Source organism: Sapajus apella, unplaced genomic scaffold, assembly GCF_009761245.1.
Source record: "Sapajus apella isolate SASKATOON/1434 unplaced genomic scaffold, GSC_monkey_1.0 scaffold14, whole genome shotgun sequence".
In the NCBI taxonomy this organism is placed as follows: domain Eukaryota; kingdom Metazoa; phylum Chordata; class Mammalia; order Primates; family Cebidae; genus Sapajus; species Sapajus apella.
Window position 1 is genome coordinate 34,462,636 of NW_022436954.1, and position 72,089 is coordinate 34,534,724.

Consider the following 72,089-nt stretch of genomic DNA (forward strand, 5'->3'; position numbering starts at 1 on the left):
ATTAAAAATTTGCCATTTGATAAGGAATCTTCCAAGCAGTGTTTCTAAATTTCTTTCTATATCTTTCTTTACTCTTCAGTTTATAACCAGCTGCCACTGTTTACTGTATGTTATGTTATTTTATAACAGGCATATGTCCAAGATATTTTGGGTTCATTTCCAGACCACTGCAATAAAGCAAATATTGCAATAAAGCCATCATATGAATTTTTTGTTTCCCAGTGAATATAAAAGTTGTGTTTATACTCTCCTATTAGTCTGTTAAGTGTGCAATAGCATTATGTCTAAAAACAGTGGGCATGTCTTAATTTTAAAATATTCTATTGCTGGTAGCTGGCAAGTTGGCCAAATAGGAACAACTCCAGTCTGTAGGTCCCAGCAAGATCAACACAGAAGGTGGGTGATATCTCCATTTCCAACTGAGGTACCTGACTTATCTGATTGGAACTGGTTAGACAGTGAATGCAGCCCATGGAGGGAAAGCCACAGCATGGTGGGGAGCCACCTCACTCAGGAAGTGTGAGGGGTTGGGGAACTATGTCCCCTAGCCAATGGAAGCTCTGAGGGACTGTGCCATGAGCAATGGTGCATTACAGTCCAGATACTATGCTTTTCCCATGGTCTTCGCAACCCACAGACCAGGAGATTCCTTTGGTTGGTTATGATACCAGGGCCCAGGGTTTCAAGCACAAAACTGGGCAGCAATTTGGGCAGACACCGAGCTAGCTGCAGGAGTTTTTTTCATACCCTACTGCTGCCTGAAGGCTGGTGAGACAGAACTGTACACTCCCCTGGAAAGGGGGCTAAAGCCAGGAAGCCAAGTGGTCTTACTCAGTGGATCCCGCCTCCAGGGAGCCCAGCAAGCTAAGATCTACTGGCATGTAATTCTCACTGAAAGCACAGTAATCTGAAGTAGATGTGGGATGCTTGAGCTTGGTAAGGGGAGGGGCATCTGCCATTACTGGGACTTGAGTAGGCGGTTTCCCCTCGCAGCGTAAACAAAGCCACCTGAATTTCAGACTCCATGAAGCCGACCACAGCTCAGCAAAGCCACTGTAGCCAGACTGCCTCTCCAGATTCTTCTTCTCTGGGCAGGACATCTCTGAAAGAAAGGCAGCAGCCCCCCTCAGGGGCTTATAAATAAAACTCTCATCTCCCTGGGACAAAGCACCTGGAGGAAGGGGTGGCTGTGGACACAGCTTCAGCAGACTTAAATGTCACTGCCTGCTGGCTCTGAAGAGTGCAGTGGATCTTCCAGCATAGCACTCAAGCTCTGCTAAGGGACAGACTGCCTCCTCAAGTAGGTTCCTGACCCCCTGTGCCTCCTGACTGGGAGATACCTCCTAGCAGAAGTTGACAGACAACTCACAGAGAAAGAGAGCTCTGGCTGGCATCTGGTGGGTGCCCCTCTGGGACAAAGCTTCCAGAGGGAGGAACAAGCAGCAATCTTTGCTGTTCTGCATCCTCCCCCGGTGATACCCAGGTAAACAGGGTCTGGACTAGATCTCCAGCAAACTCCAGCAGACCTACAGCAGAAGGGCCTGAGTGTTAGAAGGAAAACTAACAAACAGAAAGGAATACCATCAACATCAACAAAAAGGACATCTACAAAGAAACCCCATCTGAAGGTCACCAACATCAAAGACAAAAAAAAAAAAAAAAAAACTAGCACAAAAATACTGAAAATTCCAAAAACCAGAATGCCTCTTCTCCTCCAGAGGATTACAGCCCCTTGCCAGCAAGTGAACAAAACTGGACAGAGAATGAGTTTGATAAGTTGACAGAAGCAGACTTCAGAAGGTAGGTAATAACAAACTCCTCCAAGCTAGAGGAGCATGTTCGAACCCAATGCAAAGAAGCTAAGTAGCTTGAAAAAAAGGTTAGAGGAATTGCTAACTAGAATAACGAGTTAAGAACATAAATGACCTGATGAAGCTGAAAAACACAGCACGAGAACATCATGAAGCATATGCAAGTATCAATAGCCAAATCTATCAAGCAGAAGAAAAGATATCAGAGATTGAAGATCAACTTAGTGAAATAAAGCATGAAGACAAGATTAGAGAAAAAAGAATGAAAAGGAATAAACAAACCCTGTAAGAAATATGGGTTTTTGTGAAAAGACCAAATCTATATTTGATCGGTATACCTGAAAGTGTTGGGGAGAATGAAACCAAGTTGGAAAACACTCTTCAGGATATTATGCAGGAGAACTTCCACAACCTAGCAAGACAGGCCAACATTCAAATTCAAGATATACAGAGAACACCACAAGGATACTTCTCAAGAAGAGCAACCCCAGGACACATAATCGTCAGATTCACCAAGGTTGAAATGAAGGAAAAAATGTTAAGGGCAGCCAGAAAGAAAGATTGGGTTACCCACGGAGGGAAGCCCATCAGACTCATAGCAGATCTCTTGGCAGAAACCCTACAAGCCAGAAGAGAGGGCCAATATTCAACATTCTTAATGAAAAGAATTTTCAACCTAGAATTTCATATCCAGTCAAACTAATCTTCATAAGTGAAGGAGAAATAAAATCCTTTACAGACAAGGAAATGCTGAGAGATTTTTTCACCACCAGACCTGCCTTACAAGAGCTCCTGAAGGAAGCACTAAACATGGAAAGGAAAACATACCAGCCACTGCAAAAACATACCAAATTGTAAAGACCATCCACATTATGAAAAAACTGCATCAATTAATGGGCAAAATAACCAGCTAGCATCATAATGACAGGATCAAATTCATACATAACAATATTAATCTTAAATGTAAGTGGGCTAAATGTCTCACTTAAAGACACAGACTGGCAACCTGAATAAAGAGTCAAGCTCTGATGGTGTACTGTATTCAGGAGACCCAGTTCACATGCAAAGACACATATAGACTCAAAATAAAGGGATGGATGAATATTTACCAAGCAAATGGAAAACAAACGAAAGCAGGGGTTGCAATCCTAGTCTCTGATAAAACAGACTTTAAACGAACAAAGATCAAAAGCAACAAAGAAGGGCATTACATAATGGTAAAGGGATCAATGCAACAAGAAGAGGGAACTATCCTAAATATATATGCACCCAATACAGGAGCACCCAAACTCATACAGCATGTTCTTAGAAAGCTACAAAGAGATTAGACTCCCACACAAAATAATAGGAGACTTTAACACCCCACTGTCAATATTAGACAGATCAATGAGACAGAAAATTAACAAGGATATTCAGCACTTGAACTCAGATCTGGACCAAGCAGACATAATAGACATCAAAAGAACTCTCCACCCCAAATCAACAGAATATGCATTCTTCTCAGTGCCACATTGCACTTACTCAAAAATTGACCACTGAAGTAAAACACTCCTCAGCAAATGCAAAAGAATGGAAATTATAACAAACAGTCTCTCAGACCGCAGTGCAATCAAATTAGAACTCAGGATTAAGAAACTCACTCAAAACTACACAACTCCATGGAAACTGAACAAACTGCTCCTGAGTGACTACTGGGTAAATAATGAAATTAAGGCAGAAATAATAAGATATTTGAAAACAATGAGAACAAAGAACACAATGCACCATAATCTCTGGGACACAGCTAAGGCATTCTTTAGAGGGAAATTTATAGCACTAAATGCCCACAGGAGAAAACAGGAAAGATCTAAAACCCACAACCTAACATCACAATTAAAAGAACTAGAGAAGCAATAACAAACAAATTCAAAAGCTAGCAGAAGACACGAAATAGCTAAGATCAGAGCAGAACTGAAGGAGACAGAGACATGAAAAACCCTTCAAAAAAGTAATGAATCCAGGAGCTGGTTTTTTGCAAAGATCAACAAAATAGATAGACCAGTAGCCAAATTATTAAAGAAGAAAAGAGAGCAATCAAATAGACACAATAAAAAATGGTGAAGGGGATATCACCACTGATCCCACAGAACTACAAACTACCATCAGAGAATACTATAAACACCTCTATGCAAAGAAACTAGAAAATCTAGAAGAAATGAATAAATTCCTGCAAACATACACCCTCCCAAGTCTAAGTCAGGAAGGAGTTGAGTCCCTGACTAGACCAATAACAAGTTCTAAAACTGAGGCAGTAATTAATAGCCTACAAACCAAAGAAAGCCCAGAACCACACAGATCCACAGCCGATTTATAACAGAGGTACAAAGAGGGCCTGGTACCATCCTTTCTGAAACTATTCCAAACAATAGAAAAAGAGGGAGTTCTCTCTAACTCATTTTATGAGGCCAACATCATCCTCATACCAAAACCTGGCAGAGAAAACAAAAAAACAAACAAAAAATTTCAGGCCAATATCCCTGATGAACATCAATGCAAAAATCCTCCACAAAATACTGGCAAATTGAATCCAGCAGCACATCAAAAAGCTCATCCACCACAATCAAGTCAGTTTCATCCCTGGGATGCAAGGCTGGTTCAACATATGCAAATCAATAAATGTAATCCATCACATAAACAGAGCCAATGACATGATTATCTTAATAGATGCAGAAAATACCTTCAATAAAATTTCACACCTTTTCATGCTAAAAACTCTCAATAAACTAAGTATTCATGGAACATATCTCAAAATAATAAGAGCTATTTAGGACACACCCACAGCCAATATCATACTGAAAAAGCACTAGCTGGAAGCATTCCCTTTGAAAACTGGCACAAGACAAGGATGCCCTCTCTCACCACTCCTATTTAACATAGTATTGGAAGTTTTGGCCTGTTCAATCAGGCAAGACAAAGAAATAAATGGTATTCAAATAGTAAGAGAGGAAGTCAAGTTGTCTCTGTTTGCAGATGACATGGTTGTATATTTAGAAAACCCCATCTTCTCAGCCCACAATCTCCTTAAGCTGATAAGCAACTTCAGCAAATTCTGAAAATCAACGTGCAAAACTCACAATTCCTATACACCAATAATAGACAGACAGTGAATTTATGAGTGAACCCCCATTCACAATTGCTACAAAGAGAATAAAATAGCTAGGAATACAACTTAAAAGGGATGTGAAGGACCTCTTCAAGGAGAACTACAAACCACTGCTGAAGGAAATAAGAGAGGACACAAACAAATGGAATAACATTTTATGCTGAAGAATAGGAAGAATCAATATCATGAAAATGGCCGTACTGCCCAAAATAATTTAATGGATTCAATGCTATCCCATCAAGCTACCACTGACTTTCTTCACAGAATTAGAAAAAACTTCTTTACGTTTCATATGGAACCAAAAAAGAGCCACTATAGCAAAGACAATCCTAAGCAAAAAGAACAAAGCCAGAGGCATCATGCTACCTGACTTCAAACTATACTACAAGGCGACAGTAACCAAAACAGCATGGTACTGGTACTAAAACAGATATATAGACCAATGGAACTGAACAGAGGCCTCAGAAATAATGCCACACATCTACAACCATCTGATCTTTGACAAACCTGACAAAAACAAGCAATGGAGAAAGGATTCTCTATTTAATAAATGGTGTTGGGAAAAATGGCTAGCCATATACAGAAAATTGAAACTGGACCCCTTCCTTACACCTTATAGAAAAATTAACTCAAGATGGATTAAAGACTTAAATGTAAGATCTGAAACCATAAAACACTCTAGAAAAAAAACCCAGGCAATACCATTCAGGACATAGGCATGGGCAAAAGCTTCATGACTAAAACACCAAAAGCAATGGCAACAAAAATCAAAATTGACAAATGGAATCTAATTAAACCTCAGAGCTTCTGCACAGCAAAAGAAACTATCATCAGAGTAAACAGGTAATCTATAGAATGGGAGAAAATTTTTGCAATCTATTCATCTGACAAAGGGCTAATATTCAGAATCTACAAGAACTTAAACAAATATAGAAGAAAAAAATCAAACAACCCCATCAAAAAGTGGGCAAAGGATATGACATCTATGCAGTCAACAAACAAATGATAAAAAGCTCATCATCGCTGGCCATTAGAGAAATGCAAATCAAAGACACAGTGAGACACAATTTACACCAGTTAGAATGGCCATCATTAAAAAGTCAGGAAACAACAGATGCTGGAGAAGATGTGGAGAAACAGGAATGTTTTTACACTGTTGGTGGGAGTGTAAATTAGTTCAACCATTGTGGAAGACAGTATGGTGATTCCTCAATGATCTAGAACCAGAAATACATTTTGACCCAGCAATCCCATCACTGGGTATATATCCAAAGGATTATAAATTGTTCTACTATAAAGACACATACACACATATGTTTATTGCAGCACTGTTCGCAATATCAAAGACTTAGAACCCAAATGCCTATCAATGATAGATTGGATAAAGCATACACACCATGGAATACTATGGAGCCATAAAAAAGGATGAGTTCATGTTCTTTGCAGGGATGTGGATGAAGCTGGAAACCATCATTCTCAGCAAACTAACACAAGAACAGAAAACCAAATACCACATGTTCTTATTCATAAGTGGGAGTTGAACAATGAGAACACATTTTCACAGGAAGAGGAACATCACACACCGGGGCCTGTCAGGGGGTGGGAGGCCAGCGGAGGGATAGTATTAGGGGAAATACCTAATGTAGATGACAGGTTGATGGGTGCAGCAAACCACCATGGCATGTGTATACCTATGTAACAAACCTGCACGTTCTGCACATGTATTCCAGAACTTGAAGTATATATTAAAAAATACCCTATTGCTAAAAAATGCTACCAATTATCTGAGACTTCGGCGAGTTGTAGTCTTTTTGCTGGTGAAGGCTCTTGCTTCAACATTGATGGCTGCTGACTAATTAGGGTGGTAGTTGCTAAAGGTTGGAGTGGCTGTGGCAATTTCTTAAAATAAGATAGCAATGAAATTTGTCACATAAATTGACTCTTCCTTGCATGGAAGAGTTCTCTGCAGCATGTGCTACTGTTTGATTGCATTTTACCCACTGTAGAACTTTCCAAATTTGAGGCAATCTTCTCAAACTCTGCTACTGCTCTATCAGCTATGTTTGTACATATTCTAAATTCCTTGTTATCGTTTCAACAGTGTTAACAACATCTTTACAAGGAATAGATAGTGAACTTTCTCAAGAAACAACTTTCTTTGTTCATCCGTAAGAAGCAGCTCTTAGTTTGTTCAAGTTTGATCATGAGATCGCAGCAATTCGTCACGTCTTCAGGCTCCACTTCCAATTTTAATTCTCTTGCATGTCCACTACATCTGCAATTACTTTCTCCAGTGAAGTCTTGAACCCCTCATGGTCACCCATGAAGGTTGAAATCAACTTCCTTAAAACTCCTATCAGTGTTGATATTTTTACCTCTTCCCAACAATTACCAGTGTTCTTAATGGCATCTGGAATGGTAAATTCTTTCCAAAACTTTTTTCAATTTACCTTGCCCATATCCATCAGATGAATCACTATTTATGGCAGCTATAGCCTTGTAAAATGTATTTCTTACATAAGGAGACATGATAGTTGAAATTACTCCATGATTCATGGCCGGCAGACTGCATGTTGTGTAAACAGACATGAAAACAACATTAATCCCTTTGTACATCTCCATTAGCAATCTTTGGTGATGAGGTGCATTGTCAATAAGCAGTAGTATTTTGAAAGGAATCTTTTTTTCTGAGCAGTAGGTCGCAGCAGTGGCCATAAAATACTTGGTAAACTATGCTATAAACAGATACACTGTCATATAGGCTTTGTTATTCTATCTATAGAGCACCAGCAGAGTACTTAGCATAATTCTTAAGAGCTCAAGGATTTTTGGAATGACAAATGGGCATTAACGTCAACTTTAAACTCACCAGATGCATTAGCCCCTAATGGGACAGTCAGCCTGTCCTTTGAAACTTTGGAACCAGGCATTGATTTCTCTCCAGCTATGAAAACTGGCATCTTCTTCCAATAGAAGGGTGTTTTGTCACCACTGAAAAATCTGTTGTTTGGCATAGCCACCTTTATTAATGATCTTAACTATCTCTTCTGCGTAACTTGCTGTAGCTTCTCCATCAGCACTTGCTGCTTCACCTGGAACTTATATGTTCCAGAGAAGTCTTTTGTTAATCTTTATGAATCAACCTCTCCTACCTTCAAATTTTTCTTCTGCAGCTTGCTCACTTATCTCCCAGCCCTCACAGAATAGAAGAAATTTAGGACTTGCTCTGGATTAGGCTTTTGCTTAAGGCAGTGTTGTGGCTGGTTTGATCTTCTATCCAAACCACTAAAACTTTCTCTATGTCAGCAGTAAGGCTGTATTGCTTTTTTATGATTCATGTGTTCACTGGAGTAGCATTTTTAATTTTCTTCAATAACTTTCCGTTGCATTCACAACTTGGTTAACTGGCACACAAAGCCTATCTCAGCTTTCAACATGCCTTCCTTGGTAAGCTTAATCATTTCTACCTTTTGATTTAAAATTAGAGATGTGCAACTCTTCCTTTCACTTGAACACTTAAAAATGAGGTGATTTTAGGGTTATTAATTGGCAAAATTTCAATATTGTTGTGTCTCAGGAAATAGAGAGGCCTGAGGAGAGAGAGAGAGATCAGGAAAGAGCTGATCAGTAGAGCAATTAGAACACAAACATTTAGAATTAAATTCACCATCTTATATGGGTGAGGTTCATCGTGCCCCCAAAACAATTCTGATAATTACATGAAAGATCACTGATCCATTTTCTTTATCCAGGCATCCATTGACAGACACTTAGGTTTTTTCTATACCTTCACTATTGAGAGTCTCATTATCTTTATTCATATAATTAAGAAAATAACTGTAGTGATTTTAAAGAGTTGTCTTTGATCAAGTTAGAGTAAGTATGGATTGAGTACATAATGCCCTAATATAGTGCCTGATGTATAGTCAACAATGAATAAATGTACTCTACCATCATTAGGAAAGTGATGGTAACCAACTCTTTATCTGGGACAGTCTATGTATTCCTTAAGAATCTCTTACACTAGTCACATGTGTGGCATGGGTGCTGGGGCGTCTGCTGTTTCTTTTAGGATCTTTCTATTGAGTTTAAAGCTTTTCTGATGCATTTGCTCAAAAGTTTGTACTTTTTGCATCCTTAATTTTGCACATTTAAGTTTGTACATCCTTAATTTCTAGGGCTTTATTCCCTGATATATAGTCTACAAAACCTTGATTTCTTCCATCTTGCTCTGCAAAGTGCTGGCCATGCATCATGCTGCAGCTTTCTCTATGAAAATACTCTTGCCTTCATGAGCCTTGGTAGTTGTGGGGTAGGAGAGTAGAAAGGAAGAAGGGTGCCATTGTGGGAAATGTTGAAAAGAACATCTAAATTCCTCTGGCAATAAAAACCACTTCCTGCACAGAGTCCAAATTAGAAACAGATCTTTCAATGCACAAAAATAAAGGTGCTGAGATAGATAACTTGTGGACCAGTCCACACACCTGGCCCCCTTAGATGTGCTCAGAAGTGGTTTACAGATGTTTCTGTTGTGCTTTTTACTTATATAACATTTTAAGTCTCTGAGGAAAGGAGTATATGCCCACCAGTGCAGCCTGGGAAGGTTAAATGGGAGCACTGGATAATCACAAAAGTGGAAAATGTTAGCTAGAAATATGAAATCAATCTTGATTAGCCCCAGGAGATGCCTTGCTACTGTAAACACAATCCAGAATTCTCAAGTTGACCTTACCATCTTCTATTTGCCTTCTTCCTCCTTAAACCTGATATAGCTTGATATAACTATATCAACAGCTGGATGTTAGTTAAGAAAAAGTATAATTTTTATGAGGACAGAGTCACGTCTCAGTTATCTCTGTATCCCCAGGGACAACCCTGTGTCAGGAACATTATTGCTGCTACTTAATTCAGAAACAATGGTATTGTTGAACTTGGTTTACTACAAATGATTTGATCCATGATTAATCCATGTTTACAGAAGAGTATCAATACATGGTTTGTCCCCCCCCAACACACCTAATGGTGAAGAAAAAAATGAAATATTTCTAATAATACTACTAGACAGTGTCAAGATATTTATTGGGAGCTTAGGCAACTTCTGTCGCTTCCCTGTTGAAGCTGTTCTATTCTCACCATACTGTGTGATGTAGTGAGGATTAATATTAAAGAGATCTCACGATTACCTCTTTAAAAAGTCATTTTCAATTTAACCTGTAACATAAACATGAATTCACTGGCCCCAGCCCCTGTGAAGGAAAGTTCATTGTGATTTTTTTTTCTGTTAAGTTACAAGTGTTTTTATCAAGCCTTGCTGTAGTCATAGTCACTGGGAGATATTTAGTGCCTGGCTGTGTGCATAGCTCTAAAAGAAATGTGGTGACAGTCATTTGAGGGCAGAAATTGGATCCCACTTGTTATTAACCTTCCTCCTTTTTGAGACTAATCTTTCCACCTGGGCTCTGGTCACCTCTCCTTCTGCCTGCCCCTGAAACTTAGTCCATTAGTCATGCTTTTTCCAACACTTAACTCTATTCTTCTCCTTCTGAGGCTCCTTTTTCACAAGTTAATTCTTTAGTTCAAGACTTCAGTGAAATACCTGCCATATGCCTGACACAATGTTGGACACTAGGACAAATGCAAGGAACGTTAAGACATGGTCTTGCCTTCAAATTCTAGAAGTTCTCAGGAGGCTGACAGGTAAACAAAATAACAAAATACATATGCACGGTAACAGAGGTATCAAAAATTTGCCATGGGAGTAAATACGATCAGGTGTCTCATCTAAACCAATTACAGTCCTCCATTCTTCCTTTCATTATAAAACTTCTTAATGTAATGTTAGACCATATGTATTAATGTCTTACTATGTATTGAATACTATGCTTGGTGCTTTTACCTACATTATTTTTTTAATCCCCACAAAAATCCAGAGCAAAGTTGTATTATTATCCTCACTCTACAAAAGAGAACAGAAGCAGAGAGAGGTTCTGTAGACCTGCTTTAGATCACTCAGATACTAAATAGTATCTACCTGGATTGATTAAGATGCTTTCAGTTGCAAGTAACAACAACAAAACCCTTCAAGCTGGATTAAATAATCAAGGGAATTTATTGGTTTATGTAAATGAAAGAAGTAGGATGAGCTTCAGGCAAGTGTTGGTGTAGCAGCTCAGTGATATAACTATAGGCCCAAGTTATTTCTCTTGTCTTTTGCCTTCTTTGAAATCTTATTAATTTCAACCTTACGTTGACACAGCTTGTGGTAGTGAAATGGCTGCTGGAGTCTGTATCACATTCTGCTTCTTATCTGGAAGAGAGAAGTACCTTCTCCAGCCATAAAACAAAGATTCTGGGCTTCCCTTTGATGCTGTCACTTCTACACCAGAACCAATATAGAAACACTGCCTCAAGGAGAATGGAATGCTGAGAGATAATCCTCATTGCCTCCTTTCCCAGAGTTATTGGAAGAATTGGATGAGATGATGTATGTCATTACTTAGCATAGTGCTAGCATATAGAACTGCTTGTAGAGGTTACCTATTGCTATTATTATTATTAACTACAGTTATGTGCTGCATAACAACTTTTTGGTTAACAACAGACTGCATATATGACAGTAGTCTCAAAAGATTTTAATACTGTAATTTTACTGTCCCTTTTCAATGTTTGCTATGTTTAGATACATAAATACTCACCAATATGTTATAACTGTCCATAGTATTCAGTACAGTAAGATGCTGTTGAGATTTGTAGCCTAGGAGCAGCAAGCTATACCATATAGCATAGGTGTGTAGTAGGCTGTACCATCTAGGTTTGTGTAAGTATACTCTATTATGTTCGCACAATGACAAAATTGCCTAATGAAGCATTTCTCGGCACATATCCCTATTGTTAAGTAACACATGAGTATACTTTTTATGTATGCATGTATTCAACATTCATTCATTGAACCAGCATTTACTGTGTACCTTTAATGTTGTAGGCACTATTTCAAGAACACCACAGTGAACAAAACAAAGTTCATGCTTTTTTGGAGCTGACATTCCAATAGAAGATCAATGAGTAAATAAACCACATATTAAAAAATAGAAATTGAATATGTACAATGAAGAAGAATAAGAAAGGGTGTGAGGGTTCAAGTGACATGAGTGTACTTTTATATATAGTGATCAGAAAGTGACATCTGAGCAGAAGCATGAATGAAATGAATCTGTGAACCATGTGTGTGTGTGAATGCAGAACATTCCCAGAAAAAGGAACAACAAATGCCTTTAACCCCTGTGTTGCCTCTAGCGTTCAAGGTTCCAGGATAATGCAAGGATCATAGAAAATTGCTGTCAGTGTTTTCAACACCAAGGTGAACACTTACAGCAAAATGCCTGAAAGCCACACAACATTTCATGAGTCTTAAAACCCACTGACTCTACTATCTGCCAGGGTTGAGAAGCAATAATACACCTTCCACTTTTTTCCCCTCCTTTTAGCTTTGCAGACTAGTGCTTTGGTATAATCTGTTAGTCCCGTGCTAGCAAGGTTTCTGGTGAATGTAGTTTTCAGTCTTGCAACCACTTCATTAAATGAGATAGATTCATGGAGGGAAAATGGAGCTGAGTTGTCAAAGACATTTATAGGCATGTTTATGAATGCTATTTTTGTCATTTTATATATGGATTTTAGAGCAGTAAATGGAGACTAGGCCTCTTATACTTCTTGCATAAATACCATTTTTCTCAGCTAAGCTTTTGGTGGGAACTAGATTGCAGTCAATTTAATGTTAAACTCTGGCATGTGCCTGGGACCTGGAATTTTGGGTGTGTTTGAAGGCTCCTCCATTTTTAGTTCTATTCGTGAGAATGATAAAGGCCAGGATCTACGATAAAAATTAAAATGCTGAGCCAGTGACCTCAGGTGTTGGGCCATTCCATTGCCATACCTAAGGCATGCCAGAGAGTTGAAGTAACATTGATTCTGTGTAAACAGTTGCCAAATGTCAGGAGTTAGTCTTATAGGATTACAGGATTATAAGGGACTGTAAACAGTTTTCGGGTATGTGGAAGTAGTGTAGTAAAGCCTGTGAGATAAGCTTGTAGGTGATGACAACAGATAGATCAGGGTTTATGTGTGCACTTGACTCTAGTATGTATTCAGAAGACAAAAGATGGCACTCTCTGAAATTGTGATAAGAATGATGTCTATGGAAGCTTATTTTGCTTATTTTGCCTGATTGTAGTTTCCTGTTGTTCTCTGACTTAAAAATTCTGATCTTTCATTTAACATCAGTCAGATAAGATTGATTGTTCTTAAATAGGATTAGTTGTTTTGCACTGGACTTTTGAGCAGCTTTACTTAGTCTATGCCATTGAAATTAAGGGTCCTGAGGTTAAAATATGTTTGGCATTTATCATTTTATTGTATAAATTTTTCAATGATCAGTGGAAATTTGTTTGCAGGTCTTTTAATAATTGCTTCCATATTTCATAGCCATTGCTTCCAAAAGCAGAAGACTGGATTCTAACCATATTAAAAAAAAAAAAAAAAAAATTCTGGAAGAACAACACTTGGTCTCCAGCTTGTCATTTGCCACCAAGAAAAGCAAATCATACAATATGCTGTCATCAGCTGCCTGACAAAACTCAAGGCCCAGTTCAAATGTGCCTTCTTGCTGAAGACTTTTCCATCTGTTTAGGCCAATAGTAACACTCTATCCATATGACTGATGATGCTCATGATTACAATAATAATGGCAGTAGTTGACATACATTGGCATACATGGTCAGGTTTTATTTTTGCACCTATATATGCAATTATCTTTCGATTTACTTTTTCCCACTAGAAGAGAACTCTGCAAATACAGAATTAAAGGCCTATTATTTTTTAAATGGCCTGCACCACAATGGTTTCTAGCACAAAGTAGACATTCCATTCATGGTAAATACATGATGAATAAATGAATGAATAAAGTCTGAGTTCCAGTGATAAACATGAGGTTTCTTCCACTTAGACTGGAGACATGAATGTGTTTAAAATTCCTTTATAAGGGAAATGGTATCTGCTGATCTCTGCTCATTGACCCAGATGTGGCCTCTGGACTTCTCATCAATCTTCTTGTTACCTGACATCCTTTAGTCAGTGGGCTCTTGAGGAGGGAGAAATGGGCAAAGACCGTGGAGTAAATGAGTAAAAAGTGGAGTGGGATACTATTATGGGACTAAATCCTAAAGAACTGGCAGGTATCAGTTGCTTAAGAGGAGAAATAATTGTAACTTCAAATCTGAGGAGTATCAGTGCAAAAGAGATGGTAATGTTTGGGATTCCCTTCACTGGTCCCAAGGCCCTTTCAAATCTGTTTTCTTATTTGTACTAAGACAGAAATAATCTGCCCTGTGAAATAGAGAAGAGGTGATTTTACAAAGAGCTATAATAAGGACAGTAACTCAGCTGGAGGAAAGAAAAAGAAAAGGCAGCAGCACAAGAATTGGAAGACAGGAGTTCTAATTCTGGCTGCATCCATTTGTAGCTGGTGATCCTGGATAATTTTTATATGCTGTATAAGCCTTAGTTTTCTCATCTGTAATATAAGGCTAGATTCCTATCATACTGTTATCATTAGGACTAAATGAGACAGTAAACACACAAACATACACCCCTTTTAACTGATACAGTTCTATATAAATGTAAAAATTCTTTTTTCAGGAAACAGGTGTTAACAATTAAGCCAGGCAAAATTTTTATAATGAGCCGATGTCTCTATACAAATCAGAAAAAAAGTCAGATTTAAACCTACCTGAATGTATGCACTTTGTAAAAATTTCAGTCCACAGGCTCAGGAACATAAAAGCTCACCTTCCCTACAGCTAAACTTAATGCATACGTAGGATTCTTCATTCCCTTTTGTGACTGGAAACTTAATTTTGATCAATTTAAGGTAAATCAGCCAGTTCAGTGGTTCTGTCTGTATTTCTGAAGGCGCTTATGGGGTATTAGCATCAGAGGTGGTTCCTGGTCCTCAGCCATCATCTGTCCCTTATAGCACCCACAAAGCCATGTGCCACCAATCTTCATGCCTCCTCCTGACTTTGCTGTAGTGGTTCCCTTCTGAAATCTCTTTACAGGAAAAGCCCTGCTGAGAAGCACCCTCATTTTCTGGATGATGGAGCCTGTGTGGGAGCATTCCCCACTGGCTGGTCCAATACAGGCTGGTCATGAGATTTACTTATTTATTTATTTATTTAATTGTACTTTAGGTTCTGGGGTACATGTGCAGATCATGCAGGATATTGCATAGGTACACACATGGCAATGTGGTTTGCTGCCACCATCCCTCCATCACCTACATCTGGCATTTCTCCTCATGTTATAACTCCCCGACATCCCCACGGCCCTGCTGTCCCTTCCTTGGCCCCCCCAACAGATCCCAGTGTGTGATACTCCCCTTCCTGTGTCCCCGTGTTCTCATTGTTCCACACCTGCCTATGAGTGAGAACATGTGGTGCTTGATTCTCTCTTCCTGTGTCAGTTTGCTAAGAATGATGGTTTCCAGATTCATCCATGTCCCTACAAAGGACACGAACTCATTGTTTTTTATGGCTGCATAGTATTCCATGGTGTATATGTGCCACATTTTCCCTGTCCAGTCTATCATCGATGGGCATTTGGGTTGGTTCCAGGTCTTTGCTACTGCAAACAGTACCGCAATGAACATATGTGTGCATGTGTCTTTATAATAGAATGATTTATGATCATTTAGTTATATACCAAGTAATGGGATTGCTGAGTCAAATGAAATTTCTATTTCTAGTTCTTTGAGGAAGCGTCATACTGTCTTCCACAATGGTTGAACTAGTTTACACTCCCACCAATAGTGTAAAAATATTCCTATATCTCCACATCGTCTCCAGCATCTGTTGTCTCCAGATTTTTTAATGATTGCCATTCTAACTGGCATGAGGGGATATCAATGAGGGGATATCAATTTGATTTGCATTTCTCTAATAATCAGTGATGATGAGCATTGTTTCATATGTTTGTTGGCCTCATAAATGTCTTCTTCTGAAAAGTGTATGTTCATATCCTTCATCCACTTTTGGATGGGTTTGTTTTTTTCTTGTAAACCTGTTTTAGTTCTTTGTAGATTGTGGATATTAGCCCTTTGTGAGATGGGTAGATTGCAAAAATTTTTTCCCATTCTGTTGGTTGCCAGCTCACTCTAATGATTGTTTCTTTTGCTGTAAAGAAGCTCTGGAATTTAATTAGGTCCCATTTGTCTATTTTGGCTTTTGTTGCCAATGCTTTTGGTGTTTTATTCATGAAGTCCTTGCCTATACCTATGTCCTGAATGGTTTTGCCTAGGTTTTCTTCTAGGGTTTTTATGGCATTAGGTCTTATGTTTAAGTCTTTAATCGATATGGAGTTAATTTTAGTGTAAGGTGTCAGGAAGGGGTCCAGTTTCTGCTTTCTGTACACTGCTATCCAGTTTTCCCAACACCATTTATTAAACAGGGAATTATTTCCCCATTGCATGTTTTTGTGAGGTTTGTCAAAGATTAGATGGTTGTAGATGTGTGGCATTGCCTCCAGGGCCTCTGTTCTGTTCCATTGGTCTATATCTCTGTTTTGGTACCAGTGCCATGCTCTTTTGATTACTGTAACCTTGTAGTAGAGTTTGAAGTCAGGTAGTGTGATGCCACTGGCTTTATTCCTTTTCCTTAGGATTGTCTGGCTATGTGGGCTCTCTTTTGGTTCCATATGAAGTTTAAGGTGGTTTTTTCCAGTTCTGTAAAGAAGGTCATTGGTAGCTTGATGGGGATACCATTGAATCTATAAATTACTTTGGACAATATGGCCATTTTGACGATATTGATTCTTCCTAACCATGAGCATGGAATGTTTCTCCATCTGTTTGTGTCCTCTCTTATTTTGTTGAGCAGTGGCTTATGGTTCTCCTTGAAGAGGTCCTTTACATCCTTTGTTAGTTGTATTCCTAGGTATTTTATTCTCTTTGTAGCAATTGTGAATGGGAGTTTGCTCATGATTTGGCTCTCTGTTAGTCTGTTATTGGTGTATAGAAATGCTTGTGATTTCTGCACATTGATTTTGTATCCTGAGACTTTGCTGAAGTTGCTTATCAGTTTAAGGAGATTTCGGGCTGAGATGATTGGGTCTTCTAAATATACAATCATGTCGTCAGCAAATACAGACAATTTGAGTTCCTCTTTTCCTAATTGAATACCCTTTTTTTTTTTTCTTGCCTAATTGCTCTGGGTAGAACTTCCAATAGTATATTGAATAGAAGTGTGAGAGAGGGCATGCTTGTCTAGTGTCAGATTTCAAAGGGAATACTTCCAGTTTTTGCCCATTCAGTATGATATTGGCTGTAAGTTTGTTGTAAGCAGCTTTTATTGTTTTGAGAACTATTCCTTCGATATCCAGATTATTGAGAGTTTTTAGCATAAAGCGCTGTTGAATTTTGTTGAAGGCCTTCTCTGCATCTATTGAGATAATCATGTGGTTTTTGGCTTTGGTTCTGTTTATGTGGTGGATTACATTTATAGACTTGCGTATGTTGAACCAGGCTTGCATCCCTGGAATGAAGCCTACTTGATCGTGATGGATAAGCTTTTTGATGTGCTGTTGCAATCACTTCACCAGTATTTTATTGAAGATTTTTGCATCTATGTTCATCATGGATATTGGCCTGAAGTTTTCTTTTTTTGTTAAGTCTCTGCCAGGTTTTGGTATCAGGATGATGTTGGTCTCATAAAATGATTTGGGAAGGATTCCCACTTTTTGTATTGTTTGGAATAGTTTCAGAAGGAATGGTACCAGCTTCTCTTTGTACATCTGATAGAATTCAGCTGTGAACCCGTCTGGACCGGGACTTTTTTTGGTTGGTAGGCTATTCATTGCTGCCTCAACTTCAGCCCTTGTTATTGGTCTATTAAAGGTTTCAACTTCTTCCTAGTTTAGGCTTGGGAGGATGCAAGTGTCCAGGAATTTATCTATTTCTTCCAGGTTTACTGGTTTATGTCCATGGAGTTGTTTGTAGTAATCTCTGATTGTAGTTTGTATTGCTGTGGAATCAGTGGTGATATCCCCTTTATCGTTTTTTATTGCATCTGTTTGATTCTTATCTCTTTTCTTTTTTATCAATCTGGATAGTGCTCTGCCTATGTTTTCAATCTTTTCGAAAAACCAGCTCCTGGATTTATTGATTTTTGAAGGCTTTTTTTGTGTTTGTGTCTCCTTCAGTTCTGCTCTGATCTTAGTTATTTCTTGCATTCTGCTAGCTTTTGAGTTTTTTTGATCTTGCTTCTCTAGCTCTTTCAATTTTGATGATAGGGTGTCAATTTTAGATCTTTCCTTGCTTCTCATGTGAGCATTTATTGCTATAAATTTCCCTCTAGACACTGCTTTAAATGTGTCCCAGAGATTCTGGTACATTGTGTCTTCCTTCTCGTTAGTTTCAAAGAACATCTTTATTTCTGCTTTCATTTCATTGTCTATCCAGTCAACATTCAGGAGCTAGTTGTTCAGTTTCCATGAAGCTGTGTGGTCCTGAGTTAGTTTCTTAATTCTGCATTCTAATTTGATTGCCCTGTGGTCTGAGAGACTGTTTGCTATGATTTCTGTTCTTTTGCATTTGCTAAGGAGTGATTTACTTCCAATTATGTGGTCAATTTTAGAGTAGGTGCGATGTGGTGCTGAACAAGAATGTATATTCTATGGTTTTGGGGTGGATAGTTCTGTAGATGTCTGTTAGGTCTGCTTGGTCCAGATCTGAGTTCAAATCCTGGATATCCTTGTTAATTTCCTGTCTCGTTGATCTTTCTACTATTGACAGTGGAGTGTTAAAGTCTCCCACTATTATTGTGTGGGAGTCTGAGTCTCTTTGTAGGTCGTTAAGAGCTTGCTTTATGTACCTGGGTGCTCCTGTATGGAGTTAGTATATATTTAGGATCATTAGCTCTTCTTGACGCATCAATCTTTTTACCATTATTTAATGCCCTTCTTTGCAACTCCTGCTTTTTTTTTTTTTTTTCTCCATTTGCTTGATAAATCTCCCTCCATCCCTTTATTTTGAGCCTGTGTGTGTCCTTGCATGTGAGATGAGTTTCCTGGATACAGCACATCAATGGTCTGACTTCTTATCCAATTTGCCAGTCTGTGTCTTTTGGTTGGGGCATTTAGCCCATTTACATTTAAGATTAATATTGTTATGTGTGAATTCGACCCTGCCATTTTGATGCTAGCTGGATGTTTTGCCTGTTAGTTGATGCATTTTTTTCATTGTGTCGATGGCCTTTACTATTTAGTATGCTTTTGGAGTATCTGGTACTGGTTGTTCTTTTCCTTCTTTAGTGCTTCCTTCAGGAGCCCTTGTAAGGCGGCCCTGGTGGTCACAAAATCTCTCAGAAATTGCTTGTCCATAAAGGATTTTATTTATACTTTGCTTATAAAGCTTAGTTTGGCTGGATACGAAATTCTAGGTTGAAAATTCTTTTCTTTAAGGATGTTGAATATTGGTCCCTACTCTCTTCTGGCTTGTAGGGTTTCTGCAGAGAGATCCACTGTGAGTCTGATGGGCTTCCCTCTGTGGGCAACCCAACCTTTCTCTCAGGCTGCCCTTAGCATTTTTTCCTTCATTTCAATCCTGGTGAATCTGATGATTGTGTGCCTTGGGGTTGCTCTTCTTGAGGAAGATCTTTGTAGTGGTTTCTGTATTTCCTGGACTTGAATGGTGGCCTGGCTTGCTAGGTTGGGGATGTTCTCCTGGATAATATCCTGAAGGCTGTTTTCCAGCTTGGTTTCATTCTCTCTGTCACATTCAGGTGCACCTATCAAATGTAGATTAGGTCTTTTCAATAATACCATATTTCTTGTAGGCTTTGTTCATTTCTTTTCACTCTTTTTTCTCTATTCTTGCCTTCTCATTTTATTTCATTAAGTTGATCTTCAATCTCTGATATCCTTTCTTCTGCTTGGTCGATTCAGCTACTGAAACTGGTGTATGCTTTGCAAAGTTCTTGTTCTGTGTTTTCCAGCTCCATCAAGTCGTTTATATTCTTCTCTAAGCTGTTTAATCTAGTTAGCATCTCATCTAACATTTTTTCTAGGTTCTTAGTTTCTTTGCATTGGGTTAGAACATGTTTTTTTTTAGCTCAGAGAAATTTGCTATTATCCACCTTCTGAAGCCTGTTTCTGTCAGTTCTTCAGATTCATTCTCCAACCATCTTTGATCCCAAGCTGGTGATGAGTTGTGATCCTTAGGAGGAGGAGAGGCATTCTGGGTTTTGGTGTTTTCATCCTTTTTGCACTGTTTTTTTTCCATCTTAGTGGCTTTATCTACCTGTGGTCTTTGTAGTTGGTGACTTTTGGATAGGGTCTCTGAGTGGATGTCCTTTTTGTTGATGATGAAGTTATTTCTTTCTATTTCTTAGTTTTCCTTCTAACAGTCAGGCCCCTCTGCTGCAGGACTGCTAGAGGTCCACTCCAGACCCTGCTGGCCTGAGGATCACCCATGGGGGCTGCAGGACAATAAGGGTTGCTGCCAGTTTCTTCTTCTGTTTTCTTCGTCCCAGAAGGGTACCTGCCTGATGTTGGCCTGAGCTCTCCTTTATGAGGTGTCTCTTTGGGTATATGGGGGTTGGGTAGCTGCTTGAGGAGACAGTCTGCCCTTATAGGAGCTCAAGTGCTGTGTTGGAAGCTCTGTTGTTCCATGCAGAGATGCTGGTCTGGTACTTTTAAGTCTGCTGCAGTGGAACTCATAACCACCTCTTTTCCCAGGTACTCTGTCCTAGGAAGGTTGGCTTTATTTATAAGTTCCTGTCGTGCTGCTGCCTTTTTTCATAGACGCCCTGCCCCGCATGGTGTAGTCTAGTCACAATCTGCCAGCAGAGGTGTTGCTAAGCTGCAGGCTCTGCCCAGCCGCTGTGTGAACTACCTCTGTAGTGGCAGACTGCCTCGGTAGCCGTGGTCACCCTTAACCCACTGAGCTGGACCATCCTTGGTCCAGCTACACTTGCTGGGAAACTCTCAATCCAGAGCCTTTCAGATTCCTTGCTTTGTGGGGGTGGTACCCACCAAGCCAGATAGCCTGGCTCCCTGTCTCTGCCCCCTCCCTTTCAGTTGAATGGGCAGCTCTGTCTCCCAGGCATTCCAGGAGCCAGTTGAAATGGCTGCCCAGATTTGTGTGAGTTTCTGTGCACCAAGCCAGCACCAGCTGAAACTGCCATGCTGAAAACTTGTGCACTTTTCAGCCTGGGAATCTCCTGGTCTGTGGGCAGTGAAAATTTTTTGGAAATGTGGTGGGCACTCACCCTCTGTGTTGTTTTTGCTGGGAGCTGCACTCAAGAGCTGTTCCTATTCGGCCATCTTGGATCATCCCCAGATTTATTTTATCTAGAGGAGAACGAGGGCAGCATTTAAAACAAGCCACCACTGAAATATCTGCTCTTCCAAGCACCTTAGAGAAGATCTGGTAAAGAATCACCCTGGTTGTGTCAAAGTGACCTGGAGACAAAGTAGACCTGATGGTCCCCTGATTCTAGTCCACGAGTCCTTTTAAGTGATCATATATATGTGAGCTGTCATCTGAGAGAAGCTCAATAAGTATACTAGTCATCAGAGTGCAAGGAGGCAGTTATTTCATAAATTACATGCTAGTGTTTTATTCCAGCCTTTTATTTAAGCAACAACAACTTGAGTTTCTTGAGAATAATATTTATATTATTGGTTTGAGTAGTCTTAAATCCTTTGTAGCATGTGGTGGGGCTATAAACATACAAACACATATGTATATGAATTTGTGCTCAGAGCACAGTCTGAATTCTTACAATGGAATGCAGCATAATAAATCAATTAAATTCAACAAACTTTTACTTAGTGTGTGTGTTCATAGTGATGTCTTATACTAGTTTCCAGATCTAAACAAAATAAAAGACACTGATTTGGCCCCAAAATGCTCATAGCAGGGTGTGTAAGTATAGCATCCATATACCTTTTCTGGCCAGGAATGGGGCTTAGGGCACAGTGTGCAGGAATACAAAAGAGAATCAAAACTACCATGGAATGAGGACTAATGAGGTACCAGGCACCAATCATTTTATCCTCACAACATGTCCATATGGAAGGTACAAGCACATTGTTCCCAGGTTCCCCCCAAAAGACATCAAAGCAAACCCTCCATTTAAAAAAGCTAAATATAAACTTTTATTACATCCCAGTGCAAGATGTTTCTAATACAATCTATTTCCTTCAAAGATGGGGTAGAGAATGAGGGGTGGGGTTTGGACCACATATTTTTATTTTTACATTTTATTTCAGATTGGAAAATTTGTATTTCATTGTCAAATCAATTAAGAACACATTTATTACTCAGCATTGCTTGAAATAATAACTATAATGTTTAAAGTTTCAATTAAAAGCATAAACTTCTTTCAAGCTCAAAATTAAAACAAAAACACAAATATAAACTATATTTCATGTTCCGTTAATATTTAGCTGTGTGGCCATAGATGAGTATTTTTTCTCTGTGAGGCTGTTTTCTCATCTGGCAAATGAGGAAATTGATGCAGATTATCTTCAAGTTTCCTTCATGTGATTTAATACAACTATTTATGTCATGCTTGTAAATAGTTGGTGATGATGGAGGTTACTGTTCCCCGAAGCTGAATGCTGCAATGATTATTGGTAGGATTGTTAGGCTTTGTTTCTCAAGGGGATAATCGGATTGGGAAAAGAAAGAATAAGAATGCAGTTGCAGTCCATCCTTGTGAAAAGGGTACCAGTGTGCACTCAAAGCCAAGTCTTGAAAATAATAGCAAATACTGTATTGGGTAACAGCCATACCAGGCACTTTATAGATTTATCTGATTTAATCATGGTAAGAAGCTTCCAAAAGAATTTTCTTTGGTGCTGAAACAAAACAACTATTTAGAAGTCAAATGATTTGCCCAAGGTGACATATCTAGTAATTCACAGACATTCACACTAGAAATTCACACTCAAAAGATGTTCAAAAGGGGCTGCTTTGATAGGTCACACTAGGGCTGACAGGGTCCTAGGCTCCTGTAACTAATCCTGAAATTCTCTAGGAGGCAAAGGTTATCAATACCCTCACCTGTGGCCTAACAACAAGCTTGTATATTGGTGTTATGCCACATCCCCTTTTCCTAACAAAAGAGACTCGCATAGTGGCAATACAGAGCCTGATGGCATGGATTCGCTGGCCCATGCAGGGGTTTCAACATTTGTGCCAATATTTAAAAATTAGGAGATTACATATGAAGATGCATTTTTCTAGTTTCTTTTCAAAAATCTAAGCATCTAAAAATACAGAGCTTACATTCTCAACTGCCAACAATGAACTGGAGCCAGTGCTACTCTCTACCTAAACTACACTTTTGCATTAATTATAAAAAAGTTGACCCCACTGGGCTGAGGGAGGCCAGTGGGGTCACAGCTTGGTGAGAAGAGAACAAGCTGAATTTCGCTTGCTTTTTTGACTCCATAGCCAATGCCCTCATGCACAGTTGCCCATGGCAGTTCTAGCTAAGTGGCTCTTTCTGCAGATGGGGCATACGCTCTTTAGTTTGTTACAATCCCTAACATTCCCTTAATCCTCCCTAGCACTGAGACCCAGTACCAATTAAATTACTAAAAATCTATGGATTTTCAGAATTCTATACTCGGCCCACTTCACTCATTTCTCTTATTTCTTGGCCCCTGTAGGTCTTTTCATTTGCAATCCTTGCTACAGTGAGTCATGGAAGAAGGGTAGCATGGTGGCTTTCATATATATTTGCAAGAATTCTCAAAAGAGAATGGCAAACAGGCAAGAGTAGGCTAGAGTTATCAATCTTGAGGGCAGTTGAGCCCAACTATTTAAATATTTCCACAGATAAACTTGAATTCCTCCATTTCATGGGCCTACTTGGTCTTCCAGCAAACAACTCTCCTCTTGAGGTGTGTCTGAGCCTCAGGAACTACTGCTGGAGGTGGCTCGTGTGCTCCCATCATTAGCTTTGCCCAAACTCACAGCTCAGCCACTATGAATTTATCCTCACCTTCTCTTAAATGCCCTGAGCATTCCCTTTACTGCCGTTTCCTTATTTCTCATGGAGCACTGACTCACAAATCAACGTCAAAACTGCCACATTTGATCATTCCAACTGGACACAGCCCTCTTCTCAATTAAGGAAGCAAACCCATTGCTCAGTTAAACTCCGTGTTATGGGCTAAATTTTGTCCACGCCCCTCCAAAAAATATGTTGAAGTCCTAACCTTCTGATCCTCAGAAGGTGACCTTGTTGGGAAATAGGGTAATTGCAAATATAATATTAATATGAGGTGATACTAGGGTAGGGTGGGCCCTTAATCCAATATGAATGGTGTCCTTATTATAAGAAGGAGACACAGACAGACACGAGGAAAACTATCTGATAACAGAGGCAGAGGTTGGCATGATCTATCTACAAGCCAAAGAATACCAAGGATTACTGGCAATAGCCAGAAGCTGGGACAGAGACATGGAACAGGTTCTTTCTAAGTGCCATCAGAAGAAATCAACCCTCACCCAACCTTGATTTTGGACTCCTAACCAAAACTATGAGGGAATAAATTTCCATTGTGTTAAGCCATCCAGTTCATGGTAATTTGTTATAGCAGCTATAGGAAACAAACAAGCTTCAGTTACTAAAAATCAGTATAAGTCTGGCAGCCCAGGCCTGGACTACTGAAACAGTGCAGCTGGGATTTATTTCAAAAGGACAAAGCCCAATGGGTGACCCTTTGACTTTGGCCTGCTTATGATAGCCTGAGTGAACTGAGCCAATTGGAGACTGCAAATTTTTCCTTCTGTGTCTTAAATATGAAAAGTCTCTTGATTTTCCCTAACTTGCTATCCAACTTGCTACTATTCCCTTTCTCCCTATCTCCTGATAACTCCTCTGGTAGCGTGTTGACAGCAATGTTTCCCTGCCTGGATTCTCTGACTCACTTCTTTTCAATAACACTCTCTTCCTTGAATAATCAATACCCTGACCAAAGTGATGGTGTAGTTAGGTCATTAAGCAAAGTAGCTATGGCAGTAGAAATGAGATGCAGCTTTGTTTCCAACGTATTTTGCTTTTGGTCCTATTTATCTGGATAATGTTCTACACACGCAGCTTCTAAAAACTGACTAACGAGAAAACTGAGAATACAGAGCTGTTGTTATTGAGCAAGGAAGCCAAGAAAAGGTGGAGAAGGAGATCTCACAGGAAAAGGAGGATTATTTTGCATAAATCACATCCCCTCTCTGAACTTCAGGTGTCTTGAGGTGAAGAGTAGAACAGATACTATCTTTTCTGAATCTCTGTGCTAGAGTTCTATGACTCCATTGTCTTACAATGACAATGTCTAAAAAATAAGAATATGCAATAGCCTCAGGCTTCATGTTTGCTCCTTTTCAGGGGCATGTTCATTAAGGACATAACTGTCTTTGGATGATGGCTTTTGTAATCCTTGAGGCACACTATGGACATTGACTTACCATGCCTGTCTACCAGAGATACAGAGAAGCCACAGATAGCTTTGTCACCAGAAAATGGAAGCAAAAGTACTTTGGCTAACAGCAATTAAAGGATGAATGCAGAGAAAATCTATTAAGAAATTCAAATCAAGAAGGCTTCATCTCGGGGATGCAAAGCTCGTTCAACATACACAAGTCTATAAACGTAATTCACCACATAAACAGAACTCAACACATAAACAGAACCAAAGAAAAAAACCACAGGATCATCTCAACAGATGTAGAGAATGCCTTGGACAGAATTCAACAGCCCTTTATGCTAAAAACTCTCAATAAACTAGGTATCTATGGAATGTATGTCAAAATAATAAAAGCTATTTATGACAAACCCACAGCATTTATCATACTGAATGGGCAAATACTGGAAGCATTCCCTTTGAAATCTAGCACTAGACAAGGATGACCTCTCTCACCACTCCTATTCAATACAGTATTGGAAGTTCTAGCCAGAGCAATCAGGCAAGAAAAAGAAATAAAGGGTATTCAGTTAGGAAAGGAGGAAGTTAAATTGTCTCTATTTGCAGATGACATGATTGTATATTTAGAAGACCCGATCATCTCAGCCCAAAATCTCCTTAAACTGATAAGCAACTTCAGCAAAGTCTCAGGATACAAAATCAATGTGCAGAAATCACAAGCATTCTTATACACAAATAACAGAATTAAAGAGAGCCAAATCAAGAACGAACTGCCATTCACAATTGCTACAAAGAGAATAAAATACCTAGGAATACAACTAACAAAGGATGTAAAGGACCTCTTCAAGGAGAACTACAAACCACTGCTCAACAAAATAAGAGAGGACACAGATGGAGAAACATTTCATGCTCATGGTTAGGAAGAATCAATATCGTGAAAATGGCCATACAGCCCAAAGTAATTTATAGATTCAGTGCTATCCCCATCAAGCTACCAGTGACCTTCTTTACAGAACTGGAAAAAACCACCTTAAACTTCATATGGAATCAAAAGAGAGCCTCCATAGCCGAATCAATTCTAAGCAAAAAGAACAAAGCTGGAGGCATCACACTACTTGACTTCAAACTATACTACAAGGTTACAGTAATCAAAACAGCATGGTACTGGTACCAAAACAGAGATATAGACCAATGGAACAGAACAGAGGCCTCGGAGGCAATGCCATACATCTACAACCATCTGATCTTTGACAAACCTGACAAAAACAAGCAATGGAGAAAGGATTCCCTGTTCACTAAATGGTGTTGAGAAAACTGGCTAGCAGTGTGCAGAAAGCAGAAAGTGGACCCCTTGCTGACACCTTACACTAAAATTAACTCCAGATGGAGTAAAGACTTAAACATAAGACCAAACACCATAAAAACCCTAGAAGAAAACCTAGGCAAAACCATTTAGCACACAGGCATAGGCAAGGACTTCATGACTAAAATGCCGAAAGCATTGGCAACAAAAACCAAAATAGACAAATGGGATCTAATTAAACTCCAGAGCTTCTGCACAGCAAAAGAAACAATCATTAGAGTGAACCAGCAACGAATAGTATGGGAAAAAATTTTTTCAATCTACCCATCTGACAAAGGACTTACATCCAAAATCTACAAAGAACTAAAACAAATTTACAAGAAAAAACCATACAAACCCATCCAAAAGTGGGTGAAGGATATGAACAGACACTTTTCAAAAGAAGACATATCAGGTCAACAAGCATATGAAAAAATGCTCATCATCACTGGTCATTAGAGAAACGCAAATCAAAACTACTTTGAGATACCATCTCATGTCAGTTAGAATGGCAATCATTAAAAAATCTGGAGACAACAGATGCTGGAGAGGATGTGGAGAAATAGGAACACTTTTACACTGTTGGTGGGAGTGTAAATTAGTTCAACCATTGTGGAAGACAGTGTGGCGATTCCTCAAGGACCTAGAAATAGAAATTCCATTTGACCCAGCAATCCCATTACTGAGTATATATCCAAAGGATTATAAATCGTTCTATTATAAGGACACATGCACACATATGTTCAATGCAGCCCTGTTTACAATAGCAAAGACTTGGAACCAACCCAAATGCCCATCGATGATAGACTGGACAGGGAAAATGTGGCACATATACACCATGGAGTACTATGCAGCCATAAAAAACCAATGAGTTTGTGTCCTTTGTAGGGACCATCATTCTCAGCAAACTGATACAGGAAGAGAGAATCAAGCACCACATGTTCTCACTCATAGGTGGGTGTTGAACAATGAGAACACATGGACACAGGGAGGGGAGCATCACACACTGAGGTCTGTTGGGGGAGACTAGGGGAGGGACAGTGGAGGGTAGGGAGTTGGGGAAGGATAACATGGGAGAAATGCCAGATATAGGTGATGGGGATGGAGGCAGCAAAACACATTGCCATTTATGTACCTGTGCAACAATCCTGCATGTTTTTTTACATGTATCCCATAATCTAAAATGCAGTTTTATATATATATATATATAAAGAAATTCAAATGCAGATTTCAATGTTCGCTCCTTTTCATTCTTCCTTCCCATCTTTCGCTCTCTATTTGGCTCTCTTTCCCCCACCTTGTTTCTCTCTCTCTCATTTTTTTGTATACAGTTTCTCAGTAAAATACATTTTATTAGATTTTATAACAAACAAACTTATGAAATGCAGATATACAAAAAGGAAAAATAAGAAACATTCATAATTCTACTATTGAAAAATAAATGCTACTAACAGTTTGGTTTATAAACTTTTGAATGTTTCTCACTGCCCTTGCATGAGTGTCTGTGTAAATATAATCTCCAACTTTGCAGAGAAGTACAAGAATTGTTGCTAACTTTAATACACTTCCAAAAGATTTCAAGAGCACCTTCTCTGCCATTAGAATATACTCAGAAAGTCAATAAAATATTTTAATCCATTCCAAGAGCCCCATATTTATTGGGTCTATGAGAATGAAGTTTATAGCATTTGTGTTTTTATAAGAAGAGTAGATGGCCATTTGGGGACAAGTCGTGTCATTTGGAATAACTGCAATAGGTGGAAAAATGCCTCAGATTCTGCTGTAAGACTAAGAGCCACAGGAGCTTTTAGTTCTATCACTGGTTGAACATTTATTGGACATCAACTTCATATACAATCTTACTGTCTGCACTGGGAAATGGCAAAAAAGTATAAGAAATTATCTCTCACCTAAAGAAATGTATAGTGTAGATTTCTTAAAAATTCAGTTTTAGAACTCATTTTTCAAACTAAAATCTTATGCTAAAAATAATATATTGAATAGATCAAAGCAGACTATTATGGAAGATGCAGAGATAGATGGGCCTGGGGACCCATTCATCCATTTTCCTCACGTACAACATAAGATCCCCACATACTCTAGAGTGAAAGCCAATAGCTACAGGAGATAAATGAAAACATTGACAGTCAAGGTTTGTGAACATAAGTGTGGTTGGTCATGGTAAAGAAACCACAGTTAATACGGTCCTTCTATGTGCTGGGTGCTCGTTCTGGAGCTTTGCCTCTATCAATTAACTTAATCCTCACAACAGTCTCAATCTGTATGTATAATGAATCTAGGTTTGAAAATACAAAAATGACTTGTTCAATATATCTCATAGCTATATTTAGCAGGACTGAGTTTCAGAGGCAAGTCTAACTGACTCCAACATTCATGACAACTCTTACACCTAAATAGAATGCAAGATTTGAATAACTATACACACACACACAAGCATGTGCATGCACACATGCACACACAGGGTATACATAATTAATTGTGAAATGAGAGGTTAACAGTCAGGTTTGATGTGTCTTGATTAGTAAGGGGAAGCATTTACATAGAAATTCTGGGTGTAGTCATTTAAGTATGACATAAAAGGGAATGGATTGCCTGGCAGATCATGATGAATGAATCAAGATAGAGATTTGTGGATATATTACACAAACTCTGTGTGAGAATGGATGAGGATGGACAGAGGATGGAAATATTTATTGTTAGAATATCTGCCTGGAGGAAGAAGGACTTGATTTAGAATTAAAATAATGCTTGGTAGCTTCAAAGGATCTCCTCCCAAATATTTATTAATTACTGTGTTGTTTTAACATATGTCCACAAATTCTTTGATACTCCTCCCTCCAGGTGGTAGAAATTAATATTCCTTCCCTTGAGAAACCATACTTGGTGTCATGCTTCTCTGAACAGAGTATGCGGAAGAAAACATAGTAATGAACTGACAGACACCATCTTAACCAAGAGATCAAGGTTAACATCACCAGCAAGGAGTCGTATTGATATTATGCTCAATGATGCTATGAAAAAGGCATTTGCCTAGGTGGCATTCTTCTCCCTCAATCTATAACTTCATCCTAAACATGAGAACACTGGTCATGTTACTTCTAGGTTAAAATACATTGTACAAAATACCTGACCACTACTTTTCAAAAGGGTCAAAGTTATGAGAGACAAGAAAAGACCAAGACACTGTCCAGACTGGGGAGACTAAGGAGACATGGTGATCAATACAATGTGATATTCTGGAACAGGACATTAGTAGAAAAACTGGAGAAATATTAATAAAGTAGTTTAATTGATAGTATTGATCTATGGCTATTTTCTCAGTTTTTTGTTACAGATGGATTTGTATTTCAAAGATAAAACAAAGGTGCCTCTTAGAATTACTGACATAGGGCATAACAAATTTCCCTATACCTCGGGATCTAGTTTGGGGGTCTCAATTCTATGTTCTTAGTTTTGATTAATGTAAGACGTTAATATTAGAAGGAAGCTGAGTACAGGATACATAAGAATAATCTTTATAAATGTTCTCTAAATAAAAAATTATTTTATGATAAGAAGCGTAGCTCTCTTTTTTTTAAAAAAAATGATGCTTGAAATATGAATGAGTGCAGAGGAGTTAGAGAATGCTTCCAGTTGGGGGAGTAGCATACATAAAGGCACAGAGGCTGAAAAGTGTGAGACGAGTTTCAAGGATGAGTACATTTACTTGGTTTAAAAGCAGCCTATAAACCAAGTATGTGTAAGGATTTAGCCAACCTAAATCCTAAAAGATGCTCTAGGGGCAGATTGCAAAACATCCTGTGATTAAGATTGAGAATTTTGCCAAAAAATATTATCTAAACCCCATGCACTTTTAAAAGTATTTATGGTCACTAAACTAATAACAAAAAGGGGACAGAACCCACAAATGAAGCAGTAGAATGAAAGTTACAAGATATAGGTAGTAAGTTCAACACCATAACAGGGCACTGAATTAAGCTTTTCTGACACTTAAAGCATAAAAGAAGTAGATTGGATTGTTGCCATTTCATGATCAAAAAAAAAAAAAAATGCTAAGTCGTTCTTTTGCAGAAGCAAAAAAAATTCTTTAATATTTCTTTTAAGGTAGGAAAAATCATGTAGGCCATTTTTTAGTTCATTAGTGACCAGACAAGGAGGTTTTCAACGTTGTGAAAGACATGAAGACCCTGTTCAGTTAGATGATCCTTGCAAAGTTCTTTGCAAAAGTGCTTCATGTTTACAATCAAATTGTAATTCATTGAAGTCATTTTTGTGACATCTGAGATAATGTAAACCAACTGGTTTGTTTTATGACTACCTAAGTTGATTCTGAGAAAATTGCCCTGAAGAATTGAAAAGAATAAATAGTTAAAGCATCACTTTTTTCACACCTGTCTTATTAAAGTGCTTACAATGATTCCCCATTACCTGCAGGTTTGTAACTAAATATTCCATAGTAGAAAATTTGTACCTCTAAGACCTGTAGAATGTTCTTTCATAAACTATTTGTAGCATTTGTCGTAGGTTTACATATTACTAACATTATTGGCAAGCACCTTCATCCATTTCTGCTACTATAACAAAATATCTTAGATTGGGTCATTTATATATCATTCAAATTTGTATCACTCAGTTCTGGAGGCTGAGAAGTCCAAGGTCAAGGACTGCTAGATTTGGTGTCTGGAAAGGGCTTGCTCTCTGCTTCCAAGATAGTGTCTTGTTTCTGCATCCTGAAGAGAGGGATGAATGTTGTGTCCTCACATGGCAGAAGTGGCCAAAAAGGCCACTTTCGTGCCTTTTGTAAGGCACTAATCCCATTAATGAGGGCAGAACTTGCATGACCTAATCATCTCCTAAAGGCCCCACCTCTTGTTCCCATTGCACTGGAAACTAAGTTTCAACATGAATTTTGGAGGGACAGAAACATTCAAACCATAGCAGCAAATATCTAGAGGATATGTTAAAGACGGCATGGAAAGAGGCTTGGTTGAATGGGACTGAAAAAGGTGTACATGTCATAGAGATGATGTGTGATGTTACTGAGGTGTTCCTAGCATCAGGTGATATATGTTTGCCTGGGAAAGTAATGACAGGACTAAAAATGATGATAGACATTATAGAGCTTCCTTCATATGTTAAAAATAAATACATTTGTTGAGAACATCCCACTGCCCTGAATTCTTAGGATACGTCAATAAATGAAATGCATAAAGACAGACTGCCCTGTGATACTTACAGTGAATGGAAATAGCAAACAATTAGATGAATAAGTAAGTTTTGTAGTGTATCACTTGGAGATGATAAGTGCTATGGAAAAAGAAAAAAAAAAAAAAAACAGAGGAAGGTAAAGGAGATTGGAAGTGCAGTGGGGACAGGTTGTAATTTTAAATAGGTGTTCAGGGAAGCCTTGCTAAGAAAGTGAAATTTAAACAATGTTTAAAGGAAATGAGGCAGTTAGTCACATAGATATGTAAGAAAAGGTTCTCATCAGAGGGAAAAGCTAGGGCTGAGGTGCAGCCAGGAGTTGAGAGCTGCAGGAGAGGGGTAGGAGGCAATATCAGGGAGATGACATGGGGTCTGTGGGCCAGTGTGGGAGCTTTGGCCTTTACTCTGAGGCTAACAGGTAGTCACAGGAAGGGTCTGAATAGAGGACTTGATCTGGCTTAGGTGTTAAAGGTTTCTGACGGGGGGATGGGAGGACGTAGGAAGATCAGTTTATGAAAGAAGACCCACAGAGCCATGGAATTATACAAGGTCAAGTGCCAAGGACTGCTTATGAATAACCTCACTGAGCTGGCCCAAGAAACTTGTCAAAACATCAAGCTGCCCAGAGAAAGGCTCTTTCCTAGTTGTCCCAGTTGTGTGTTTCTTAGGCTGGTAAGTTGGACTAGAGGTCAATTCCTGGGTGTCCTGGTGATCATGGAGCTGGCTGACTTCCTCACTCACTCAGATTTTAGTCCTGTGGTCATACGTGGCTGCCATATTTTCTTTTTCTTTGAAGATATGAAGAGCCTTTAAAATCTCATGTATGGCTTTTTTTTTCAGGGCAGAGACATTCACAGAGGACTCCATCCCTGGAAAAGGCTCTATTCCTTTGTCCCTTGGAGCCTTGGAGTTCATTCCCAGTCTAGGGAATGAGAACAGTCAAGCCTTTGTTTGGACAAGGCCTGTCTGTTTCCTAGATTTTTTCAAAGTGATTCTAACACGGTCATGCTGGGGAGAAGCATGTCTTTTTAACAATTAAAGAGGAATTCAGGAGGTTGGAACTAGCTCACCTCCAGACAGGTCTTTAGAGAAGCGCTGCCCAGTAGCAATATGCAAGCCAAATATGTAACTTTAAGTTGTCTAGTAGTCACATTTCAAAATGTAAAAAGAAACAGTACAATTAGCTTTATTTATTTATTTTGGAACAGGGTCTCACTCTGTCATCCAGGCTAGAATGCATTGGTGCCATCATAGATCGCTGCAGCCTTGAATGCCTGGTCTCAAGCTATCCTTCTGCCTCAGCCTCCTTAGTAGCTAGGACCACAGGTACACACCATCACACCCAGCTAATTTTTTAACTGTTTGTAGAGATAGGGTCTAACTATGTTGCCCAGACTGCTCTTGTCCACCTGGCCTCAGGCAATCCTCCTGCCTCAGCCTCCCAAAGCATTGGGATTACAGGAATGAACCACCACACTTGGTTAATTTTAATAATATATTTTATTCAAATCAATAGGTCTAAACTATTTTTTCAATATGAAAAACTATCAATATAAAACTATTAAGAATATATTATCTAAATTTTTTTCAGGCTATGTCTTCAAAATCTGGTATGTATTTTATACTTCCAAGCACCTTTCAGTTCACCCTGGCCCCATTTCAAGTGCTCAGCAGGTACAGATGGCTAGTGGCTATTGTACTGGATAGCATGGCCTGAGAGCTACAGATCCCAAGATGCTTGTGTTTCTCTAAGTTGATCAGCTTTGCACTGCTGTTTTGTGCAGCAAGTGACCAATGATTTAAAACTTTGTGAAACTGGAATTTGGTATCACATGGTAGATGAGAAGCAGAGACACCTTGATCACATCCTGTTCTCCACTGCAAGTTATCTTCTACTCTCCACACTGAGAACATGTATAAATAAGAAAGAACTTTGTAAACAGAGAAGTGTTTTGCCTAAGTTTATTACTATTATTAAACTGCTGGCTCTGTCTTTAGAGCTCTATCTTTGGCTGTCCCAGCCAGTATGTATTTGAAGAGTGAAAAGGCACTCAAAGAGCAGAAAGTCTGCCTATGATAAGAGTGGGTGACTCACTCCAGGGCTTTAGCCCCAGAAAGGTGGGACACTCTAACACGGGGTAAACAGATCTTTATGTGAACCAGGTTTTCTCTACTTGCTATTGTCAGAGTAATTTATGGCTAAGGTTTGGTGTGTTTTTCACCAAGGCAATTTATTTCCGGCCCCTGTCAAAGGGCTCCATATTGCCTGTCAACGATTACCGGACCTGGCTGGGGGAAGCCTTTCCAGCAAACACAGCCAGCAGAGTGACAATTCGGGCTTCAGCAGATGCTTGCACTAGGTGGGCCGCATGCTGTGTGGTGCAGAAAAAGCAGGTGAGACGTATTTCCATACCACATATAGCATTCTTTTTACTTCCTCCAACAGTCAAATTCAGGCTGTTGAACAAATTCAGGACAAACTGCTAAAATTGCCAAGCAGGCTAAATCAATAACAAGGATGTTGAGGGCAATAGAAGAAAGGATTAAGGAAAGATACAGGTATTTTACTGGACTGCAAGCATCTTGAGGATTGGATCTATTTTGATACCTCCCCCTCCACCTGTGTTGAGTGAATAAATTATGTAACTAATACATTGTATTAGTCTTTGGCTCAAGACAACAATCAACTCAAATGCTATACCTTTCACAAAGTCAAGTTATAGAATTCCGAAGACTGTATAATTGGACTAGGCGACCTTTAAAGTCTTTACTGAGACTATGATTCTGTAATTTGACAGGAAATGTGCTAATGAGTATCAAATGTCATTATGCCTGAAAAATGCAAGCTTTGATTGAATTTGGGGTTAGCCATTAAAAATAATACTTGTTCATTTTTTCTTGGCCCACTCTAGTCCAAGAGCTGGGCCCAAACTTGTGTGGATATGAGACTACTCAGAGAGGAGGATCTTCTGTGATTTGGGTTAGTGAATAAGCACTGGATGATGAAGTCCATGATATTAGGCACTGGCACTGAATTTTTGTGTCTTGGGCAATAACTTCACCTTTGTGGGATCTAGTGTTTATAACTGGACTGGATGATCTGTCAAATCCCACAGGCTCTGACTTTTTAAATGAGTTTAAGTAGAGAAGCTGCCTAGGACTACAACTTTGCCCACACATTTTGACACATACCTTTAGATCCCATATTTCCCCAGGTATCATACGGGATGCTTTTGCTACCTCTAGCTTCTCAGCTCAGTATAAATGTGGAGAATGATTCATATTGGCACAGTGAAGGTCATCAAATTCCAGGAAGTCCTGGACATTCTGGGAAGCTCAGGAGAGGACCCATTTATTTGAAAAGTGAAGAGTTGACAGGCTCAGGGGCAGACATTCCCAAAGGAGGGTAGGGGAATAATTTTTCTTTAAGCAGTCTCTCCTCACTTAATCACCACATAGCTAGAGTAGTTTGGTTTTTTGTTGTTTTTTTTTTACCAAAAAACCAAAGTCAGATCTAGTCTTTCTCTGATTCACAAACCTAAATGGCCTCTCAACACCTGCAAAATGAAGTATAAACACCTTCATAAGGGATTTCAGGCTGTCACCATCTGACTCCAACACGTCATTCCAACCTCATATCATGTTACATCCCTCCGTGTATGTTGGGTGATGTCTCAGTCCACTGGACATCTCGTCATTCCTTAAATTAAACATGCATTTTTCCCCTACATCTGTGTTTTTGACTGCGATGCCCTTCCTTGCCTTCATGGGTCTACTGAAATCTGTCTCATTCTTTGGCCCATTGTAATAACTCCCCTGATGTCTACAGTCTACCTAGTACATCTGACCCTTATAACATACCACTTACATCCTATTATTGCTCTAACTTAATTGTGCCTTTGATTAGAGTTCATTGTATAAATGTCTGTTCCCTCCTCTTCTGCAGCTTTATTTTATGAGAGCTCTGATGACACAGATTATATCTTGGTAATCTTTGTTTTTTTCCCACAGTTCTTATTATATGGTCTTGATCATGGTAGGCATTCAGGTAATATCTGTTGGATAAGGGAATGGGAAGCTGACTTGTGTCTCTTACTTGAGCTAGCTTTCTATCTGGCATTGGTAAGATAGGATTTGTGATAAATGCTTCACTGATTAAATAATTGGAGCCATTTGGAAGAAGGTCTTTGTGAGAGAAAGAACACAGGAGTAAGATTCAGAAGACTCGTGTTTGGACGCTGGCTGGGGAAGCAATGTACCCAGTGGATGGGGCAGAAAGTGTAAGTGATCCCCTTTTATGTGTTCTCCCTTTCTCTCTTGGTAATAGAACACTCACGTTTTAGCTGGGTTCATGACTATCCAGCTGAAGACTACATTGCTTAGCCACTCTTTAAACCAGGTATTAAAGAAAATGTGAATGGAAGACATGAGCAACATTGGAAGTGTGCCCTTAAAACACAGAGGAATGACCTTCACTTCCTTCCCTCCCTGCTCTTCCCACATGTGGGAACACAGAATTAGAAGGTGTGGCAAATTACATTTGACCACGAGGATGAGGGCAACTTCCTAGGGTTTGATGGAATCATCCATTCCACTTTCAGTCTTTTCTATCTTGGTGTCTTGGCAATCTTATCCTTCCAGTTGCTTAGGCTTAAAAACCTTAGAGTTTACCCTTGGTTCATTATTCTCCTGAAGAAAGGTGTCTGATCCAGCAAATCCCATTGATTCTACCTAGAAATCAATCCAAAACCTACCCACTTCTCACCACCTCTATTGGTCCCAGCCACTATTACCTTTTGCCTGGATTACTGCAATAGCTTTTTATGACCTCACTGCTTTCACCTCTGCATCCCTATCAGCCTTTTTTTCAACAGAGAAGTCCAAGTGATTCTTTTAAAATCCTAAGTCAAATAAATTCATACCCACTCCCACCCCTTTTCAAATTCTCTGAAGGCTTCCCACCTCACTCAGAGATGAAAGTTCTAACAGAGGCCTACAAAGTCCTGCATGGTCTGGTCTCATTACCTCTAACTTCATCTACTACTTTCCACTCACTAATGTGCTCCAGCTGCTGAATAACTAACTCCTTGCTTTTCCTTGTACATTTAGCACACTACCTCTTGGGCCTTTGCATTAGTAGTTTCCTCTTGCTGCTTCTAGTTTAATGAAGGAGCCAAACAATAAACAGAATACGCATATTTATATCAAAATCTATGTTATGTATTTATATGTTTTGTATTTATTCATATTTATTATGTAGAATTTATTTCCTAAATGTGTATAGTGTAAGAAACGGAGGCAGGTGCTATAGAGAATAAACTAGGGAAGGAAGACAGAAAGTGCTGGGGGTTTGCAATTTCAAATAGGAGCCATCAGAGAAGCCTTTACTCATAAAGTGAAATTTGCATGATGACCTGACAAAGAAGAGGAGGCAAGCTGAGGATTCTTGGAAAATTACATATTTTGTTTGCCAGTCAAGATGGGCTAAACTGTGCCGTGGCAACAAACATCTTATGGCTTTAAATGTCAAAGGTTTATTTCTTGTTCAAATTATATGTCCATTCTACTTCATCAGGGAGCTTTGTTTGATGTTGTCCTCACCCAGGTACAAAAGTTCTACTGCTTGGAATGTCATAGGTTACAGAGGTAGTGGATAGAGAGGGCTGGGGAGTCTCATACTAGCAATTAAATGCTCCAGCCTGAAAATGACACACATCACTTCTGTCTACACCCATCAACCAGAAGAGATCACATGGCCCTGCCCAACTTCAAGGTGGCAGGGAAGTATAATCCTCCCAAGCACTTGAAAAGGGGAGGAAAACAGGATGCAGACAAACAATAGAAAATCCTACAACATTTAATAATCTGCTTTCTCCACATAATAAGATATCACAAAAAAATCTTTCTAATATCATCAATGTACATATATCATCAATCAAAACATCTTTTATTAAGGAAAATTCCAAATACAGGACACAAATGCAAAACAGGATACCATGTTGAACCCGCAGGTATCCCTCGCCCTTCAACTCACCACTGTTTCTAAGCACTGAAACTGTTGGCATTGTACAAACAAGCTTTATCCAATCACCAGCATTGGACATTTAAATATTGCCAAATTTTTGTCACTATAAAATATACTTCCCTGGACATTCTTACTCATAATTTCTTCGTCACTGTGTGATTATTTCTGTATAATAAAACCTGTGGCCCTTCTAATCACAACTTCCCAGACTCACCTTGCTTTCTACCAACTGACTTCCTGAGTCACTCAGTGCTTATTCCCCCAGCAGGGTACAGTCCCAGGATAAAGGAAATGGCAGCAAGTCATGCCCTAGTAATATATTTTTCTGTCTTCAACAATGCCCTACACCAATATATAGTCCAAGAAAAATATGATTGATTAATGCATAACTTATCAGACTGAATTAGAATATAATTTGTTCTTTAATTAGAAAAAAATTTTAATCACCAAATGCTCTACTTGCTAACATAAACCCTCTTACTGGAATGAATACTTTGAGTGAGGGCAGCCTTGCAGTTTGATAGAAAGACACAGACCCTGGTGTCAGGCACAAGCTCCACTAACTATAAGCTGTGGGACCTCAGTCAAGTTACTTGGCTTCTACAAGCCTCTATTTCTCCCTATTTGTGTAGTGGCGATTCTAACTCAGAGATTTGTTGTGACAAGTCAATAACATGGTGTTTGTAAAAATATTTATTACTGGGGTTGGCAAATGGTAGATGCACAATATGGAGGCATATGGTGAGTGCAAAAAAGAGACTAAATATTTTTTATTCTCTTACTTTTTTATTTTTGAGATATACTCAAGGCATGAGTACTGCAGTAATTTTGAATGAAGGTGTTCACATTATAGTTCTTAGTAAGTGCATGTCTTCCAGAGGACATGTTCCACAATTGTTAAAATTAGTTCAAAATTAGTGTTTTTCCATGACATCAAAATTTGGAAAATTCTTTCAGGTAAGCCTTTTATTTGGAAAATCCCCATTCCCTCATTTGCAGGAGCCAAGTGCTATTTACCCCAGGACCCAACACCTTTCAATATGTTATTTTCAATGTTAATAAATGATTTAGTTCATTTCCTGTTTTTCTCTGCTCACCAAACTGCCAGCAGCAGTCACAAGCCAGCCTTAAAATAACTGCAGTGGTAAACAACTGATTCAAATTATTAGTAGGATATCTGTAATTGTGTTACACAGTCAGCCCCATTGGAAATAGGCAGACATGGCTCCAAGCATGCAGCTGGGCAATTTTGTGAATGCAAGTGAAGAATAGTTTAGGAGGGCTTGGAAAGAAGGTTGTCATAAAACCTTAAAAGATGCATTCAATCAAAATGGTTTTTTCTCTTTTCTTCTTCTCTTCAAAAAAATAAACAAATAAATGATGTTGGTTGCACAACCTTGTAAATACGCTAAAAACTACTGACTTGTATACTTTTTTTAAAAGTTAATTTTAGGGTATGTGAATTACATCACAATTTCTTTTAAAAGGATTTAGCCTTTTGGGAACTGATGCCAGAAAAAGAGACTTCTCCTTCTTCTCTTTGTCCTGTCACTGTCCACCCCTCAGGTAACACACAGCACCAAGTGAGGTTAATTCTGTTAAATTGATCAACATTGGTGCTTACCCAGAACAGTTTAACCTCAAAAAGTAAGGTTGTTACTCTTTTTTTAAAATATCTGTGATGCTACTGAGCCATCATCACTGGTTGTGACTTGCTACTTTCTTCCAAATGCCTCTCAGATCTACCTGTGACTTTCTGTCTCCATTATCATAAAAAAGAAGTATTCAAGTTTGGTAAAACAGAAGGCTCTATCTTGCTCTGGTCTGTCCCCCAGAACACCTGGCCCACATCTGGTCCACAGTAGGAGTTAATAAGTATACTTGGGTTGAACAGATGCCAGAGGGGCAAGTGTTTTCCCTCCCTAAATTATTTTTCAAGACCATTCTTATATTTTTAGTAGTTTTCCTCATTTGAGGTTTCTTTACTCCCATTGCCAAACTCTTCTTTATATTTCTCACTGTACCTAGTGGAGAGGCCAGACCTCAGAGAGAGTTCAGTAAATATTTGTTGAATGAACAAAATGTACAAAAGGTTTTCTGCAAAAGATATAAGAGGCTAAGCTTTATACATTGTATGGGAAAAAGAAAGAGACGTGGAGGGGAGAGATGAAAGGCATGCTTTGTGCACAGACATGTACAGATATGAACTTGCATATGCGATTTTAAAGATGCTCGCCACCAAATGGGATGCTAGATCACACTTACACACTAAGATGTGTACTCATTACTCATAGCTTTGTCATGTTGAAGCTTAATTAAGAAAACTCAAAGCATTATTCAAATCTGGTTTCTGAACAGTGATTTTGATGACTTGCGTTGTTTTTTTTTCATCATTATTGCTTTAAGATACACATAAACCTTTTTTCCTTCTCCAGTTTTTGTCCATGCTGGTGAAATGTGATACTTTTTCATATTCTTGGGTTCTTTTGGAATCCAGACTTTTCACTTCCTCCACATCTGCTATGAAACCAAATATTGATTAATGTGACCTGTAAATCTAACCACTTAAGAGAAGTCAATGACCAGCTTCTATTCCTGGATTTTAAAGAAATTTCTATCACTATTTCCAGCATCTGTCTTCATGTGTCTTTTTCAGTCCATGAACAGATTAAAGGAAAATTTAGTAAAGTTCTCAGTTTCATCAGAGGATTAAATTTGAAGCCTTTTGACTAATATTAACCTAGACCATTTTACTAACTTCCGGAAAAAAATGTTTCTAACCTTGCCTTTTTTGTCCTATAAAAAAGTCTTTCTTTGAAAGACTCAAAATTATGACAAACAATAATTAGTAATAAAACAAGGCCATCAGTAAGTGATTCCACAGGAAGAAAATATACTTAAAGAAAAAGAAATTGTAAGCCTAAAGGGTCTGATATTCTGACTTGGACTAGTGAAAACAATGCTTGCTTAAGACTTGGAGAGTGACTCTTCAGTGATAGGACTACTTTGTCCCAAACAGAGTAGGCTATACAAAGAGGCTCAGCATTAGAAAATTCCAGAAGGAGCTATTTACATAGAATACAATGAGACCCCAGATGTTGTAGTTGAGCAATGAGACCTGAATGTATGCATGTAAATGAGCAGAGTCTTCCTCAAAGTAGTCACCTCTGTAGACAGCATACTTAATCCAAAACATCACCTTGTTCAAAACTTTGGAATTACCTCAACGTCTATGTTATATTCTTTAGAATGCCCTAATAGCTGCAAATAATCCTTCAGTAATGAATTTGACATTTGTAAATTTAAAAAATGTTCAGGTACCAAATCTCATCTAAAGAGTACAACCTGGCTGGGCGCGGTGGCTCACGCCTATAATCCCAGCACTTTGGGAGGCTGAGATGGGTGGATCACGAGGTCAATAGATCGAGACCATCCCGGTCAACATGGTGAAACCCCGTCTCTACTAAAAATACAAAAATTAGCCGGGCATGGTGGTGCACGCCTGTAGTCCCAGCTACTCGGGAGGCTGAGGCAGGAGAATTGCTTGAACCCAGGAGGCGGAGGTTGCGGTGAGCCGAGATCGCGCCATTGCACTCCAGCCTGGGTAACAAAAGCAAAACTCCGTCTCAAAAATAAATAAATAAATAAATAAATAAATAAAGAGTACAACCTAAGGAAATACCATTTTTGGAGTTAAAAAAAAAGAGAGAAAATTCCGAGGTGTTTGGAATAATTTTTCTGTGTGATTCCAGTGACTATGAAAGCTTTTCCCGAGAAGAGAGAAGAAGGCTAGGAGCAAAGGAAACCTCAATAGAAATAGCACGTGCCTTTCCAATCTAATTTTGGAGGGAACAATGTTAATTTGAATATTTTATATATTTTTCCAATTCTTATTTTATTAGTACCACATGCAAAATCTAGTTTGAGTGCTAGTGTTGGGACTTCAGTCTTCTCAGGGGTAAAAAATGGGAAGCATGTGCTTTAAGGAGACTGTTTCTGACAATGTATAAATTAAGAGGTTGTTCTGGAGATTTCAGATGACAATGTAGATGGAGAATTTTCTTGGAAATGCCTCTGTCTTAAGGCAAAGTACTTGATCCCCTCCCCCAATTCATTTTGGACTTATCAATACTAAAAATCTACATTCAATATCACCATTTGGCAGAAGGGGTGTCTAGGGGGAGCAATTATGAGTTAACATGATTCCTAGAAAGTTGTATTTTCGCACTTCACCTATTGATTATAGATAACAATTCTACACAAAATTTCCAATGGTGGACAAAAATAATCAACGGACATCTTTCTCTTGATCCTTTTGGTTCGATAATGAATCCAAGTATTAATTAAGCTGAACATGCTGGACTTCCCTGAAAAGCCGGAAAGCACCCTTGATTTTAGAGGGGAAAGCCACAAAGTCAGCAAATAAAATCAGTCTTCACCTGCAGCACCATTTCTCCTACCAACAGAGAAGCTTCCCTATTTCCTAGTTTCCTTCTTTTGGAAATAAAATCTGTTAAGATTAGTCAGGGCAGGGTGAGTTGTATGGGATATATGTGTTCTGTCTGTCTTGTTTTGGTCTACTATTGTCATGGAACTCACAGGATCCTAGGAGGCAGTGTTGAGTGACCCCTTTAATGTCTAGACAGATATTCATAATGAAATAGATGTCTGGCTCTTGAAGCTAACTTCTTAGGCTGGAGGTATTTTGGTTTACAAAGGCCCAAATAAGAATGGATAACATTGTCTTGAGTGAAGCCACAGAGGCGAAGAGGAAAAATGAGCAGGGTATGTGGAGGTGGAAGGAGATCTCCTGTTGAAAGTTAAAATGTTGTCACCTAAGGCAGAATACTGACTATAATAAGAATCCTGTGTGTTAAAATCATATCGACCTAGAAAACTTATTCTTTAAGTCCAACTTTCCCAGACATCCAAATAACCTGCCTTGATCTTCCTAATGCCCCAAAGTAATTGCAAGTTTTCTCAACAGCTCGTTTTCTTTTGGCATTCTTAGAGCCCTCGATTTTTGCAGAAGCTAGAGCAAGTCTCTGGGGCTTCATATTACACAGCTTCCATGACCATTTTATGCATTTCTTTATAAGGAAAGCCAGTTGGGTGCTTGCTTTTTTCCTATTCACTCCCATCCCTGCCTTTTGCCAATTTTCCATACTGCAGAATAACGTTTGAAAGGCTTTTCTCATGACTACTTCTGTCTTTTAATGAAAGTGCATCATCCATTGCTTGGGCAAATTCAGTGACTCTGCTTTACCCACAAATGAGGATGTAACAGATTAAATAAAGTTAAAACAGAGTGAGCAGAGATGGTAGGACTTTGTAAAAACTCCTGTCATTTTTTTTTTTTCCTTTTAAAGCCTTACGGTCATCTACCTGCCAGGTGGAACTTATTTGGATAATACAGCACAGATGTACCTTGTTGTACTCAACAGATGAATTCCTGAAAAGCTGCATTTGATAGAATTTTCATAAATTGAATTACATTTTCCTGTACTCTTGCATTATAGTAACAGAAGCCATTATCCATATTTGACTGATTTTCAATTGGCAGAGGCCTCCAACACTTGAGCTTCAAGTTTCTCAGCCAAATCTCTATGTCAAACAGTTAATGATCTGGAAATAATAAGCACTTATGTGAGCTAGGGGAGCACTATACTTAAGGGAAATTTGATTGTATTCCTCTGAAAGTAAAGAATCTCTATTGCATGGTATGAGTTTTTACTCACGGAATCCTAGGTTATCAAGAACATTAGAGATGATGCAGACTAACCTCTCTTTTTGCAGATGAGGGAAGTGAGACCCTGAGTGTTTATGTATCGGTGGCAGCAGGTAACAATATAATATAAAGAAAAAATATTCATGTTGAGGTTGACAGGCTTGAATTCAAATGTTCCCTTCCAACTGTACTAGCTGCTTGGCTTTGGGCAGGTTATCACAGCTTTCTCAGCCCAGTTTTCTCATCTTTAAGACAAGGGCACTATGACCTACCTCTTAGGGGTTTTGTAAGAATTAGATGAGATAATGTTTATAAAGTGATGTAACACACTGCCTAGAATATAGTAAGGGTTTAATGAATGTTTGTCATCTCTTCTCCCCATTTTATCTTCTTTGGGTTTTTAAAATGACATATTTTTAAAATATGCATTTCTTTTCAAATTACAAAGATAATAATGCTTGTGGTTGAAGTTTAAAGAAGATCAAAGACTACAGAATAAAAAGCAACTTGTCCCTATTTGTTTGCCCATAGCCCCTGACCATTTCCCCAAACCACTTTCTAAAGGAAAGTACTGTTGATAGTTTTTTTTTTTTTTTTTTTGAGAATCCTGGTTCAGGAAAGTCCAGGAACCATATACCAGGAACACTATCCCCAAATGTTATTTGTGTATATTTGTGAAGTTGCCACGTTTCCTCCAGAGCTCAACATGTGTTTATCAAAGCGTGAGGTTGGCAGCCAATATTCAGAGCAGGCCAGAAGTTCTGGAGTTGGCCCTCTGTCAGTCAGCCATAATTTTTATACGAGTGTAAATCTTTGCTTACTTGCTTTGGCCTGACCATCTCAGAATGACAAGCCCATAAGTAATGTGGGGAAATATAGAATGCAGCTTGCCTTAAATGTCAGTGGTGTGGCTGCAGTGTTAGCCTGAGTGGATCCCACCCAATTGACCTTTATAATTTGTTGTGTTAACAGGCAAAGATGATAAAGGGAACAGTTGGGGGCCACCTGAAGAAAGATTGGCCCACTGAGGCTGTGAAGAGGACTTTCTCCTATGCAGGAAGAAGGGGAGGCCAGGGGGCGAACCTGGTGCCTTTCCTTTTCGGGTGGTGGTGTAATCCCGCAAAACTGCCTTGATCTCCCTCCCATTCCCCTCCTCCACTCCCTCAGGTTTACCTCAGGGCCGTCCCATCCTGTTTGTGTGTTACTTAACATTATCTGTCAGATAATCATAGTGTATTTATATAATTAACCTAATTGTGGGTAATTGTGTGTTGGCACTGTGTAATTATGAAACCTAGCCTCCAACGCTGTGGCACAGTATGTAGGCAAAGAGACACCATACATGCAAAGCAGCCACTTGATCCTTCTTCCCATTCAGGAATTTTTCTATTTTCAAGGTGCCAGAAAAGAAGAACAGACCTCTTTGTAAATCCATTATCTAGAAAACAAGGCTCCTGACAAACATGTTTGCAGAAAAACAAGGGGTTTGTAAAGAATCTTGTGTTTTGGCACTGGAAGTCAAAATATGCAGGGGGAATGCTGTGTTGTTGCTGGAATTGGCAAAGGTTTTTTTTCTTACACTGAGCAACATGGGGGTGAAATTGCAATCTTGCAGCAGATTCTCTCACCCTGAGCAGTCCTATTGAGGGTGGCTTTGAACCCAGGCCTTGTATATGCTGGTATTTATATAAGCTCATTAGCATGGATTTGGATGTGGGATGGTTCTTCCTCTCCCAGATCATCTCTGGTCTCAGCCTGACTGCAAATGCTTCATACTGGTCATAATAGCAAACACATGTCAAGCGTTTAAAATCTACCAGGCCAGGCACTGCGCTGACCATTGACATGAATTAGCTCATTGAATCCTCTCTTTTTTTAAATTTACTTTTTGATATTAAATTTTTTTGTAGAGACAGCGTCTTGCTATGTTGCCCAGGCTGGTCTCAAACTCCTGGCCTCAAGAGATCCTCCTGCCTCAGCTCCCAACATATTGGAATTACATATGTGAGCCACGCCCCTGGCAAGAACCTTCTATCTTACACCACTCTTGTAGGGTGAATACTGCATTTATCCCCATTTTATAGATGAGAAAGCTGAGGCTTCAAAGGTTAAGCAGGTAAACCAAAGTCCTACAGTCAATGAGTAGCTCCATAGCAATTTGAACCCACATCTCTTGAGCCCAGAGCCCTTGTTCACACAATTCCTTTGGGTTGTAGGATTATCCATTAGTGCATAATTATTTTAATATTTACTATTGGCTGGGCACAGCGGCTCAAACCTGTAATCCCAGCACTTTAGGAGGCTGAGGCAGGTAGATCACCTAAGGTCAGGAGTTCGCGACCACCCCGGCCAACATGGCAAAACCCCGTCTCTATGAAAAATAAAAAAATTAGCCAGGCATGGTGGCAGGCACCTGTAATCTGAGCTACTTGGGGGAGGCTGAGGCATGATAATCACTTGAACCCAGGAGGCAGAAGTTTCAGTGAGCCGAGATAGTACCACTGCACTCCAGCCTGGAGGACAGAGCGAGACTCTGTCTCGAAAGAAAAAAAGAAATTCACTATCATGTTTACTTTTATTGGCTGCCTGCAGGGTTGGGGTGGAAATTAAGTAAGGACTGGTGTGAGTTGGGGCATGGGACACAGCTAAAAGGACATAAGGGTGCTGGGGACACTGGGGAAAAGCCAGAGGAAAGGATGCCAATAAAGGGTTGAAGGACAAGGTAATGAGGGATGAAGAAAATCAGGTGTGTCAGCACCCAGACTTAGTGTTATACGTGCTAGACAGAGCCACAGACTTCAGCAGAAAGTCATCTTCCCTGAGCCAGCACTCTTCTCTGTCCATACCAACTCTTAGAAAAGTCCTGGTACCACCTCCCCCCAACAGATGCTCAGAAGATATAGGTGGAATGAATGAAAATCTTGGGTGATTGATAATACACCCACATGCCTACAGAATCTTAGTGCTTATGAAAATGAATAATTTTGATATTAAAATTTTTTGTAGAGATAAGAGTCTTGCTATGTTGCCCAGGCTGGTCTCAAACTCCTGGCCTCAAGTTAGCCTCCTGCCTCAGGCTCCCAACGTGTTGGAATTATAGATGTGAGCCACTGCACCTGGCTATCTGTAAGAACCCTCTATCTTACACCAACCTTGTGGAGTGGGTACTGCATTTATCCAGATTAAAAGCAGATTAAAAACAAACATGAAAACAAACAGCACAGAATTGACAAATGCTAATAAGGACAATGTTGCAGAGAATGTGTTTATGACTCCCCAAAGTCACAAAACTAGTGAGTAGCAGAACTGTTAATAACACCTGGGTTTCCCAACTTTCTGTCCAGTATTTTTTCCATTACAGCTGATACATACGCTTATCAAATGTGTACTTCTTGCATCTATAATTACAGATTTATTGACTTTGAGCCATTGTCTTCAATTTATAATAAAGAAACTAAGGCCCAGAGAGAAAAAGGGACCTGGCCAGGATTATACAGCAGATAACTGGCACGGCCAGGTCTCCTGGCTAGGGCTACTTTTACCAATCCACAGGGCCTCATATATACCCAGAAAGTACCCTGGCGTTGTGGGCAGCCAAAACACTGTGAAAATGCATTGGATTGTTCTCCTACCTGGAAATCAGGACACATTTTAAAATATAACTTGGGAAGTAAACATTGTTATGCCAAAACTTGCATTTAAAGATGGTTCCCCCATAGCACCAGAGAATGTTAGATCTGGAAAGGCTGTTAGAGAACAAAGGCTCTACCACCATTATGTTAAAGATGAGAAACTGAGGCCCAGAGGAATTAATCTGCAATATTAGTGTAAGTTGCATTATACTAATGTCTCATCAGTGTCATTTGAAAACCAGGGAACAGCAGAAGCCTAGTAGACAAAAGCAAGTTCTTGGTCCTTGTAATGAGCAATTCTTTCCCACTCACAAATGCCCTTTCGCTTGGAGTACTTATGGCACAGATAAAATTCCATTTCCCAAGCTGTAGCAATCAGTGTCCCAATATAAAACAGATTGTCACTCAAATGAGGGTATTTCAGGAGGACTTAGTGAAAGGATTATTACAAAGGTGTGGGCAAGAATAAGGAAAACCAACAAGAAACAGTGAAATACCTTGGTTCTATTAACAGCATAAGGATTCAGAGTCATTACCATCCATATGTCCAAAGGAACAGAAATGGGGTAGTTACTGGAACCCGGAAAAAACTGTAACTCCAAGAGACAGACATCTGATAAGAGCCATCCCTGGCTTTGGTAAAGAAACATGGCCACTGCTAAGCCATGATCTGATAAGATATGAACTGGAGAAATGATTACTCTGACCTCTCTCTTCTCTCTTCCATCCTACCTTGCCTAGTCTCCTGTGGATATCTCTATTGGCCAGATCCAACTGGAAGCCAGCATAAAGGGCACCCTGATGATACAGTTCATGAACATCAGCATCTCTGACCACAGCAGGGTGGAGAAGGGTAGAGTGTGGCTCTGGAGGGACAAATGTGGAATACCCAGTGTAGAGGATCCATAAGTTGTTGATACCAGATGTGCTGAGGAGGTAATTTACAATCTTGGGTTTTGAATTAGGTAGCATGGATTTCTCAGTTTTAACATTCATTATCTATTAGCCATGGAAATTTTTCTCACCTAATAAATTTTTAGGTAGAACCCATCTCTTAGATGGGTTAGAGTTTTTAATTCTCCAATTATGGTTTTCCCATCTTGAAGAAGTCATTGGCTCTTCTGCTTGTCTTCTGCATAATAGGATACAAATATCTACCCAACAGGATTGTTCTAAGGACTAAGCCAAATAATACACTGGAAATAATTCAGCACAGTGCCTGGATCAAACGCTAGAGAGAGAAAATATTAGATCCAAAACTTCCTTGAGTTCAGACAAGATTAGTTTTTCAGAAGGAGTCTAAGATTTTAGTATTTGAAAGACTTCTCCCATAGACAGAATGGGCTGTTGTAATTGGTTGATATTTCTAGGGTAAAAAGTCTTTCTAGGTTCTAGAGTCTGGAGATCCATTTAGGCTCATTCTATATTGTTTTATTATCATTCTTTAGAACCAATAGAGTATTTACTTTGGATGTTCACCTCGATTTTTTTCCAGCCAAGAGCTGAAGGAAAAATAGAGTGAATCTATATTTTCCCCAATAGGATATAAGCTTCCCAAGGGCACAGACTTTGTCTTGTGTTCTACCACATCTCCAGCTTCTAGCTCAAAATTGACACTGCGTATGGATTGCTTTATAGTGAATGAATAAAAACTTTAAAAAATACGTTAAGAAATCAAGACATCTCTGTGAACCACAGCAATTTTCCAAAAATACATGTTAATTTTTCGTTCACTTTCTGGGTGTTTAAGAAACTAGAGAATAGTGTTCAAAGATATTGGGTTTTTCTGAAATTGTCTCCAAAACTTTGACCTTGAGTCTTATCACTGAAGAGCATAACATTCAGGAATCATTCTAAGGCCTCCAGTGAAGCCATTCCACAGACCTCATTGTTGCAACATAATTGTGAGGCCTTAGGTAGAAGGCCTTCCAGGGTTTTCTGGGGAATGGGGTTCTTCCTCACTATAAGAGGTGCTTGTGGATGTACCATCTGGGAGGCAGAGACTTAGGACTTACATCTGGGAGCCATGGCTCCACAGGGGAGGAGAGCTGAGCACTGTTCAATGTGTAAGAATGCCAGTGTCTCTGTTGGCTCTAGCACTAGGGATGTGTCTAGCTTTATGGTTGGGTCATTCTTCTTTCCGGGCTCTCAAAGTCTCTCTTTTATGTTGTTATGTTTTAAGGGTTACCAAAGATCAAATTCTGTGTTTCATCTGAATTTATTGGTAAGTTAAAAACTTATTATTGTTTTTAGTCTAGTCTGTGATGAAAACAGTGATTGGATTCAGGTAGATGGATTTGGTTACCTACTCATCAAATTACAGGTATTGATTGCAAGTTACTACACCTTAGCATCTGATACCCTTAAGATGTTTAAACAAGCACTATCTCATTTCTTCAGGGGGCTAGCATTCCATAGCAAATGTATTTTCTAACTAGTTGCTTCCAGATAAACAGCATTAGAAGCATATTTCATGAGGGTCTACTAAATCACATTCTTTCCATACAGCATTCTGTTTCTTTCCTGTAAATTCTTTTCATAGCATTTGGTGAAGATTATTATAAACACCTAAGTGTGATGCTAGTTCACCTTGTGGGTTAGATAATTCCCTTTATCTACATACAAAATTCCAGCCTATTCCCTTCCCCGAAATCTATACTCATATATCCAACAACCGACCTAATACTTTGACTTGAATATGTAACAGGTAGTTTGAACTCAACATGTCAATAATTGGACTCTTCGCTTTTCCCATTTCAATAAATGAAAACTCTGCTCTTCCATTTGTTGATGTTGGAAACCTTGGGGTCATATTTGACTCTATTCTTTCCTTCACACCCATATTCAATTCCATAGCAAATTCTCTCAGCTTTTGCTTCAGAATATATTCAGAATCTGCCCACTCATCACTACCACTGCTACTACACTAGGCCAAATGTGATTGCTTCTCACCTAGGATAGCCTCCAAATGAATCTCTTTGCTTTCATTCTTGAGCACCCCTACTCTATTCTCAACAGAGTGACCAGGGTCATCCTTCTAAAACCTAAATCAGATCATGCCACTCTTTGCTCAAAACCCTCTACCAGCTTTCTCCACTTCCCTCTGATTTAAAGGAAAATCCTTAGAAGGGAAGAAAGTATCATCTATCTCCTTCTCTCATCTCTTAGCTCATTTATGCCTGAGGTTGCAGTTTTTCTGAATTTTTGCGAGACCTTGGCAATGACCTTGAGAAGTAGGCTATAAATAACTCCCACATGCTTCATGGTCCAATAATGGGACACTAGGCATAAATGGGCTATTAGACATCTCCTTCTTCTTTCTTCATTAATTATCTCTCTTGCCACATTTCCCTCCCTACAGTTTTGTGAACATTCCAAGGATGATTCCGCCTCAAGTCTTTCTACTCTTGCTTTTTTTCCTTTGGCCTTCCTTATTCCAAATATATTCCTTTATTATTAAAAAGACTTATTATGATAGAGCCCTTATCTAGCCATTCTTACAGTCCCTATGCTACTTACCCTACTTTATTTTTATCCCTGGCACTTAACACCACTTGATGCAATCAATCTGTCTCCTTCATTAGATTGTCAGCTCCGTGCAGGCAAGAACTTTGTTTTGTTCACTAGCTCTGGTATACAGTGAGTGCTCAGTAAAGATTTCAAGAAAAAAGAGAATGATTGGAAACACTAGAATTCTTCTGTATGAACTACTTCTGGAACCTCTTAATGAAGTTGCCAAGTTAATATTGGAGAAATTGCTAAGAAAGTACATTCGTATCCATCTATCCATACAGTGACAATGTTGAAATGACTGAAGGAATGTTGGAAAGGCAACTAAAAGTCCTTAAGGTTAAACTGTAACTAGAAGGGGCACATATATGACACGAATGAGTGAACGAATCAATGCACAACTTACTATCAACTGGTTTATTGAATGACTGTTTCTTTCAAATGAGGAACATCTATGATATTTTAAATCACTCAGTGGTGACAAAAGATCCTCTTTTTCTTCCCTACTCAACGATTCATCCTCCAAAAGAATATTCTCTTTTACCCCTCAGCTTATGTTTCTGCTCCTCAACTTGCCTGACACTCATACTTTCTTTTCTACCTCACTTCTATTCATAGGAGCTGAGGCCTCCTATGTGAAGTCTCAGCTTAGACATCATTTCCTGGGTCCTTAGGAAGACGGACCATCCTGTTCCCCTGCTGGTAAGGTGGAGTTGGTACCAACTTAGCCAATGAGTTGTGACCAGAATTGACATGTGCCACCTCCAGGCTATGGCATTTCATTGGTAATTTAAGATACCCCTAAGCTATATTACCTCTATCATTGCTGCTTACTCCATTAGTGTGGGTTCCTTGACAAACTGCAGTGGACCTGTAGCATGGGAAGAAACAAGCCTACGTTGTTTTAAGCGACTGATGTTTGGGGATGGCTTTTTCCCATAGCATAGTCTGGCCTATTCTGACTGAGTCACAGGGCTATGTGCTTATCCTATGTCCCTCCACAGCATTGTGGACTTTTCCGATTCTTTATATTTACAACCTATTTACTGACCAGGCATGCATTATGTCTGTCATATTCACCATTATATTCTCAGTAGTTGGAACAAAATATGCTCAATAAGTATTCATTGAGTTGACTTTTATAGTTTTTCCTAAACAACTCTGAGGGTTTGAGCTTATAAAGAAGTAGCAATACTTTGAAATTCATAGATAATTCAAAGCTTCACTTTGATCCTTTACTTGAACTCATTCTTCACACATCCTATTTACCAAAAGAAAATTGACCAGAATTTGTTCTTCTTCTCTCCTCTCCAAGGCACCTCTAGCTTTGGGGAAAAAAAATGGCAGTCCCAGTATTGAAGGAAAGACCTAGAGGGAAAGATTGATATCTACTAGTACTGTTTAGAAAGAGGTGAATGACCATAGACAGGCTCTAGAAGTAATAGGCAGAGCATGGGCTTTGCAGGAAAGTCCTCCTCATTTGAAGACTTAGGAAGAATAAATATTACATTTGGCCTATATCATTCAGTAAAATCTCAGCATCTTCTCAAGAAACAAAAGAAGTAAAAATGAAGGGGAGAAATTAGCTGCCAGCTCATCTGAAGGACAGCATCGTTAATAACCTCGAGGAGATGCACAAATGAGATGGCTCATTTGATGAAGCTTGGTTTATAAAACCAGAGATGACAAATGGAAGGATTGGGACAGATTAATTACCCAAAATGTGTCCTTTCCTTTCTTCTCTTTCCTTTCTTTCTTCATTAAGTCGACAAATATGTACTAAACAGATACTGTGATGGACACTTGGTATGCAGAGAGGAAATAATCCACAATTTAATAAGGGAGACAAACAGGAAGCATCACATCAGGTTTGATAAGAGCAATTAAGTGGAAACTACTGAAAATGAAGCCACATAGGAAGGATCCCTAACTCTGCCTAATGGGTCTTGGCTTTCCCTGAGTGCTCTATGTAGGAAAGCATTTTCATCATGATCTTCACACCTATACAGCCCCACCGACCTGGATGTTCACGTCAAACTCTTTTCCTTTTCACTTGGTGTTCTCTCTGCCTGTTGTCTTCTCCTTGCACATCCCTGTTCATTTCTTTATCATAAACAATCTAAGTTTTACTCATTTGTTTATTTATTAATTGTTTCCCAGTCTTGAGCTTAAGGTCCTGAGGGCAGGAAGCATGCTAATTTTGCCTGAAATAGACCCTGAGAGCTAAAAAGTCCTCAGTAAACAGGTACTGTGACTGACTAAAGAAATGAATGAATGATCAGCTCAAACTAGACCAGAAACAGAAGTCTGGTTAGATGGACATGGATCTAGTTAACAAAGGTCAGGTAAAGCAGGTAAGGTAGGACTGTATGTAGCCCAAGCATGGCAAAGGTTCACAGATTCCGGGAGGGCCAATAGTAGGGACTAGGGGTCCAGGCAAAGATGAGAGAGGTAAAAATCTGAGACAGAATGCTAAGCAATGAATGATCCAGACCTTGCCAGAAAGCTGAGTTCATAGGTCCAGGTACCCAGTAGCAAGAATGAGCTGGCTAGAACCAAAAGCCTTCTTTATAGGGCCTGAGTTCATCTAAAGCACACAAGCTGAAGCTGGCAGGCCCCCTGGAGTGTGATGCCTGACAAGCCTGGAGCAAAGAACTGAGCATGGAGCCACATTTACTCTCAACGCCTCTGGATTCTTAGGCAAAACACCAACAGCCTCAGCTGGGCCAACTGTGGCTGGCTTTTTGCTGTACTAGAATGGCAAGAAGGGATGATGCTATGATTTATGTCTGTGTATATAAAAGGCAAACAAATTTTTGCAAGAACACTGATCTTGGATTTAATCCTAGCTCCACTACTTACTTGCTCGATAACTTAGGAAAATTTACTCGGATTCTCTGAGCCTTAGCTTGTTCATTTGTAACATGGGGTTATTAATGCCCAGCTCTCTCAGTTTTTGTAGGGAGAAAAGAGACAATGATATAACCCACTTAGTATAGTGCCTTGCCTGTGGCAAGCACTCAACAAATGGTAGCTATGTAAGATGAAAGTATACTTACAAAAGGGAATGTGGTCATTTGATTGTTTATAGTGGGGATGTATAACCCAATCCACACCCTTATATAGGATTCACATTCTGTGTAGTCCTCTCCCTGAATATGGGTTAGCCTTATGACTTTAATCAGTAGAATGCAGAAGTGACACTGTGCCAATTCAGAAGCAACACCCTAAGAACTGATAGTTTCTACTTTCGGGACCCCTGGACCACCACATAAGAAGTCCAGCTACTCTATTAAAGAGATCAAATAGAGACTACATGTGGGAAAGCATAGGCCTACCTGATTTAGAGTCCCAGCTAAGCTCAGTCTTCCTGCTGTCCCTGCCAAAGTAGCTGGCATGGAAATGAGTTATCTTGGATATTCCAGATGATTTCAGTCTCAGTTACCTTTTGATTTCAACAGCATGAGTAGCCTCAAACAAGACAGCCGATGAACTGCCCTTCTCAACCTAGTAGACATATAGGTGTGAGAGATAATAAAATAGTTGCCATTTTAAACTGTTAAGTTTTGGGGTGGTCTGTTTTGGTTCCCCGCAATAGGTAAGCAAAGCACTGAGATACCTACAATTTAATTATCAGGAAGTTGGTTATCTCTTGACTCCTTGCCTGACCTACAGCTAAGGCAGGATGCTTTATGGGGGCATGTTCTATGTTGGATCCACGCTGGCCAACTGTATTATCAGGCCTGATTAATTAGCCAAAGCCTCCACATGGTCTGCAAACTCGAACACAGAACAAATTGAGCTAGCTGCCGCTCCACGTTCAGTAGGTGGTGCCTCAACAAAATGGGTTTCAGCTGAAGTTTGCAGCTTCTGCTTTCAGCCTGAAAAGTAATCCTGTGATGCTATCCTGAGTGGGATGTGAGAAACAGAAGAGGGGTTAGGGGGATGTCACAGATTGCTCCTGTCTAGCAACTGGTCAGTAAACCTGAGACTAAAGGACCCTGTGGAGATGAAAACTAAGTTGTAAACTAGGACCATCCGGCCGATATTAGATTTCAGCCCGCAGACAGTAGGGTGAGTGTTACTGGAGTTCAGCCCTTTCTGAATGGCTTCAGAAGCCCATGTTGCTGAAAAGATAGTCAGGGAGCTATTATATTCATTGGGCAGCAATTAGAGTAAAAGTGCCAGGGAGCCAGACATCCACAGTTTGCTCCTGTTGCGGCAGGTTTAATTTCATCAGGCGTCACAGGGTCGCTCAGAGAAAGGATGGAGGGAGGGTGGTGCCTGTAGTAGGGATGGGAGAGAAGTTGGAAGGCTCCCCTGTCAGCCCTCTTTCTCTTTGTCAGTTTTCCTTTCTTGTCCCCTGAAACTTCCCCTTTCAATAGATGTCCCCACCAGCCCCGATGCTGCCTGGCACAGTAGTGGTCAGCCAATGAGACAAGCTGGACAAGTAGAGACAGACTGACGGACAGGTTCTATACATGGCTAGGTGTCAGGTTCAAGAGGGCCAAACTCTGAAGTGAGAAAAGGTACCTTCGATAATTGTGACTGGGTCAGAGAACCAGTCACATATAGCTTGATGATTTAAAATGTTTATCTGCCATCCACCATCATCCATTCAAGACCTACTTCTGTAGGCTTCTTTGGCTGTGTGGCTTCAGGTGAGTTATTCAACTTCTCTGGGTTTCTGTTTCTTATATGTCCGATGGGACTGATAGTGATAGTGCCAACTTAATGGAATTACTATTGAGAGAATTAAATGAGACAGCCCACAGTCTGGGTGAGGTGGCTTATACTTGCAATCTCAGGAGTTTGGGAAGCTGATGCCTGAGGATCACGTGAGCCCAGGAGCTTGAGATCAGCCTGGGAAACATAGTGAGACCCCATCTCTACAAAATTATAAATAAATTGTGAGATAGTCCACATTAAGCACAAGCACAGGGCCTGCAAACAGCAGGTGGCCAATAGATGGTCGTATTTATTGGTAGCTGTAAAAATAGTACCAACTGCCCTCATTCTGCTACCTCCCAGGGAAAATCCTAGTCATACTACTAAACTTAAGGGGACATCCCTGGCCTTCATTGCCCTGGAAAGAATTAATCATTTCCTCCTCCATACCTTGGATTTGTCTGTTACTGTACTTCTCACCCTGCCATGTCATGGTTTCATGGGAGCACTTACCATGTGTTAGAGATTGTTCTAAATAATTTGTATTTATTAAGTTATTTAATTCTTACAACGATAACACATAAGGTCAAAACTAATATTATCTCTTCCATTTTATAGATTAAGCAACTAAGGCACAGAGAGGTTAAGACATTTGCTGAAGGTCACACAGTAAAGATCAGAGCAGGGATTCCACTGAGGCTGTTTGACTCCAGAGCCTCTAGCATTTGCATTTCTTCATGTCCATTTTCCCTATTAGACTGAGAGCGAGCATGATCTTAACGCATTTTTGTTCTGTCAGTGTTTAATGCAGTACCTGTCCAAGAGATAGCATTGCGTAAAGGTTTGTTGGTTGAATTTAGTGGCATTTGGTGTGAACTGAGGAGCATCATTAGAACTTACTTCAGTGCAACCTAGGCCTTGAAATTCAGCTGCGAGGCATTAATGTTGGTTTTCCAAAAAGTTCCTTATTTATTTTACTAACCCCACATCTTGACAAGAAAGAAGAGTATGAGTCCTCTCACTTGATGCATAAATTAAAGGATGAAAACTAAATGAATCCATTACTTAAGTAGCTCCAGGGGGATCAGTTCTGACAGAGCTCATGCAATAATGGAAGTAATGCCCCAGAACATAGGAGGGGATCAGTGAATCCAGTTCCTCTTCTTCTTCTGCAGGCTGTTCTCTTCTCAGATCCCACTGCACAGATAGCTGCTTTGCACACACAAATAGAACCTTCAAGTCTCAGCCCAGGGGTTTCTGTAAGTATGTGTTGAACAGAGAAATGATCTGGCTCTGGAACCCAACTCTGCCACTTTTAATCTAGGAACTTTGAGAGAGTTCACTGGCAAATGTGATGGGTCCCTGTCCTGGGGGGATTTAAGTCTACTAGGGCTCTGAGTTTGTTTATAAGATGCGGTGATAATGCCTACTTCCTAAGGCCATTGGGAAGATTGAGCGCTATAGCATGAATGAAATATATTTGCATGTGGTACTTTCTATGTGCTTGTTATCACTGGTACAAAGAACATCTGGCAGATCTGGGTCTCAACAGAGCCTCATTTGGGAATTACATGCAAGCCACATAATCTCCCTGTGCCTCAGTTTTCTCATCTGCAAAATTAATATGATGATCTCCAATATTTTTTCTTCGTAAGATGGCTGTAATGATTGACAGTTTACATATATGAATGTAAAAGGCAGAGTATGGCGCAAATAAAAAAGAAATTCATTGAATGCTTCAAATAGTTCAGCTTGACTGTTTTTACTTTGAGCAAGTACATTTCTGTATTTGCAGCACTCACTTTCCTGGCTGGAGGGCAAATTAATGGGATGACAAACACTGACTTCTGAGAGTAGCTGAGGCCGTAATACTCGAGGCTGCATGAAGGAGCACCCAGAAAGGATTCTAACAAGGCAAGTTTCCTTCCTTTAGTTCCAGAATTCTCCTTGGTGGAGGTGGGGATGGGTTAGAGGAAAGAATGATGCCTGAAGGGATCTTAGAAGTCGCTGGGCATTATAAATGCACTAGCAGAGGCCTGGAGAATTGAGGTGATTTGTCCAAAGTCACAAGCAAGTTAGAGGCAGAGCCAGGAACTTTTTTGTCTGCACTATGTTCTCCCCTAGAACCAGCACCCATTTTATTATTATTATTATTTTTAAATTTTTTGGAGATGGAGTTTTGCTCTGTCTCCCAGGGTAGAGGGCAGTGGCATGATCTCAGCTCATTGCAACTTCAGTCTCCCAGGTTCAAGCGATTCTCATGCCTCAGCTTTCTGAATAGCTGGGATTACAGGCACCTGCCACCATGCCTAGCTAATTTTTGTATTTTTAGTAGATACAGGGTTTCATTATGTTGGCCAGGCTGGTCTTGAACTCCTGACCTCAAATGATCCTCCCAACTTGGCCTCCCAAAGTGCTGGGATTATAGGCATCAGCCATTGTGCCCAGAGCCCATTTTAAAAATGAACAACTGGTGTAGGGTTCAGGAATGAGTGAGACGGAGCCTGCACCAGGACTGTGAAATGCCCTGGTGATGTTATGCTATGGGGTGTGGTAATGGGCAGTATCCCAAAGAAAGCAAATGTGGACCTTGACAGATAAACTTGGACTCAGGTGAAGAAATTTCAAATCTTCCTAAGGCAGCTGAAAAGAAATGCTAATTATTACAGCTAATAATCACGAGGCCTTACTATATACTAGGCACACTTTTAAGCGTTTTAACCTATGTAATGCCCTTAATAATACTCTGAGAACGGATACTATTACCTTCATTTTACAGATAAGTAAACTGACGCACAGAGCGATTAAGTAACTTGTTCAATGTCACACATTGCTAACACAGAATCATGATTTGAACTCTGGGCATAACCTTCATGTTATGTGGCTTTCAATTGCCCTCCCATCTCCCCCGACCATACTTTGAGAAAGAAAAATAGCACAGGGATTGGTATCAGGAAGACTTATCAGGTCTAGTAACCTCTTTACCTTCACCATAAAAGAGGAAATTGTGCCTTCCTCACAAATGAAGTACATCACATACAGCCTGGTGAGCTGGAACCAAGCAATGTCTAGTGACTCCTACCCTGCTCTTTGCATGTTTCTCTCACTGTTGGACCAGGATTTTGCATGGAAAAACAAAGAACTAATCTTTTCCATGGGACACAAGATTCAACCATATACCAACTTGTTTTTCAAGCAGAAAAAAAAATGGCCCAAATTCTCCCTCATTTACCTCCTTCTCAGGAAATATTTGAAAAACATATTTTTGGGACAATCAATTTTATATTTCCAGTTTTCCTGTCAGACCTAAGGACTTTCATTATGGTACAAAATTTGACTGCAAGACAAAACATAATGTATATCACAGTGGTTCTCAAGGGAGGGAATTCTGTACCATGAGGGCATTTTGGAAATTTGTGGGGATATTTTGGTTGTCAAATTACTGGAGAAGTCACTGCTGGCGTTTAATGTGGGCTGGGACCAGGGATTCTAAGTGAATTTTAATATGTGGGCCACGTATGAAGAATTGTTCCCTGTCCTGCAGGACTTTTGAACATCCCATTAAGCCATCCTATAGGCAAATCAATCAAACAATCTACTTAGAGTTATTTGAGTTTAAAATTGACCTGAATTTTACATATTAACATAGGGTGTACACTGAATTTTCCAGCAAGGCAACTACCATGTAAATAAAAAAGACTTCTTTATTTGGTGTATAACTTTACCAAGAATGGTTCACCCTTTAAGAAAAGTCATGCCATTGATAGCAACACCTTTAAGGGTACTTGAGTTATCAGTACCACACCTTCTTATCGGTCTTCAGTAGATATCCTAGTGTAGTGGGAGCTAAGCGTTTACATATTGAGATAGGTATTAATTTATTTTAAATTTTTATTTTTATTTCTGTTACAATTAAGGTATATATAAATATTTTTTGAAATTTTACGGGTAGGTAGCCTACATTATCTATGACTTTCATTTTAGAATGTAAAGGAAATATTATGAAATATTATTTATAGAAAGGAATCACTCTGTCTGATACGCTTGGAATGCTCTGATATAGTGAAGCTAGTTGTGGACTCCTATTTTCTGTAGCAAAACACTACAAATTAAGACTGTGCCTATTAAAAAATTGAAATCCTTCAACTTGGCTGAAGTTTACTACTAATTTCTAAGAAAAAAGAATTTTCTGATGAAATGAATGGTATAGTATTTCCTTCGATGAGATTTTTAGGACTCTAGTTCCAAATGAATGGATAGTTCTAGCCAAGGAGAATATAAGACAATTCTATAGTAAAATGACTTTGGGAAATGGTTGGAATAAATAAGCTAAACAGGGCTCTTTGCTTCAGGACTTCTCAGAGCCTTTAATATGAATATACTGATCTGTAGTATATTTCTACAAGTGGACAATCAGCATGGTATGTTCATTTGACCAAGGAATATTTATAATTATGGTATATTCATTTTTTTGTTTTTGTTTTTGTTTTGAGACAAAGTTTCACTCTCGTTGCCCAGGCTAGAGTGCAATGGTACGATCTCAGCTCACTGCAGCCTCTGCCTCCTGGGTTCAAGCAAATTCCCCTGCCTTAGCCTCCTGAGTAGCTGGGATTACAGGCATGCACCACATGTCTTCCTGATTTTGCATTTTTTAGTAGAGACAGGGTTTCTCCATGTTGGTCAGGCTGTTCTCAAACTCCTGACATCAGATGATACACCTGCCTTGGCCTCCCAAAGTGCTGGGATTACAGGCATGCGCCACCATGCCCGGCCTGGCATATTCTTTAAAAAGCAAACTTCCTAAAGGACTTTAACACATCTTTGATTTAAAGCTAACAGGTATTGCTAATTACCAATGGATCTTTGTCTTGAGGAAATTATGTGTAACAGCGTCTTCATAATGATACAGTTCTACAAATGCAAAGCATTATATAAAGAGAGCCTGTGGTGAACATGGACTATTTTTGTCTGGCCAGCACTCTTTCCTTTTCTTCTAGTAACTGTGTCCAGTCCCCATGTCTTTGATTTAGGGAGTTGCATCTTCCTCTCTTCTACCTGCGATTTAGATGGGACTTTGTGGTAGGCACATGACCCTAGTCTGACCAGTTGCAGTTCCCACCCCTTTGGCTATAGAGGTAGGTCTAGATTTTGGGATATATCCAATGTGGGCCATCATTCTCTGGGATGTTTTTCATACTAAAATTGAGTAGAGGAAAATCCCTCCACCTAAGCCACAATACTTCAGGATGGAAGATTGAAACTACCAGTGAATGGACTTCCCACCATGGGGAAAATGCCTTCTGCAATAAGTGAAAGTCTTGGCAGCACTGGCCTGGTTGCTGTGAGTTGGTCACTTAAGCTAGTGTGATCTTCACAAGCCCCTCTAAGAGTCAAGCACTTTATTCTTAAAATGGTACAAGATATCTGGTCTGCTTATCCCTCAGATTGTTGGAGGGTACAAATAAGACCCATCCTAATTTGGCCTCAGAATATACTGTAATACCTCTTTTGCCAGTAAAGCAAGTCTGTTTCGAGCATTTATTTGTCAAAGTCACATATGCAGATTTGTTTCGTTGGAGCCAGTCTGCTGGAGTTACTGAATTTGTATGTCAGAATGGATTACTTCTATCGAAGCTAAGGAAAGACTTACACTGCCAAGATACAAAGAAGAAGACTAGACTTTGTTTTCAAACTAGTATGGCCTCAAAATCACTTCCATCTATACTCCTCTAGAGAAAAAAAAATGTGTTCATAAAAATAAAATCTAAATTCTGACAAACCTTTTCAATAAGAATCTGTAGATCAGTCAAATTCCAAAATCCTTGGTACCTACGATTATGTTTTGGGTTTTTGCTGTTGTTGTTTGTTTGTTTGCTTGCTTTTGAGATGGAGTCTTGCTGTGTCACCCAGGCTGGAGTGCAGTGGCATGATCTTGGCTTACTGCAAACTCCGCCTCCCAGGTTCAAGCGATTCTCATGCCTCAGCCTCCCAAGTAGCTGGGATTATAGGTGCCCGCCACCACACCTGGCTATTTTTCTTTTTTTCTTTTCTTTTTTTTTTTTTTTTTTTTGTATTTTTGGTAGAGACGGGGTTTTACCATGTGGGCCAGGCTTGTTTCTAACTCCTGACCTCAGGTGATACTCCCTGGCTTGGCCTCCCAAAGTGATGGGATTACAGGCATGATCCACTGCACCTGGCCAGTATTGTAATGCGCTCCCCAAGCGATACTTGTGATTGCTGAATTTTTAGGCCCACCATGTTAAGGAAAAGAGCACCAGCAATAAATTGAGAGACCTGATGTCTCTTTATAAGGAACCAGTTAATTAAGAGTACACAAAAAGTTTGAAGTCAATCTCAAACATATAGTTCATAAAATTGTGTGATATATTATTAAGAAAAAATAACCTTGCAGAACAGTATGTATAATATACTCCCATTAAAAGTTATGTTGGCATAATTATGCACGGCAGCAAAAGTTATGTGTGGCACAAGCATAGAAAGAAATTAGAGGGCTCTACACCTAAGAGTAGCAATTATGCAGAGTGCTTACAAGGCACTATCATTTTATATATGTCTATGGTGCTTGAGTGTTTATGGTGAGACTATGTTACACATGTCATCATAAGACATTTATAAAGAGTCTATCATCTATCCATCTGTCTACTTACCTATCTACCTACTTACCTATTGCTTCATCCATCCATCTCTGTGAAAGAACACCAGTTTGGGTTTCAGATTTAAGTGCTAGTTGTGTTCTCAACTAATAGGGTTACAGGACAGCAATGTGATGATTAAGACCTTGCTCTCTAGATTCAGATAGACTTGGGTTCCAGACCTGACTTCATTACTTATATTGGTGACATGACTTAATTTCCCTTATTTCACTTGGTGTTTGTTTTCTCATTTGCAAAGGAGGATAAAAATACCTACCTCACCTCCCAAAAATTTATAACCCCAGTCCAGTCATAGAGAAGATCAGACAAATTCCAATAAAGTGGCATCCTAAAAAAATACTAATTGGAGCTCCTCAAAACTGTCAAGGTTATCAAAAACAAGAAAAGTCTGAGGAATTGTGACAGAAGAACTTAGGGAAACCTGACAACTAAATGTAGTGGCAACCTGGATGGCATCCTGAATTAGAAAAATGACATTAGGTAAAAGCTAAGGAAATCATCCGAAGGAAGCATGAACTTTAGTTAACGTAACAATAGTAGTTCATATATTATAACAAATGTACCACACCAATGTAAACTATTAATAATAAGATAAACTGGTTATGGAGTATATGGAAACTTTCTGCACTATCTTCTAAATTTCTCTGTAAATATAAAACTGTTTATAAACATAAAAAAGACAATTTCCTAGAATTTCCATGGGGCTTAATCAATACAAATGCTAAAAATTAGTACCTTGACGGCAGAGTGGGGGCCTAATAAACAATAGCGATTAGTATTATAATCTCATGTCTCTGTGTTTCTCATTTCCCATCTCTAGCCCATGGGGATTGGACTCAACACACTGTAAGATCTCTTCCAGCCAGAAGATTCTGGGCCTCTGTGGCTTAAATTCCTCAGGCATGATTTGCTGAATGTGAGTCATGTTCATCGTCCATCCAACTTCTGTGGATTTGTCTCAGTGACACCGTACCTTGCTATTTACTTTCTTCATTCTCCAGCTGTATTAGGCACTTATGATCATTCAGCAGTTTCTTTTATGAAATGATTGAGACACAGAATGACTAGCCACACACATTCCCCCCAAAAGACCTGCGAGAGTTTCCAAGTGGATCCAGATTCTGACGCCAGAGGGGCTTCTACTGTCCCTATCGCAAGCTTTTGTGTAACTATGTCTGTGATAAGAAAGGTCCCAGAGAAAAGAGAGAGAAAGAAAGAGAGAGAGAGAGATCACATCCCATCCCATAGGCTCTCTTGGAACCTAATTGTTTGCAGGGGCCCATCAGCTCTATCCAAGTAGAGAAATTACCCGTAAGCTGAAATGTGCATGCTCTTCTGTGTGGCCCCAGAATGACTTGAGTCTACTGAATGGAATTTCATCCATGTGTTGGGTGAGGTGATTTATTATAGGAGGTAATGGAAATTAATTTCACTTTGAACCCTGGGGCACCAGAAAATGCCTAAGTGCTGAGCCATTTTCTTTAAGTAGGCAATAAAGCTGCTACTTGCTTCTGGCTGGGCAGCGAAGTGGCGATGACCACTTGTAAAACAATGAGCTGGAATAGGAAGTTAATGGGCCCTGGCTGTCGTCGGGCAGCCTGCAGTGCTCATCCTACCAGCCCCTGCTGTCACGGGTCTCAGTCTTCGTGGCGCCACAGATAACAGAGATGCTGGAGCAGTATTTGTATGCTAAAGCAGAGCCAAAGAAGGGGAAAAGGAAACATTCCTGGGGAGCCAAAGACCGTGAGTATTTGGCTGACGGGGTGGCCCTGTCCCTAGAAGTTCCCTAACTAGGAAGCAGAATGGCTCACAGCTATAAATGGGCCTGAGGAGATCCTGTTTTCTAAAATGGCCTCAGTTAAGGCTCTCACTGCTTAATTTGAGATAGTATTTTCCAAGACAGCTTCTAGGTTCTAAGGCTTGCCATTGTGGTCTTCTGATGTAAAGTTTTAGAAAGGCATTTCAGTCACTATTGAAGGGCACATAATTCAGGGACCGTCCTAAGACCTCCAACCATTCCACAGACCTTGTGGTTACACCACAATTATAAGTTTAGATAGAAGATCCTTCAGGGAGAACATCCTTCTGGGAGATGGGGCTCCTCTTGTAATTCATACAAAAGCCAAACATGCTCACTATATTTAAGGAGCTATTCCTGTGTAACATCTGGAAAACAGGAACTTGAAAGTTTATGTCAGTAGCCCTAAAAATTATCTTGAGCAGTTAAAAGCCTTTGAAAGATCAAAATTAGCTGCCATAGGCTCCTTCTGGGAAGGGTAATGGAAACTTCCCAATGCTGTAGCTCAGTGGGTAAGACTTCACCATTTTACAGTGGCAGGCTGGGTTCAATTCCAGACTTACAGAATGAGTCCTTTCTGATTTAGTATCTGTTTGACTTTTACCATCTGATGATTCTCTTCCCCTCCAAGAACCATTTTGAATTTTTCTTTCTCTGAGCACAGAAATATTGGCTATTTGGCCTGGCTAAAGTTGGGTAATAGGAAACTTAAAAGGACTTTTTTAAAAAGTGTTATGGTTAAAAGTCAGATTAATTAAAAGTATATATTCAAGCTCTAACAGTCTGGGACTCCGTGGAAAAAACAGGAGGTGCTACAGACCCCGTTTTGGGAAAAAACCTCTGTTTTCCTCATGAAGCCTCAGAAATCCAAGGCTTTCTTCTATTTTGCATTGTGTTATCTGATGTTTTTTTACTTTTGGGGGTGTCAGAAATTACTTCACATTATGAGAGAGCTTTGGTGTGTAGTAACTAGGTAGGAAACATACTTTTGGGGACAGCTAACAGCAATTATGGGGAATTCTCAACTTTTCACACGTTTGGATCAGAGAAGCATGTTCTTGGCTACTTAGGAATATGGAGATGTCCCCACCCCTCACTGAGAGATAAGACTCCCATGAAGATGGGCTGATTCCCTCTTTTTGAGATCCAAGGTCTGATGTAAAAATGGAGCCCTTAATTGGGGGAACCTGTTTTGCCTTTCAGCTGTGCCTCCTTATTGGGTTGTAGAAACTGCATGCTTTCCTGACTCTGTTCCTCCTAGGGCTCCATCCTGAAGCCAGTAATTCAATTAAGAAACTGGCAAATGAAAAAATCTTACAAGTACTAGATCTCCTTCTGTCTTTGTATTGTTTATATATGAAAGAGCTTTGAATGGCTTAAAAATAATAAGTGCTTAAATCACATATTTTGTCAGAAAAATAAAAACTGTTATGCTTTTTAGTTCATGTGACTTAAATAATCTTTGGGAAAGAAAAAGTTTTATATGCAAGGAGTGTACGGACAGTGAAATGTGTTTTTAGGAAAAGAGTAAAAGTAATCATGGGAATATGGATTTTTTTTTTTGCCTAGTTTAAAGAGTTAAAGATTGCTTTAAATTAAAAAAGATAAAGCTGAGGGTTTAAGCAAGTTGTAGAAGGTTTGTGAAAAATTAATTGTAAAAGAAATTCTGTGTGTGGACATATTGGTTAAAGTTAAAGGGGTATTATTCAGTTTTTCCATTAATTGAAAATTGGAATAAAAGTAAAACAGGTTTTTCTTAGCACTGATCTCTTTAACAAAAACTTGTAACAAATTATAAAAGGCTTATGAAGAGAACATTAAAATTGGGTAGATATGTCTATAAGGTTTTATTAAGCCTAGCATTTGACATTAATAGTATACTAATGTAAAAATAACATTTGGCTTATTTGGTGTAAAAGTCATACAGGAAGCACTATCAAATATAAAACAGTGTTTGGTTAGGCTTTATTTGTATAAATGTGTTATTGGTTTGTGTTCCAAAATATAAGAAACTTCTATAATTCTAATATGATTTAGCATATACTATTAATAGTTACAATTGTTATGTAAAATATTTTTAACTTTTGCTTAAAATGTTGCTGATCCTTTGTTTTTCATAGTCAAGAAAACTTTTATTTTTAGTTATTTACAACTTGTAGCAATTGAATAAAGTATACTCCTGTAAACAAAATTTGGAGCATTTGTATTTCTCTCTCCCTGATTTCTCCAGAATTTGGAAACTAGTTGTGAGTATTCTTAACTTATGGCAATATAGTTATTCACGTAAGTACAATAAGAATCTGTTTTCATTTGTAACAGGACACAATTGGAGAAAGTGATTATTGTGCCAAGGCTTTGACTGGAATGGGGTGCTTCCCTTTAAGGAATCAAACTTTGACTTGTAGAGCCAATAAAAGCCCCTTGGGAAGACAGAACTCATACCTTGTCTACACAATCCCTGTGCAGAGTTCCTGGTCTGGTAAGTAAAGAATGTCACTTTCTAACAAGCCCAGGAGCCACAAATTATTTTTAATTAACCCAAGAGGATAGGAATTTACCCAACTTGTATAGGTATTTGAGGGTACAAACCCATGGCTGGGCTTCGCTTTAAAAAAAGTTTTATCTGAGATTCTTTATGGAACAAAGTTCAATCAAAACCAATTAAAATAAGCCTATGTGGCAAATAACATTCTTACTGTGCTTTATACAAATAATCAGGTCCAGTATAATAAAACAAATTGGTCTTATCATGATTTGTCTTTAATAAAAATGGAAGACTAAAGAGAGAAAAATTATGTTCCAAAAACTATGGTACACCTGTTATTAGATTCTAGTCTCAGTGGTTTTTTAGCTTTTGTCTGCAATTTAGACTAACCCTGCTTATTTTTGTGAAACAACCAGTAATCTCTGGCTGCTCCTCAGAAATAACAAGAGGGTTGGGTAATGTACAAATCTAAACCAATATTCTAATTCTGGGCTCATATTGGAATAAGCTAGTGACCCCGTATCAACTTGGTTCCAACAGATGCCCAGTTCATGGAAGGCCTTCTAATTTTGTTTACTTGGGATAATTTTACTTATTTTGCTTTACTGTTGTACAATATATTGTGGTTGTACATTTTGTGTAGGAATGCAGAATATGCTTACTAAATGTTTTCTTAAGTTAAATACTTATTACTCTTCCAGATATTACCTTTTATTAGAACTTAAGAGTTATGAATGGCCCTCACCATACTGATGTTTTCTGACTGAGATGTTCTCTACCCTGAATACAAGAGACCCTAATAGTTAGGCAGGGATATCATTGCCCTTATTCAGCATGAAGAAGTTACAGAAGATAGAACTTTGTCCCTCTGAAACCCTTAGGATTAAGGAGGTTCTCCTATAAAAGGAAGAGGGGAGATCTCAGAGGTGTTCAAACCAGAGCACCTCCATCTTGAATAAGAGCTGAGTAAAATAAGGCTAAGATGTACTGAAGTGCATTCCCAAATGGTTAGGCATTCTTTTATATATATATATATATGTATACACAGAACTGTTGCATACATACATGGCAATGTGGTTTGCTGCCTCCATTCCCCCATCACCTATATCTGGCATTTGTCCCCATATTATCCCTCCACATTCTCCCTACCCCCTGCTATCCCTTCCCTATTCTCCCCTACAGACTCTAGTGTGTAATGCTTCCCTCCCTGTGTCCATGTGTTCTCATTTTTCAACACCCGCCTATGAGTGAGAACATGCAGTGTTTGATTTTCTGTTCTTGTGTCAGTTTACTGAACATGATGGTTTCCAGATTCATCCATGTCCCTACAAAGGACACAAACTCATTGTTTGTTATGGCTGCATAGTACTCAATGGTGTAAATCTTCCTCCATCTCTTTATTTTGAGCTTATGTGTGTCCTTGCATGTGAGATGGGTTTCCTGATACAGCGCATAGATAGGTTTTGACTTTTTATCCAATTTACCAGTCTGTGTCTTTTGATGGGGGAATTTAGTACATTTACATTTAAGGTTAATATTGTTATGTATGAATTTGATCCTGCCATTTTGATGGTAGCTGGATGTTTTTCCCATTTGTTGACACAGTTACTTCATTGTGTTGATGCTCTTTACCATTTGGCACGTTTTTGGAGTGCTTTGTACTGGTTGTTCCTTTCTCTGTTTAGTGTTTCTTTCAGGAGCTCTTGTAAGGCAGGCTTGGTGCTGATGAAATCTCTCAGCAATTGCTGGTTCATAAAGAATTTTATTTCTCCTTCGCTTATGAAGCTTAGTTTGGTTGGATATGAAATTCTAGGTTGAAAATTCTTTTCTTTAAGGATGTGAATATTGGTCCCCACTCTCTTCTGGCTTGTAGGGTTTCTGGAGAGAGATCCACTGTGAGGCTGATGGGCTTCCCTTTGTGGGTAACCCAACCTTTCTCTCTGGCTGCCCTTAACATTTTTTCCTTCATTTCAACCCTGGTGAATCTGATGATTATGTGCCTTGGGGTTGCTCTTCTTGAGGAATATCTTTATGGTGTTCTCTGTATTTCCTGGACTTGAATATTGGCCTGCCTTTTTAGGTTGGGGAGGTTCTCCTGGATAATGTCCTGACGACTGTTTTCCAGCTTGGTTTCATTCTCTCGATCACATTCAGGTACAGCTATCAAACATAGATTAGGTCTTTTCACATAATCCCATATTTCTTTGAGGCTTTGTTCATTTCTTTTCACTCTTTTTTCTCTAATCTTGCTTTCTTGTTTTATTTCATTGAGTTGATCTTCAATCTCTGACATCTTTTCTTCTGCTTGTTTGATTCAGCTATTGAAACTTGTGTATGCTTTGCAAAGTTCTTGTGTTGTGTTTTTCAGCTCCTTTAGGCCATTTATATTCTTCTCTAAGCTGTTTATTCTTGTTAGCATTTCATCAAACCTTTTTTCAAGGTTCTAGTTTCTTTGCATTGGTTTAGAACATATTCTTTTAGCTCAGAGAAGTTTGTTATAACCCACCTTCTGAAGCCTGTTTCTGTCAATAAATCAGACTCATTCTCCATCCAGCCTTGTTCCCTTGCTGTTAAGGAGTTGTGATCCCTTGGAGGAGGAGAGGCATTCTGGTTTTGGTGTTTTCATCCTTTTTGCACTGGTTTCTTCCCATCTTTGTGGATTTATCTACCTGTGGTCTTTGTAGTTGGTGACTTTTGGATGGGGTCTCTGAGTGGATGTCCTTTTTGTTGATGATGAAGTTATTTCTTTCTGTTTCTTAGTTTTCCTTCTAACAGTCAGGCCCCTCTGCTGCAAGACTGCTGGAGGTCTGCTCCAGACCCTGCTTACCTGGTAATCACCTGCGGTTGCTGAAGAATTGTAAGGGTTTCTGCCAGTTTCTTCTTCTGTTATCTTTGTCCCAGAAGGATACCTGCCAGATGACAGCCTGAGCTCTCCTTTATGAGGTGTCTCTGTGGATATATGGGGGTCAGCGAGCTGCTTGAGGGGACAGTCTGTCCATTACAGGAACTCAAGTGCAGAGCTGTGAGCTCCATTGTTCCATTCAGAGCTGCTGGGCATGTACGTTTGAGTCTGCTGCAGCAGAACTCATAACGGCCTTTTTTTCCCAGGTGCTCTGTCCTGGGAAGATTGGGCTTCATTTATAAGTTCCTGATGTGTTACTGCCTTTTTTCAGAGATGCCCTGCCCAGCAAGGAGGTAGCCTAGTCACAATCTGCCAGCAGAGGCACTGCTTAGCTGCTGTGGGTTCTGCCCATCTGCTGTGTGAACTTCCTTGCGGTTTTGTTTGTAGAGGTATAGTTAGAATTGTCTTGGTAATGACGATCTATCTCAGTAATGGTGGACTGCCTTGGTAATGGCAGATGCCCTTCCCCACACTGAGCTGGACCATCCCAGGTCCAGCTGAGCTTGCTGTGAAACTCTCAATCCAGAGCATTTCAGATTGCTGGTCTTTGTGGGGGTGGGACCCACCGAGTCAGATCACCTGGCTCCCTATTTTAGCTCCCTTTTTGTCGGTTGAATGGGTGGCTCTGTCGCCCAGGTGTTCCAGGCACCAGATGAAACAGCCGCCCAGATTTGTGTGAGTTTTTGTGTGGAAACCTGCTGCACCAGCTGAAACAGCCCTGCTGGAAACTCATGACACTTTTCAGCCCAGGAATCTCCTGGACCGTGGGCAGTAATAACTCATTTGGAAATGCAGTGATCACTCACCCTCTGAGTTGTTCTCTTTGGGGACTGCACCCCAGAGCTCTTCCAATTCAGCCATCTTGGATCCCTCATTGCCCGATGGTTAGGCCTTCGAAGTCACAGGATGAGATAGGAGTTTGGCACAAGAGACAGGTTATTAAGACCTTGCTGTTAAAAGAGATTGCAGTAAAGATGCTGGCTAAAGCCCACCAAAAGCAAAATGGCATTGAGAGTGACCTCTAGTTATCCTCACTGCTACACACCCACCAGTGCCATAACAGTTTACAAATGCCATGGCAACATCAGGAAGTTACGCTCTATGATCTAAAAAGGAGAGACATGAACAATCCACCCCTCGTTTAGCATACAATCAATAAATAACCATAAAAATGGGCAATCAGCAGCCCAGGGAACTGCTCTGCCTATGGAATATCCATTCTTTTATTTTTTTTACTTCCCTAATAAACTTGCATTCACTTTATAATTCACCTCAAATTCTTTCTTGCATGAGATCTAGGAACCCTCTTTTGGGGTCTGGATCACAACCCCTTTCTGGTAACAATCATGCCTGCATTTTTGCATTTTTTAATGTATGATCTTTCAGCCATTCTACATCAACTTTTGTTTTTCTCTGAGTTGTACTTTTCATTGTCTATTCTAATTTTTTATTTGTAAAATAAAAACAAAAAAATTATGTATAATCATAAACTGCCTCAAATACTCAGGGAATGATACAAGGCATAAAATTGTACAAATAAAAGTACATTTTTGGTCTATTTGTAATTACATCACATGAAAACAGCTGATCAGATTTTCACTAAATTTGGAGACTCCATTTGTGATCACTAGGCCTCAAATAGAAGTACTGTACTTGTTTTACATGGAATTTACTTCAGAGGGTCATAAGAAGAACTTCAAAGAAATGGGCAGTTATCCTCCTAAGGAGTTAAAACAGAAGTGAATGAACCTAAATTACTAACCGACTATAAATGATGTGCCATGGATATTAAGATGCCATGGTCAGAGGTAACAAACTTTAGTTTCAAATTTAAGTCCCAGATTGAAAGTCAGAAGTACAAGACCCTTCAAATGGCTGCTTCTCCCACAGGCAATTCTCTATAATAAGCGTGAGGGTAAATAGCAGGGATTAATTATTTTAATGAAAATAAATGCCTAATGATCTATTTCAGAAATCTAGGAAGGCCCACTGGTAAAAAATAAAATAAAATAAATATTTTGGCAACTTTAAAGACACAATGAACACTTACAAAAAAAATGGACCATGTAGGGTAGGAAGTTTATATACCCTAAATGCAAGGCAGAGACAGATGAGTGAAACTAATGGAGCTTAAGCTTCAGGCTCGTTTTCTTTAGACCCTTCCAAGTCTCTGGGGAGAGCTCTAGGAATGTGTTTATGTGGTCATATGTCTTGTTAATTTGCAATATTTTACACTCAACTGCACTCTGTCAAGACCACTCTGTCCCCATCCAAAGTTCCTGTTCCCACACTTTGCTGCATGTCAGGTATTACTGGCAACTGATACAGCTATAGGCATTCCAGGGACCTTAAGAGCAAGCTGAACTGGGGGCACAATGAACTTGAGATTGATAGTGGATCTTCATGAGGTTTGCAGTCACTTACCTATACGGCTGAGTTACAGTTAACTATCCTGGTCTAGAGATAGCTTCCAGGAATAACCCTACTGCCTTCTGTACTGACTCATCTGGTGTGGTAAAATGAAGGCATAGGGCCTGAGGCCATATCGTGACATAAATGTTTCCCATAGCACTCAGCATCAGCAGTATGTGGGGAGTGGTGGAGAAACAAGATTTAGACTCTATAGAGCCAGGAGCTGGTCCATGGAAAAACCTTCCAA

General features: G+C 39.4%; 1 long non-coding RNA gene across 1 annotated transcript; it reads left to right on the plus strand.

The window, feature by feature from the left end:
- Positions 1-4,382: 4,382 nt before the first annotated feature.
- Positions 4,383-25,690, plus strand: LOC116555189. Its single transcript, XR_004270419.1, has 2 exons — positions 4,383-4,418; positions 25,618-25,690. It is a non-coding gene; the product is annotated as an uncharacterized LOC116555189 (long non-coding RNA).
- The last annotated feature ends 46,399 nt before the right edge of the window (positions 25,691-72,089 follow it).